Here is a 72,089-nt window from a genome sequence, read left to right on the forward strand (position 1 = left end):
TTTTGATTATTGTAGCCCTGTAGTACAAGCTAAAGTCAGGGAATGTGATACCTCCAGTATTGATCTTTTTTCTTAAGATTATTTTTGCTATTTGGGGTCTTTTGTGGTTCCAAACAAATCTGATGATTTTTTTGTTCTATTTCTTTAAAAAATGCCATTGGGATTTTGATGGGGATTGCATTAAATCTGTATATTGCTTTGGGTAATATAGCCATTTTACCTATGTTGATTCTTCCAATCCATGAGCATGGAATGCCTTTCCATTTCTTTGTGTCTTCTTCAATTTCTTTAAAAAATGTCTTATAATTTTCAGCATATAGGTCCTTCACATCTTGGTTAAGTTTATTCCTAGGTATTTTATTCTTTTTGCTGCAATTGCAAAAGGAATTGTATTTTGTATTTCTTTTCCTGAGATTTCATTGTTAGTATGTAGGAATGCAATGGACTTTTGTACGTTGATTTTGTAGCCAGCTACTTTACTGTATTCATTGATTGTTTCTAATAGCTTTTTAGTTTCCTGAGAAACTAAAGTCTCTAGAGTTTTCTACATATAGCATCATGTCATCTGCAAAGAGTGACAATTTAACTTCATTCCCAGTTTGGATGCTTTTTATTTCTTTATCTTGCCTGATTGCTCTGGCGAGGACTTCCAACACTATGTTGAAAAGCAGAGGTGATAGGGGACAGCCTTGTTGTGTTTCTGAATGTAGAGCAAAGGGCTTCAGTTTTTCACCATTATGAGATTAGTTGAGGGCTTGTCATATATGGCCTTTATTATGTTAAGGTATTTTCCTTCTATACCTATTTTATTAAGTGTTTTAATCATAAATGGATGTTGTATCTTGTCAAATGCTTTTTCTGCATCAATTGATATAATCATATGATTTTTGTCCTTTATTTTGTTTATGTGATGTATCACATTGATGAATTTGCAGATATTGAATCATCCTTGTACCCCGGGGATGAACCCCACTTGTCGTGATGAATAATCTTTTTAATGCATTGTTGTATTCGATTTGCTAGAATTTTGTTTAGGATTTTGCATCTGTAATTATCAGAGATATTGGTCTGTAGTTTTTTTGTGTTGTCCTTACCAGGTTTTGGTATCGGGGTAATGTTGGCCTCATAAAATGAGTTAGGGAGTACTGTCTCTTTTTCAATTTTTTGGAAGAGTTTGAGCAGGATTGGTATTAGAGCCTCTTTCAAGGTTTGGTAGAATTTACTACTGAAGCCATCTGGTCCCAGACTTTTGCTTTTGGGAAGGATTTGGATGACTGATTCAATTTCGTTACTGGTGATCGGTCTGTTTAGATTTTCCAGTTCTTCGTGGTTCAGCCTTGGAAGTCTATATGTTTCTAAGAACTTGTACATTTCTTCTAGGTTATTGAATTTGGTGGCATATAGTCCTTCATAGTATTCTTGGATGATCCTTTGTATTTCTGTGATGTCCGTGATAACTTCCCCTTTTTCATTTCTGATTTTGTTAATTAGTGTCTTCTCTTTTTATCTTAGTGAGTCTAGCCAAGGGTTTGTCAATTTTGTTAATGTTTTCAAAGAACCAGCTCTTTGTCACATTAATTTTCTCTATTGTCTTTTTGTTCTCTATTTCATTTAGTTCTGCTCTCATTTTTGTTATTTACTTTCTTCTGCTGACCTTGGGTTTCACTTGTTCTTTTTCTAGTTCTTTAAGGTACAACATGAGGTTATTTACTTGGGATTTTTCTTGTTTCTTTAGATAGGCCTGTAATGATATAAATTTCCCTCTTAAAACTGCTTTTGCTGCATCCCCAACATTTTGGTAGGATGTATTTTCATTGTCATTTGTTTCTGTGTATCTTTTGATCTCTCCTCTAATTTCTTCTTTGACCCAGTCGTTCTTTAAAAGTATGTTGTTTAATCTCCATGTATTTGTGTTTTTTCCTGCTTTCTTTTCGCAGTTGATATCCAATTTCAAAGCCTTGTGATCAGAGAATATGCTTGGTATGATTTCAATCTTGTTACATTTGCTGAAGCTGACTTTATGTCCCAATATGTGGTCAATCCTTGAGAATGTTCCATGTACACTAGAAAAGAATGTATAGTCTGATGTTTTAGGATGAAGTGCTCTATATATGTCAGTTATGTCCATTTCATCCAATGTGTCATTTAGGGCTGCTATTGTGTTATTTATCTTCTGTTTGGATGATCTATCCATAGCTGTCAATGATGTATTTAAGTCCCCTAGTACAATTGTGTTTTGGTCAATTTCTCCCTTTGGTTCTGTTAGTAGTTGCTTGGTATATTTTGGTGCTCCCTGATTAGGGACATAAATATTGATGACTGTTATGTCTTCTTGTTGTATAGTCCCCTTTACCATTATGAAATATCCATCTTTGTCTCTTGTTACCTTTTTCACCCTGAAGTCTATTTCGTCTGATATCATTATGGCTACACCTGATTTTCTCTGGGTACCATTTGCTTTGAGTGTCAATTTCCCCCCTTTCACTTTGAGTCTATGCTTGTCCTTGTAGCTGAGATGTGTCTCTTGGAGACAGCATATAGCTGGGTTTATTTTTTGATCCAATCTGCTAAACTGTGCCTTTTTATTGGTGAGTTTAGTCCATTTACATTTAGGGTGATTATTGATATGTGAGGATTACCTGTCATTCTATCTTTAGTTTTCTGGTAAGGCTGTGTCTCCATTGTTTCTTTGCCTTTTTGTTGTTGTCTATTATTTCTGTGTGGTGGTATCCTATGATGTTTCCCTCTGTTTCTTCTTTTATTACAGTATGTATTTCAGTTCTGGATTTTTTTTTCTGAGTGGTTACCCTTAAGTTTATGTAAAAGTAAGTTTGATATTTAGAGTATTCCATTTTCTTCAGCACGCTTATTTTCTCCATTCCCACATTCTGGTTCAGGCCTTTACTCTCCCCCTTTTTATGTTTCGGTTGCCACAAATTGTCCCTGTTGATGGTGGTCAAATAGCCTCTTTTAGTATTTCTTGTAGTGCAGGTCGTGTATTAGAAAATTCCCTCAGCTTCTGTATGTCTGGAAAGGTCTTTATTCCTCCTGCATATCTAAAGGATATCTTTGCTGGATATATTATTCTTGGCTCATAATTTCTCTCTTTCAATAGTTTGAATATTTGGTTCCACTCCCTCCTGGCTTGTAGAGTTTCTGCTGAAAAATCTGATAATAATCTAATGGGCTTTCCTTTGCAGGTTACCGTCTTCTTTTCCCTGGCTGCCTTGAGGATTATTTCTTTGTCATTGATTTTAGACAGCTCCAATACAATGTGCCTTGGAGAAGGCCTGTTGGGATTGAGGTAATTAGGTGTTCTATTTGCTTCTTGGATTCGAGGATCCAGTTCTGTCCACAAGTTTGGGAAGTTCTCATCAACAATTTGTTTGAATATATTCTCTGTTCCCCTCTCTCTTTCTTCTCCTTTTGGTATGCCCATTATTCTTATATTGCTCTTTCTGATGGAGTCAGAAAGTTCTTGTAGAGTTTTTTCATTTCTTTAAGTCTCAAGTCTCTTTCTTCTTCCATCTGTTTAATTTCCAGGTTTCTATCTTTGATGTCACTGATTCTTTCCTCCATCTGGTCAACTCTACTACCTAAGCTGGTTATTTCATTCTTAATTTCTTCTATTGAGTTCTTAATCTCCAGAAATTCCATTTGGTTCTTTTTTAAAATTTCAATCTCTTTTGTAAAATGCTCATGTTGTTCTTTGATTGCGTTTCTGAGTTCATTAAATTGCCTTTCTGTGTTTTCTTGCATCTCGTTCAGTTTTTTCAGAACTGCAATCTTGAATTCTCTGTCATTTAAGTCACATCTTTCCATATCTTTAAGTTCTTTTTCTGGAGACTTTTCACTTTCTTTCTGAACTGTCTTGTTGCCTTGGTTATTCATGGCAATTACTGATTTATTATTTCTCTTCCTAGACATCTACAGGAGTGACTTCTGCAACAGGAAGAGATCTTTCTTTTGTTTTGCAGTACTTGTTGGTAAAATGTTTTATTTTCTCTCCGACTGCAGCCTTTTTTCCCTCTCTCACACAGTAGTGCTATGTTTTCTCTGCACTATTCCAGCTTTTCACACAATGGGGGGATTCCTTGGGAGATGGGCTTCTTCTCTGTTAATAGTTCGCCTGGGTCACAGGGCGCAGTGTCCATGTGGGTATGCGGAGAGCTTTTGAAGTTCCAAAGCTCTTCCTGCACCAGATTCAGAGCACGTATGTTTCAGCAGTTCTGTTTACTCCTGCAGGGATCCACCCAGATAGGTGGGGCCAGGGGCGGGATGAATTGTGAGAGGTGGCCCAGAGCAATGGCAGTGACCACCACCACAGCCGGTCCCGCTTCCACAGCTCCCTCCCGTTTGTCGGAACTAGTTGGGCTGCAAATCTGTGTTTGCGGTCCACAGTTCTCAGAACAGCAAATATTCTGTTCTTTTGATCTGACACTGCTACTGTTCCGCTTCTAGCACCAGGCAGGTGGGGGTGGGGCGAGCTCTGGGAGGGTAAGGAGGGGATGGCTAGTCTCAGTGCCTAAGGCTTCCTGCTCTTCAGTGAGGGCTTAAACCAGCATTTTCAGCCTTCTTCCCTCAGTCTTTTCTCCAAGGTCTCTGCCATGAGTGTTGGGTTCAGCCGTGTTATATGCTGCCCCCTCAGCCCTGTGGGCCATAAGCGGAGCCCTAGCAGTCCGAGTTCTTCCCTCTCCCGCAGGTGACGTAGTTCTGGGATTCAGCGAGCTCAGAGCACTGAGCTAGGTCTGGGTCCTGTGCCCACGCGGCTCCGTCCCCGCACTTCTCCCTTTCCTCCTCCCCCGCTCGAACGATTCGCCCACTTTTAGGTGAATTCAGTAGTGGGCCTCTTCGTCTTGCCTGTCTGCTGTGCAGGGAGTCCTTTGTGGAGTTATTGTTGTTTGATTAGTTGTAAATTCCAGGGGAGCTTTACAGAGGCTCACCTCATGCCGCCATTTTGATGACGTCTATTTGAATTTCTTATATATTTTGGAGACCTAAAAACATAAGACCTGAAACAATAAACTGCATAGAATAAAACAGGATTGGGGCTGGCCCAGTGGCTCAGGTGGTTGGAGCGTCATGTTCTTAATGCTGAGGTCACTGGTTTGCTGCCCACATGGGCCAGTGAGCTTCGCTGTCTACAGCTAAGATTGTGAACAACAGCTCTTGCTGGAGCTGGGCTGCGGTGAGCTGTGTGGGATACTGTGGCCTGCTGTAAGTGACCGACCAACGACTGATGACCGACAGCCTCAGTGGGAGGAGCACAAGGCTCATAATACCAGAATGGGCCAGGGAGCTGTGTCCTACACAACTAGACTGAGAAACAACAGCTTGAACCAGAGTGGGGACGGGGAGGCGGCAGAAGGGGGAAAAAAAGAGAAGAAAACACAGGTACTAAACTTATGGTCCTTAGGTTCAAAGAGGATTTTATGAATTTGACCTCAAAGGCAAGGGAAGTAAAAGCTAAAATAAATGAGTAGGACTATATCAAACTAAAAAGCTCTGCACAGCAAAAGAAACAATCAACAAAATAAAGAGGCACCAACTGAGTGGGAGATTTTTGCACACAACACCTCTGAGAAGGGGCTAATATCCTCTGTGACTCTGATAAAGGACACTTCTCATTGAATTTAGGGCCCACCCAAGTAACCTTCAGTGATCTCTTCATCTCAAGATCCTTAACTTACTTTTTTTTCCATATAAGGTCACATTTGCAGGTTCTGGCAATTAGGATGTGAACATAGGATTCTGGGGGCACCTCTCAATCCACTCCACCAAGTCAGGAGACAGTGAACTTCATGAGTTCTTCTCATACCTATGGGGTGTTTAGCTACACACACACTACTATTCCCTTCATATCTAGGGATGGTCACAACCCCCTTCCAGTTTGATCAGCTTTCACATAAATGTTTATAAAAGGGTGAAGAGCGTGGACTTGAGATCTAGCGAGTGCTAAGTTTCAGACTGGGTTCCACCAATTTCTAGCTGTGTGAGCTTGGGCAACTTACCCTAAACTTTAATTTTCTAATTTTGAAATGGGAATAATAATAATGCCTACTTCAGAGTAACTGAGATAATGCATTTCTGAGTCAGAATGCTGTTGGTTACCAATACTGAATACCTAAGAGGCATTCTGAAAGGACCTCTTATTTACTTAAGAAGTCTAGAGAGAGACTATCCCAGGATTGATTTGGCCTTTTAGTGGTAGCATAAAGGACTCAGGCTCCTTCCATCCTTTGCTCTGCCATCTTCAGTGTGTGGTAATGTTTCTTCTGTGAGCACAAAATGGGTGGTAAAGCTCCTGTTAAAGATGCTATTGTTCATCATGAGATCTCTCTTGGGACCAAAGCAATTCAGATGCCGGAAGCTTTCACCTTTGCTGGCTTATGGTTGGGACCCTCTGCTGGAGCTGCCCTTGGGTAAAGGAAGCTGTCTCGCCCAAGTTTATATCCACTCCCCTGATCATCTTTGTGGGAGATACAAAATCCTGAATCCCTTGCCTCAGTTGGGATAACTCTGCAGGGGCCTTCCAGCTGCACAGCTCCCAATTGGCTGAGGCCTCTGGTGCAACTGCGTCACTGTCAGCTTCTCCCTCTGTCCAGTGCTGCTGCTCTCACTGCTCATAGGCATTGTTCCACAGAGCATTCCTCAATAAACCTGCTGCATGAAAATCTCAGGGTCCAACTATGTGATTCAGGGGCAAGCCAACCTGTGATACCAGGAGTAGTCCTAGGAAAGAGACTCGAGGATGGGGTTTTGGGAGCTGGATGACCCACTGGCCAGCTGGCAGTGAGCCTGTAGAATGTTGTAGTCATACAAGTGTTGAAACTTTCACCAGAGGTGAATTAGGAGGGGATACTGGAAGAAAGGAATACATGGTAGGGGCAATATCTCAGATGCTTGAGAAATTTAGGAGAAATAATTATTACAAGGACTGTAGAATTTGGATGGGTGCTGCTGCGAACCATTAAATGCATTAAGAAAAACACTTTAAAAACTGAGGATGATTAATAACCAATATAAGTCAAAGCATGAAAGCAAGAGGGCCTCCTTGGCAGTATATAAACAGAAGCTACAGCCAGATGGCAGAAAAAGCTTAGCAGCAAGCCCAGGACTTACTTATAAGAATAGCAGTGTTCAAGGAAGATTGAATTCTCAACCCTAATAGGTCTGCCACGCCAACGTGAGGGTCCTGACTTATGTACCTGAAATCTTGAATCCTTAGATATCCCTGAATTCTCTGGGCCTACAGAAGGGCCTTCTCCTCCCAGTTAAAAGCTAGCACTGCCCTGCTTGCTTGAAGGCAATGCAGAGATTTCTGCCTAGCAAGGAAGCAGTGCTCCCCTGAGATCTAGCTCTACCTCTCCTCCTGGCTACCACACCTATAATTAGGGTCAAGTCACATCATAAACCAACCAGCCAGAGACATGCTATGCCTGCTCAGGGAGCAAAGGGTCTATAGGCCAAGAGAGTGGCAAAGACTCAATCAATATACACAAGAGCTAACGGATTATATATGGGACTGGATCCTGAGGGTACTAGATAAAACCCATCCGACTTTCAAATCAAGACGGAGGGACAGAAGCAGTTTCTATTCACATGGGATGAACACTGTATACATTTGTGGTCTTACCCTAGGACTACATTAAGTTTTCTGCCTTTTGTATATGGGACCAGGACTATCTGGACATTTCAGAGAATATCACATTGGTCTATCATATCCATGATATCATGTTAATTGGACTGGAAGAGCAAGAAGCTATGCTTGTAATCCAGAGAATGGTAGAGAAACCCAGCAGAAGCCCACCATATTAGTGAGGTTTTCAGGAGTGTAACGGTTTAGGGCAGGGGTTGAAAAAAATCTGTCCCAACACCTGTTTTTGTAAATAAAATTTTATTGGAACACATCCAGGCCAATTGGCTTGTGTATTATCTATGATTTGTTTTGTGGCACGATGGTAGAGTAACAGAAAATAAAGAATTAATAAGAAATATAAGTCAGTTGTAACAGACTATTTGGGCCACAAATCTTAAAATATTTAATCTCTGGCCCTATATAGAAAAACTTTGATGACCCCTGGTCTAGAGCATTCCAGGACATTTCTTCAAATATCAAGAACATATTACTGCATCTCAAACTTTCTACCACTAAGAAAAAAGCACAATGCCTGGTAGTCTCTTCAGGTTTTGGAGGCATCGTATTCCAATGGGATATTCCAATAGGAATACTGGTCCAACCCATTTACTGGGTGACAAGGAAACCTTCCAGCTTTGAGTAGTAAAAGCTTCTGCAACATATCCAGGCTGGGTGCAAAATTTCTTGCTGCCTGGCCATATGAATTAGCAGACCTTACACTATTAGAAAGGTCTCTGATTGAGGAAGATGCAGTGTGGGGCTTACAGCAAGCCCCACCAGGAAAATTACATGCTATCTGTAGCAGAGAATTATTCATCATTTGAAAAATAGCTTCTGGTGTGTTACTGGGTCTTGGTAAAGACAATTGTCTGTCTATGGGACATCAAGGAACTTTATGGCCAGAGCTGCTCATCATGAACTGGTTTCCATCAAACCCATCATGCATTAGGATCTGGCGAGGAATCCATTGTAAGATAGAAATGATAGATTTGGGATCAGACACAAGTAAAGCTATAGGGCACAAGACATGGGCCATAAAAGGAAGGTAGCTTTTATGACAGTGGTGAAAGGAAATCCTTGCAATGAGTAAAGCTTTAGAAAATGCAGCAAAGGGTCATCTACTCTGTGTATAAAGAAAAGTGGCACTAGGTATGAATATATAAAAACTTATGGCAGATGGCTTGGTTGGTTGGTCAGGCTCCTGGAAAGTTCAAGATTGGCAGATTGGGGAGAAGGAAGAGGCTTGTGAATAGATTTGTATATATTAATCAAGTTTTGTTTTGTTTTTCATTTTTTATTATTTTTTAAATCTTTTGATGTTTTGAATCTTGAGGGGACTTACAGACCCAGGGAGAGATTGCCTCTCCCAGGGTTAGCTAATTCCTAAAGTTAAAAAACTTACTTGGAAGCATGCCTCTCATCTGCAATCTAACCACTTCCTTTATCTAAATCATACACCAAACCATATTTCCCTAGCCCTAAGTCAACCCATGGCCAGGAACCAAACAGCTAGAGACAGTCCCTATGCCCTAAATCCTGCCACAATTATTCTTGGAGTGGGGATGCTTCCACCTGGGGATACAGTGAGAGCGATTTAATCTGAAAGCTATAGGCTCGTACAATCAGCCAACTCAAGGATTCTGAAGAAAAACAGCTATTCCCAGCCCACTGAATAGCCAAGAGAGAATCAATCAGACTGAATGCACAGAATGTTTATGAAGGGGAAACGACATTGTAGAACGTGACAATGCTGTAAGTTTTAAGTGAATGGTGGAGGGGAACAGCGACGCGTGTAACTCAATTGGATTCTCAGAAGAATCACAGAAATTAAATGCTGAAATAAACTTCTGGTTGGACTTGTTTATTTTATATGGGAGACAATTGAACCAACAGAGGTTAAAAGATGTGTACAAGGTCTTGCAGATAGGTCAGCAGCAGATCTGGGACCAGAACCCCGATCTCCTGATCTTCTGTCCAGTGTTCCCTTTCTCCTGTGAATTTCTCCCCTGTGAATTTATAGCTCCAAAGTTGTACGTTTTAATTATCTGTGGATCAGGCTGATGTTAACTTACTCTGCATCCTGCATGCACCCCATACAGAAGGTTGATGAATAACCTATATTCTGGTGGCTGGGTGAAGTCACCTTAACATTAAAAATTCATTATGAAATCTGCCCATATAGGCAATTAAACAGACTGATGTCAACCTAATTGGCTCAAATTAATGATGCAGATCTATTCAGATTTTAAAATTTTATTATTTTCTTACCTTTTTACTGTTTGTTATTGACCCAAAAATATCAGAGGTCTCCCTTTCATTAGTCTCACAAAACCATTTGAATGTCATTAGAATGTTCATTTTTAATTAGGGACAGGATGTATTTAGAATTCACAAATGCCTCAAAGTAACTTCTCTAGGCCTTTGGGGACCAGTAGAAACATATGCGTTTTGCTCAGAATATTTCCCTTTACTCAGCATAACAATTTTTTATGGTGCTTCAGTAATGCAGGTTTTTTTTTCTTTTATGTACCCTTATGAAGATAAAACATCCAGAGCTACCCGCTATCCAAGGACCTGAGAAAGTAATTGTTTTATCTTTTAGTAAGATTAGGATGCATCAAATGAGCAGTATTTGGGTTCAGCTTATGTTTGTTAGTTCTGTGACTCGGCTGGGCTTGAAATGAAGTGAGATCATAGTAATAAACCATATTTTAATGCACTTGTCCTATAATACTAATGACTGTACACTCTAGTCTCAGTTGATCCTCCATCCTTATGAGACTAGTGTTATGGAAGGACTGCTAGCTTCCCCACACTATCCATCCCTCTGTCCTTATTTCACTGGGCATTTGGCTGCCTGAAATAAAGACTGCAGTTCCCAACCTCCCTTGCAACTAGGTATGGCCAAATGACTACGTTCTTGTTAAAGGGATGTAAGTGGAAGTGCTGTATGCAAGTTCCCATAGCAGGTACCCTTCTTTCCTTTTTCTTCCTCTTGGATGGAATACAGTTGTGATAACTGAAGCTTAAGCAGCCATCTTGGACCACACAGGAAGCTGTGTGTTGAGGATGGTGGAGCCACATGCGAGGAGAAGTCTGGGACCAGGTGGTCATGGAGTGGATACTGACTCTGATCTGCTTACCTTCAGACTTCATGTACATGGTAGAGAAATTCTGTCTTATCTAAGTACTGTTATTTGGGTTTGTAACTGAAACTAATCCTAACCGATACACTTGTGTTGTTCTTTCCTAATTGAGATGTGTTGTAAGTATAAAATCCACAGTGGATTTTGAAGATGTATGAAAAAAAGACTGCAAAGTTTATCATAATAATTTGTATATTAAATGGTAATATTTTGGATATATTGAGTTAAATATATTATTTAATTCCCCCATTTCTTTTTGCTTTTTAAAAAGTGACTACTAGAAAATTGTAAATTACATATGTGGCTCACATTATATTTTTATTGGACAGGGCACATTTTTATTGGCTAGTGTTGCTTTGCAATGTCTCTATATTTGCACTAGAGAATAGATGAGGTACCCTAGACTAAGGGGAGTCATACAACTTACCCAAGTTTCCATGTCAGGTAAATGGTGGGGCCGGATTCAAGCCCAGCTCTATCTGGAGCATCCCCAGGGCTCCCATCCACTGCAACTCAAGTGTATCTCAACTGGTGTCATTGGGTTCTGGCATAGTGGCGAGAATACCATCCAAATACTACTTCTTAAAAGCAGGAAATGCTGGTTACTTGAAGAGTTTTACTGAGTTCCCCTCAAAATACATTTATAATCTGATGAGTTTTATAGTCTTATTTTCAAGCTATATTTCCCAGCACATAAAAATAAAGTGCAATCTATTGGAAAAGGGAATGAAACACAATATAAGGAATGATTCTGCTACTTTAATTCAGAAAGAAGACATTTAACTTGAAAACTTTGCCATCTATGTCCCACAGATGATGGAGCTGGAGATCCTTGTGACACATCTTTCCTTGGTTGCTTCACCTGAGTTTTCTGGAAGCTTAGGGCCTTTAAGCTCTGTAACCTGAGATGCCCCATGGGCGATGCCTAGGTGGTAGCATATGCTATCTTGTGGCACATATCCCCTTCGTTGTTTGTAGAGCTGGCTGCTCGGGCTATGGCCTGCTCCACAGGTACTGAGTATGTTCAGCATTCTTTACACCTTTCCTCACGGACCTCTTCCCCACCTCTGCTATGACAAAGCTGGTAGGTCTGCCCATGTACTATTCTATAGAAGAGGAAAACATCCCCAGTTTTCCTATTTTCTCCCTAAAGATAACTGTAGACAGGAACACCCTGCCTCACTGAGGTAAGTGGATATCGATATAGCTACCTAAAGTGGGTAGCCAAAGCCTCCTTTTGCTTTACTCACAGGTTCCTCCATTATTCTTCCCCAGTGCTAGGCACGGCACAATGCTTTTCTTGAAATTCACAAACACATAAGACCGCCACAGTCACCAAATGAAGTTGGATGTGATATTTTTAATCTCTTTTTATCTATATAGAACTGCCACTACTGGCCAGAAATGGTACCCAAACTACTTAATAGCTACAGCATGAAGCTAACGAGCTGCTCATTAATGCACCCATGGCTCTTTTCCTCCGTCCTGTGGCTTCTGTTCCTGATTTGGAAGCAGAATTAACAAGTTTTCTCCTAAGGAGCATATCTGTCCTCCAGCAGTCAGCTCTTTGAACATTTAACTTCACCCTCCAAATCATTACAGAAAACAGTTAATGGCTCTGCGCCCAGACCTGACCCCTGCAGATTCCATTTGCAATGACCGTCAGAGGCAGATGGATCACCACCAGTAAGTACTTTTTGCACTCGGCTTCCAAATCTGGGAGTGGCTGGGAAAACGGTGGGTCATTTGAATTTTCTAAATTAAATTCCTCCAAAGATATATTTCATTAATGCTAGGGAAGGACAGTGTGGACCCCTGACCGTGTATGCTAAACTCAGAGGGATAAAATCGTGCTCAGATGGGATATTTGGTGAGTGCAGAATGAGGAGATTACCAACAATTGGTCTGTTTTTCATCGTATTCATCATGTCCACTAAGAATCAAAAATGATGCTCAAATCTGCTGCACACCGCAATGCAATATGCCAGCTTGTTTTCTTTTCACCAAAATCGAATTCCTGAATCAGATTTCTAATTCTAGTTCAATCTCTGTTTTTAATCTCTAGTTCCTGAATTAATCTACTCCAAGGAGGCTCTCTGTATGTTCTTTGCTTTAGATCAGGGACCTAAATTTCATATACTTTCAGGGTCCAGACAAGTAATGTAAAAGTGTGCAGTTGCTGGTTGCAAAATATTAGGGAATTAAAAGATTATCATAAATTGGAGCTTTCAGCCTCACCTCAAAGAATGCAAATGTAGTTGTAAAAAGACACACATACTGCACAGGCCGAAGGAAAACATGTCAGCTTAGGTTCCACTGAAAAGCAACCTGTTTGTGAACTTGCCTTTAAATCAATTCCTTAAATATCTTTTGTAGGGTCTAAATCCGAGGTTCCAATGTGGGTGGGGAGCGGAGGTAGAGTGGCAATTACTTTTTAAAAATCCCTCATGGTTCTGATATCCTGTCTGCCCCTCCAGTTGAAAATAATCACATTCAACATTAAACAGTTCTCACATAAGATCTATTGGCACTGAGGCATACTGATCACCACTTGCACTCATGAGGGGCTTCCCCAGATGGCAAGTATATTTGCTACTCGTTGCAGACCCAGATCACACTAATAGAAATCCAGTGTGATCTGAAAAGGAATCAGACATCCACGGTTTTACTGCTGTCTGGAGACAAAGGCTGCCTACCTGCTGAATTTCAAGTACTTCCAGCCACTCTCTATGGTCTACTTTGATTGCACTGCTTTTGCCCTGGATTGAGGATGTGAGGTGGAAGGAAGGAAAGCACCTTCAGTTACTGTCAAGGCACTAAGTTCTGCCTGTCACAGACCTTTATTCTGGGTGTAAGAAAGGCAGACTATCTTTAATTTGCTAATTTTACCTGAAAGCTGTCAACAGAGGCTAGAGAATGATTGGGTTCCTTTTGGTTTGCTTTTCAATTAAGACATTTTCTTTTCCTTTTTTTTCTTTCCTGACGAGCATTTATAGAGCAGTCCAGATTTGAAGCTTAGTTGGGTTAGGTTGGAATTAGTGAACAAAGCTTCTAATAGCTGTGGGAAGTGACTGTGGTAAAAACTGAAAAACAAAACCCATCTAGAGACTAAAAGGAGTGTGAGCCCAAGTTCAATCTAGAGAAAACATACAACTATAGACACATTTTCAGTGTCTTGTGCTCTAAGTGTTCAATGGTCAGCTGACTGGTGACAAAAAATCACCCCCAATATTCTTTCTCCTTTATCTACAGAATAATGGGACTTTTGAATTTTAATTGACCCCATGACCTCCAAGAATAAGAAGAAATATTTCAAACATTTCCTTGCAATGTGACTGAATTCTGGACAGCAAGATATAATAGGAAGTATTACAAACAATTTCTTGGAAGTGTCCTTAAAAGAAGGAAATTTCCCTTTTCAGTAAAATTCTGGGAATGAGTATCATGTATGATGGAGCAAAAAGATAGGTGGGGTCTGTGTTCCTAACATCATGGAAGGTCATACAGGGATCCCTGCTTCCCTTGTCTGGACATTTAGATGAAGAGAAGCAAGCTTCTGTCTTGTTTACAATACCTCTTGTGGTGGAGGTTAAGAGCAGGAGAGGCAGTTTTTAGCACTCAGAGCCAAACCCTATTCCAAACTAATATGGAAGGTATCAGGTGGCTGCACAGAAGCAGAACTTGGACATTGTTCAGGTTATCCCTTTGTGGTATAGGGCTCGACTGTCATCAGTATTTCTCTTGCATGAAACTCCTTCAGAAAGGTTAATCAAGTTCTTCATTCCATCTTCCCTCTATGCGAACTCTTGTCCCTTCTTTCCCACCTAAATTACCAGCAGGTACAATTCTCACCTTTTATCACTTTCTGCTCACAGTACTTAATTATATTCTGCCTTTTATTTTTATGTTTTCTGTTTGCTTTCTCAGGTAGACTGTGAGAATTTGGGGATAGAAAATGTCTCTTTTGTAACCCCTTCTCCCATTTAAAGTGCAAAACAAAGCATTACTTAAATCTCAGATACTCCATAAACTCCATAATTGAATTAATTTGGAACACATTTTTGAACTCCACTTACTATATCATTTCCTATGTTTTTCAGACTTTGTACTCTTTAGAGAAATAATCTCCATGGGTAACTAACTGACTTACAACACTATCTAAAATAGTGACTCTTAAGTTAAAGAAAGAGGGAACTTCAGAAAGTTCATCATCTCAGCAAAGTTTTGTACGTGGGAATATGAGCTTTTGTCTGGAGGGAAGGTCCATGGCTTTCACCAGAATTTCCCCCCAAATTATGACTGCCACTAGTTTACAGAAAAAAAAAATCTTTGGCTAAAAGGATACCAAAAATTGGTTGTTGGGTGGGGGTAGGAGAAAGAACAAAGCATACATGGATAATTCAGTTTGTAAAGAAGATAAACCCACATATATATCTGTATGTTTTCTTTCTCTAAAGTTTTCTTTTATAAAAAATGGTTTAACTTTCTCTCCATGATTTTAAGGGGCAACCTTAATTCATAATCCCAGCTGCAGAAGCAACCAAACAGAAAAGATCAAACTCATACTGTGAAGAAATTGAAGCAATGCTTTATTGCAACCACAAAGCACCAATCCAACAAGGTATTGACACACAGAGATTGAACAAATGTCTCTTTGAACAGAGATGTAACAAGCTCGCTTCTTCAAGTTCTTAAAAACAAGCACTCAAACCAAGATTCAAACAAAGCATCAGAGCAATTAAAAAAATATTACATCATCCTGGAGGAATAGATATAAAAATATTCTGTACTAGGAACAAGGCTTTTTGATCTGTGACTCCTGGCAAATTTCTTCAGAAACAAATTATTATAAATACAAACCATAAAATGATAAAATGCTTTCTTCAAAACAAAGACCCAATTTAAAAGCAACTCTATGCAGAAAATATCATTGCCCCCTGTGAAATCTAGCTGAATATGGATGGTTACCCCCAATACACAACAGAGTTTCTCTTTTCAGAGCTAGGTTCTGCTCCTGAAGGGGCCATGATGCATATTCACTTCAAACATCGCAGCATATCCCAGTGAAACCTTAATAAGGTCAAGTGGAGGACCCTCTATACAAAAGGGTGTTGGCAATTCCATCCAAATAACATCAGCTCTAAGAAGCAGAGGAATTCAAGGGTGATGGCCATCCCTTTCTCTTTTCTCCCCCTCCCCAAATCTGTAACAGAAAGATGATCATTCCATTAAATTCTTTTTGAAGGATTTTGGGAAAGCAATCTATGAAGAAATGAAGACAATCCTTATGAGTTCAAAGCCTTTCTGAAGAGGGGTGTCTAATCATGTCAAAGATTGATTTTTTCACTCTCTTTGATGAACTCCACCATGAAAACCACCCTGTCCACATGTTGTCCTTGATCCTCCTGGCTGAATTCAGGTCAGCTGATGGATTGCCTAGTCTATCCAATAGGATAACGTTTCATTTGACTGAAATTCTTTACAAATACACATGTATGTATTCTGTTAACAAAGTTTCATCACGTGAAACTAAATTATGTCATAATGTACTTTTTGAGGTCTAAGACCCCAATTTGACTGTACTATGAAGAATTGTTCTTTAAATGCTTTGACTGCAGAGGTTTTACGTGATACTCATAGATTTTCAGAGCAGGCCCCAATTTTAACTGAAGTCCGGTCAACACATCATTTCTTGTCATCAATAGCAGGGACTTTCCATCAATTTCCTATAATAGAAGCAGAGGGTAAATCCAACACGTAAGCCCAAAAGCTCAAGAATAATGAGGAAAAAAGGAGATTCAAAGGAAAAAGTCATATTGATTTTCTCCAAGTTATAATCATTAATTTTTGCTTATGCCAAAATGGAAAAAATGGCATCTTCTATTTTTATCTTCCATATTCTACTTTTATTTTTGGATTAAATACAATTCATAGCTGTTCTTGTTTTCAAGATCACATCACAAATGTCATGTCTTAAAAACTGACGGCAAGCTTGGAGTATGTGCCCTTAAGGATAAAAAATATTGCTTCCGAAAGGAATGACACTTTCCATTTATAAAATACATTAAAGTTTATGCTGAATTTTGTGTACTTCATTCCTAAAACAACTCTATGAATTAGAACAGGCAGGGATTATCATCTTACTTTTACAGGCAAACCAAGAATCAAGGCAAGAAGTTAGGCTGTCCAAGATCAAGAAGTTAGGAAAGGATAGCAGAGGATTTCAACTCTCATTTGCCTACAGCCAAAGCACATGCTCTTTTTGTAACTCCCTTCTGTTTTTCTTGACAATTAGAAGTAAATATGTGTTGATGTGTTGTCTAGATGGACCAATGGGGACTAGAGTCTTAGGTTTTCTGGAATCATGTTAATCACAACAATGGGTATTGGAGAAACAACTCATTCACTGTGAACTTCTAGTCTGCCCTTTAAAAGGAGAACCATTCTGCCTCAACCTAAAAATCAACCTCCTATTTTGAGGGCCCTGCTGTACTTCCTCTCAATGGATCCTTGAGATGCAAATAGGGTAGTGAGGGGCAGGGCTCTACCCACCTCAGCAAATTCCCTCCCCTGTTCTCTTCAGACTCCATTCTCCACACCCTTCAGGTACCCAACCAGGTACCCTTCACTCCAGCTCCCCTGAAGACTACAAAGCTTTGGGGTGAAGTAAAAATGGGCTTCCCATAAAAGATATGAGGACCCCAAGTATAGAAAGTGATTTGAAACTTTTGGGAAAAAAAGCGCTGAGAAGAATGCTGAATAGCACCTCAGTTTTGTTATTGTTTATTGTGGAGAGAAGCTGAGCTGGTTCTTAGGGGACCTGGGCTCAAGAGACGGACCAGTGGTGCATGCTCAGTAAGCCTCGCATAATCTATTCGCTTTATCCACACACATCTGTACCCACCTTCCCCACTGATGGATACACAAGGTGACACAGTATGAAGCTACAACTACATAAAACTATGGCTCCCTCCCACACCATCCCCAAAGAGGCCATTCCTCTAAACTCTCTCATGAGCTTTGCCAGGCTGTGAAGAAAATGTGCTGTGAATGTCTGAGTTTGTAGGAGAAATACCACTAGGCTAGGGGGCTGAAGAAACAACCACTTTGTGACCTTAGGCAAGTCCCCTCCCCCTCTGCCTCCTTGGATGATAATAGGGGGTATTGTATTTCTGACAGGATTTTATGAGACACCAACCACTCTTGCAAATGGTCCCTGAGCTGTGAGTTTTACCATCACTTGTCATTATTCCTTGACAGGACCATGGTCCTCATTTCACATGTTAACCACCTAACACAAACCAGCACAGGACAAGAAATACTTCTAACTGGTCTATGGTGTAGCTGAGTGTTGGAAATCTTCATTTTGTCATCTACTAGCAAATACATGTCTCCGATTAATTTGTAAGAGACAATTGTTCAAAACCATAGCACATAAGAAAAGCAGTTGGTTGATAGGGCAAGAGTGGAAAATTAAGAACATAGGAATTAACTTTCCAATCCTAAAGCTTTTTTGTTTTTGTTTTTGTCTTTTCTATTTAGGCAGCTAGTAATCCCAAAGATGGACCATCAGTAAAACCTGCAACTATGAGAGTTGGTCGAGGAGATTTTGACATCTGGAAATCAGTCACAGTTCTGAAGGCAGTATGAGGTCACAGAAATCTGAATCATACATGACTTCAAATCTTACACTCTATCTTACACACTGAGGGGAATGTCGACTCACTTGGAATGATTTTAGAAAGCAGCATAGCCCCTGCTGCTTGCCATCTTTCCTTTACTGGTTTCTTACTCAATTTACTACAGATTTTAGACAGGCATCAGGAAGAGATGATACTGCTTTCATTTTTATACAACAAGAAAACTTCCTTGATTAAATGAAAGTTAATTAAAAAAAAAATCTTTGCTGGCAGAAAGTCCTACAACTCAGCATTTCTGTCAAAAGCCAAGTAGGTCTGTGAAAAATGCTGAAATTTGGGTTTTATTTAAGAAAAAATGGATAATTATGTTTCAAGCTTCACTCTGATTTTCCCTTTGTTCAGTAGCCACAGAAGTTCACCTCAGACTAGGGTTGATAAAAGAAACCTCGATTTGGAAATCCTCACTTTAAAGTTTTTGAAATGAATAGAATTCATACAACAAAAATTTTCCTCTTAAACCATTACTACAGCAGCTCAGGTTAATGGGAGTAGAATGTGGCATAATGGAGATGTGAGCTTCCAGGCCAAGCCAACCAGTCTGAACTTTGTCTTCACAACTTACGGTGTGACTCTGGGTAAGGGACTTGACTTCCCTCAGTCTCAGTTTCCTCATGTGTAGAATGAAAATAACCCTCTGATGGATTTTGGAAGTTAGAAATGATGCATTTACGCCAGGCACCTAGCACAGTGCCTGACATACAGTAGGTTCTCAACGGCTTCCAAGTGGAAATGTACAGGCTTTGAAAGAAAAGACATATGTTCCAATTTCAAATCCATCTTTTGCTTCCTTTCTGGAAGAGTGCTCTGCCTGAATGCTACCTTTTGCTGGAGAGATGCAGGAATATTCCTGTTCAAGTTAAAAAAAATTCATTCAAATTTTTAAAATTTAAAAACTACATAAAACATTTGTCTCATAAAAATTACAAACACAGGGAAGTTCCTTGAATTAAGAAAGCTAATCATTTGTTACATACATTCTATAAAAGTTTGTGATGCAAATGAAATCCAAATTTTGCCAGTCAGCAGGGTGTACTAGAATGAGCCTGAGGGTGGAAATTGGAACACAGAAGTTCTACTGCAAGCTCCATCAGTAACTTTCCACAAGGAACCACTCCTCTGGACCCATTCGTTTAGTATAAATGAAGGGGTTGGAGTATGACCAGATCCAGTTAAACAAACAAACAAACAAATCCCATGATTTTGCGTATAATTAAAGGTAAAACAAAGATAATTCACATCTTGGGACCCTATTTACATATCGGTGTTGAGGGATAATCATTTGTTAGTTTCAAGGAAACTTTTTACATTGCTTCTGTCTTCATGTAAGAGTAACCAAGTACCTGTTGGGCAATAATATTCAAAATGTTTGCATACTTAATAAGTTCCAGCAAGTACTCATGCATGGAAGTAAGGTTTAAAGATGTCAGCTATAAATTTCCAATGAGGGCAAGACCCTAGATCTACAAATAAATGAATAGGATCTGTAGATGTTATAGCTCAGTAGATAAATATGTTTTAGAGTAAGACACTATTTTATTGCTTATTAAGTGGGGCTTGGGGCAAGTCACTTAATCTTTCAAGCCCCATTTCCTTATCTACATGATGGGGGCAGGGATAGCTACTGTATTTCACTACTGAAAGGTGGTATTGAGATAACACATGTGAAGTAGAATTCCCCACATCTACTCAGTGCTCAATAAATGCTAGCTATTAAAAAAAAAAAGCATATAAAAAATCTTAACCCATTTACTTTTTATTCTTTCTCTCTGTCAACATTAATTTACGTCTAGGTGACTTTTTCAATGGAGCCTGTGATATGTATGGTCCTTTGGAAATATACGGAAAGAAGATGAGGTAGGAAGAGAAGAAGCTAAGAGAAAGAAGCTAGAAAGAGAAAAACAATGATGATTGGGCAACTGCACGATAGCAAGGTAAGGCAAGAAAGAAGTCGAAGAGAAGTCGATGGGGTTTATGAGGGTAGGGCACTGACTCAGAAAGCTGTACTTATGGTGGTGGTCTCTACTATACCAAATATAGTGCAGGGGAAAAGAAGGGTCAATTTAGAATCAGAAGACTTGGGCCTGGAGGCCAAACTCTGCTGCTTCCTAGTTCCTTGTGTGATATCTGGCCCATTATTCTCTTCCTCTGTAAAATGAGAGGTTCGGACTAAGCTGACCTCTGTCCATTCCAGTTCAACACACTCTTGGATTCCAGATCTGTCTTTGATAAGCATCAGGATCACCAGTCTCATAGAAAAGTCTCCTTGTGAAAGAAATACAGCAGCAACTCCTTACCAGTGACATGGAGGAATCTGATGAAACAGGTTTCCTTCTTCCACTTCAGTCTTCCCTCTCACATTTTCTACAACTTTCTTCATAACAATTCTCTTGCCATTCACTATCTGGCTACAAGTGGTGACCAGTCTGAAGTTTCCCATTCTACTGCTCACAAAGGGTACATGTGTCCCAGAGAAAGGGGGACTCGGTCTGGAGCCCAGGGATACAAAAGTGGAAAATCCTGTGTCCAATATGGGGGTCACATCAAAGAAGGAGGAGTAGAATCTCTTGGCCCTACCCGCACGGCCAGGGGAAAAATAATCTCCTGAGAAGAGGTATTCGTCTTCAAAGACATTTTGAGAGCCACAGTGTAGCCTCTCAAATCATAGTTCCTCCTTTAAATAATTTTTATCTCTGCTGTCTCCTCTATTTTCCCTTTTGCTATGGTTCCCTCTGGACTTGTCATAGTTGTTGCTTTTCTCAGCATCAGACAAGACCTCATAGGCCTAAGCTACTTGTTTGAATTTCTCCTCAGCTGCCTCTTTGTTTTCTGGGTTCTTGTCTGGGTGTACCTGAAGAGCTAACGAGTGATAAACTTTCTTAATATCAGAGGAGGAAGCATTTTGGGGCACTCCTAGTACTTTGTAGTAATTCACCATGTTTCTTTAAAGAACCTTTCCTCACCAAGACATAGTGTTTATTTTCTGAAGAATTTCCATATAACTTTGGAAAGGAAGATGGTGAACTATTCAAGTCTACACTAAGACCGTTTAAATCTTATCACATGGTTCTTGGGACCAAAGTCTCTTCTGGGGGAAAAATTCCTCTTTGCTGTAGGGGTCCTCTACAGTATCTCCACCCCTTTCGTTGTGGGTGGAGTAACTGTGACTCTACATTATCAGCCAATGACTCTCAGCTGATGCTGTGCTTACCTCGCATTCCTATTGGTGGAAAAACTGGGGAGATTTGTTGGGGAGATTTCACCTAGTTTTAAAAAGCAACACTGACCAGCTTGTTAAGAGAGAGAAAATATTGGTATGGCTCAAAAAGTCTTTCCCTCATTTATCAAAGCAACAGTCAGAAGCAAAATAGGTCTTGCACTTAAATCAGGCACAAATCCATTCTGGTTCATTTGTGAGGGCTAATGCCTTCAGTGACTTAATGGATAGCTCACTGTATTATTTAATGTTTGCTGTTGGCACAAAGTGGGTGATAAAGGGGCTCTATTAAAAAAATTGTACACATTTCTGATGAAGGAAAAAGAGTGCAACTCACTTCATCAAATGAGGAAATTGGGTTACAGAGATTTCTGCCTAGATTAAAAAAAAAAGTGTGGATTTAAGGAACAGAATTACAAGGGAAGGCTTTTCATGTATGATCAGATAAGGCTTCTTCACTTCAGTTCATCTTTTAAAGTTAGCCTTTTTGAAATTTATCTCTGGACTAAAGGACAAAACTAAGTAGCAGCATCACAACAGCAAATGCTTTAAAAATGGCTTTAAAGCTCAAGGGTAGCAAGGGCTGCTGGTTGCTCTTTTTCCAGGATGTACAATCACACATTTCCCAGACTTCCTTGCAGTTTGATGTAGCCATGTGACCTGGTTCTGGCCAATGACATGGGGAGGAATGGATGTGCATTTCTTGCAGGCCTGGCCCATAAAACCACCTATATGCACTCCCTCCTTGCTCTTTATTCTTATACCAGCAGGATGACAATGCCCAGATGACCTTGAAAGAAAGCTTCTGGTTGAAGATGACAGAAGCTCCATCTGCCTGGGTATTTGAATTACAGTGAAGCAGACACCCCTGCTGACCACATTGGATGACTTATATGAGCAAGAAACAAACCTCGACTATAATTAAGTCATTATACATGGCTTGTGATACATCTACGTTTGATAGCAGGTAGTCTAGTACACCAACCATTTCTACAACTTCACCTTCACTTCTAGAATCTACTCCTATAATGTCATCCATCAAAAGAGTCCCACCTATATACCACTGAAAGTCCAGTATGCTGTTTTGTCTCTGACTCCTCACTCTCATTACACCCACTTTTTCACTTCATCTCCACTTTCTGCAGGGTTCCTCTTTTGTACCAAGTTCCTTCAGCTTCCTCTTTTGTGCCAAGTCTGTACCCCCTGGTTGGCCCTGGGAACCATTCTTTTACATACCCTCTTAGGCTATTATCCCTCCATTGTGCCCATGCCACAAATATGCCATCTAGGAGCAGTCTAACAATCAGCTTTTCTGCATCCTGTACCTGATGCAGCTGGAAAAAAAAATCAAGAACCATAAAAATGAAACACTACACTTGTGCAGTGTACCACTGTCAGCTGGGCCAGTAGAATACCTCAGCAGTTCTTGTAGTCATCCTTGGTCAGCTTCCTCTTCCATTCCCCTGGGTGGCCATTCTTAACCTTCATGGCTCTCCTTTAGTTCCTTATTAAAACCCCACTCCACTCTAAGCAGAGGTGCTTTCTTCTTGTTTAGGAAAGGAAACAGAGACTGTCAGAAACTCCCTTAGTGTCTCTCAGGACAAGGGCAATCTTAGCTGTATCTGCACTCATTCTCATCGATGTCCCCGGAGCATTGGAAGGGCAGAAAGGATAGAGGGAGATATCTCTGGTGTGCTCAGAATTAATCCCTTAATACTTTTTTAAAAAGTAAAATAGTTGAAAGTTTTTACTGTCCAAATTGATTGATTATGTATATTTTGGCGGAAATTATATTTCATTGTGGTAAAATACATATAATATGAAATAGGCCATTTTTATGTGTATAATTCAGTAGCATTAGTTACATTCACAATGTTGTGTAATCATCACCACTGTTTTTTAAATTCTTCCATCACCCAAATAGAAACCCTATTAAGCAAAAGCTATCCCTTCCTCCCCAGTCCTTGCTAATCTCTAATCTACTTTGTGTCTCTATGATTTGCCTATTTTAGGTATTTCATATCAGTGGAATCATACAATATTTGACTGGCTTATTTGACTTAGGATAATGTCTTTAAGGTTCACCCATGTTGTAGCATGTATCAGAGGTTCATCCCTTTTCATGACTGAATAATACTCCAATGTACGAGCATGCATATCCTACATTTTGTTTATCCATTCACCTGTTCATGAAAACTTGGGTTGTTTCTATCTTTTGGTTATTGTGAATAATGCTGCAATGGATATTTGTGTACAAATATCTGTCTTGAAGTCACTCTTTTGTGTGGAATGGCTGGGTCATGTGGTAAATCTATGCTTAACTTGTTGAAGAACTTCCAAACTATTTTCTACAGCAGCTACACCATTTTGTATTCCTACCAGCAATGCATGAGGGTTGTAATTTCTCCATATCCTCACCCCTCCATACTCTTGAGATCTCATCACTTTCCTATCCTCAGGGAGTTTGCTTCATTTAACTGTCCTCAATTTCATTCAGTTCTAATCTGTCCAATTCTTCTGGCTACTTCCCTGCATGTAAATAAGTTTGAGTGTCTCCTTTCTGATGAGGAAAAAACCCACATACCTACATGACTCCTTCCCCCCAGCTCCACTGAAACTGCACCATTATGCACAGACCCCATTGGGATTCGCTTTTTTGAGGTATTTGACCTTGTCAATCATTTCATTTTCCTTGAAACGCTCCCCTTTATTGGTTTCTTACAACCTCTCATTAATGGTTCTCTCCCCACTTCCCCAAGTCTTCTTTCTCAGTGGTTTTCTCTAGTTGCCTTCATTTTCCTAACATTTAAAACCTTGGTGTTCTCCAAAGTGCTGGCCTTGGCCTTTTTCTTACCCCTTTCTAAATGCCTCTCTCGTTGTTACTCCCTCCTATAACTGCTGATGACTCTCATCTCTCTGTTTCTAGGCCTCACTTGTTCCCTGGGTTGTCTACTAGATATATCCATTTACATGTCCTACAGGCCCGCACATGTAATGTGCCCCAAACTGTACTCATTACATCCCTTTTAAAACTTATCTCCCACAGACATCCTGATTAATGGCACTATTTTACAACCACCCAACCTGGAAACGTGGAATTCACTCAAGCTCTACTCTTTCCCACCTGTGAGTACTCAGCTAAGTCGTGGGGCGACAGCAAAGAACCAGAATGGGACAAATCTTCAACCTCCATTGTTAACAATCCACAAAGTTCCTTTGACTCTCTTCTCAGACTTTCTAGTCTATGTCTTACTTTCCATTCCCAGTAGAAGTATTACAGCAGGTTTCTCGCCTTTGGTCTGCTTGTCTTCCAAGCCACTCTCCACATTGCCAGTAGATTGAACTTTCAAAAACACAAATCTCATCATGGCACTCCCCACCTACTACCCTTCAGTGGTGTCTTAGTGCCTGTCAGGTAAAGTCCTCTTCTAGGATACTGTCTGTTATCTGGAGCCCCGTTTACCTTTCTGTCAAATCCCTTGGCATTCCCTGGACCACACCTCTTACTCCAAGGAACTTGGAGTTCTCAAGAGAAACCACATTATTTCATGTCCCCATGCCTTTGCATTTGATCCTCCCTCTGCCCGGAATCCTCTGTGCTTCCTTCAAATGGTTCTACACCTATAATGGGTTCAGGTAACTTTACTAAAGTAAAAGCAAACTTGTAATAATGACCATTACTTTACTTTAATAGTCTTATATTTATTTTAATGTGTTTAAAAAAATCTATAACAACTGTGGCAACAATTGAACTAGTGAATAAGCCAAAGAAGCACCACACACCACAAACTACACACCTGTCTATTTTATAATTTCTTATAAATGTTCTCAGTTCAAATGAATGATTTAAAGAACCATTTGGGATTTTTGGTTTATGAAATCTATTCTATTTCAATCAAAAATTCAAAAAGATGCTTTCCTTATCAGCTTTGTTTTCCATTCGCCTGGCTGTTTTCTTATTGTTACCATGACCTATTGGCTTTTGAACTCTTTTCTAAATTTTTATGGGCTGAAAGGACATATCAGCAGAGTTTGAATTGCCACTTTCCCTGTTCATTATGCTGTAAAATATTTTATACATTTCAGAAGGCTTCAGTTGTTAAGAAATCTCAGGTGTCAAATCATGTTGAATATTTTCAGTACTTGGTACTATAAAATGCCGATAAAGTAATAAAAGTATTTCAAATTTGTGGGGTTTCAGCTGGTCTAATTCAGCTCTGGATTAACCATAAAGCTAATGAAGCTTAAGTTTTGCCTTAGTGATTTTACATTCATGCTTTTGTAATTCTTTCCCAAGGCAGTCTATTAGAATTGTATAAGCTTTAGACTCCCCCAAATCTGGATTTGTCCTGAGTCTTATTAGAAATATCCATCTAAAATCACTACAGTTGAAATCCACCTGACCATGACTTAGGCACATGCTCAGGGTGGACTCCCTACTTTACCACTCCTTTTGAGGTGGTTAGTGTTACTTGGAAATTTGTAGCAGTAAGAGATTTTCTGACATTTATTAAGTCAGTGTCTTCAGAAACATATCAAAAGTTAGCAAAAAGCCACTTGAACAGAAATGCCGAACTTTGCATTTCAAATTAATGGCTGAAACAACCAATTGGGCATTTCAGAGTAAAATACTGTTCTTATTCAAGTGGCTTGGGGAAAGTAGATAATAGAGTAAAATTAATCTGTCACCATGAGTTGCATATTATTTTGTCATGATACTCTGAGAAAAAAATTATCTCAGTCATACATACTCTTCTAAAAACAGAATCACTGATGTCATTCACTTGTTAAGTTTGAGAAATCTGAACAATATGAATTATATGACATTGATTGAGTGGCAGATCTCTGTCTTCCATTTTATTCATATATGTTTTGAATAAGTGAGTCAGACAGGTAAAGATAGAAGTGAAGTGACTACACTACAATGGACAGAACTGTTGCTGTGACTTGCAGTTAGGCTCCAGTTTGAGTGGTGAAGTTGCTGTACTGGACTGCTAGACTGCCTTAACTGGCCACCAAAAGCATTGTCAGTAGGAAGCGGTGCTCATTTAGGCTTTAGAGTTTCACAAAATGAACCTGATCCTTCATCTTCTCTGTGAGGAAGGTGGCAATGCTTTTGAATGGGCTTAGTCAAAAGAGTCTCTCTTAAAAACTAAAGCTCTTAGGAAAGTAAAATTTCTGAAGTATCTTTGACTCTTGTAAACCAGGCAACCTATATCCATGGGCAAGTGACAATTTTTTATCATCTAGTCATGAAAATTCAGCTGTGTATATACAATATCTCAAGCAGTTTTTTGCCCTATGCTGGGCATTGAAATCATACTTAATGAGGGTGAGCTCTAAAAATGACACTTGACTATTAAAACAGGAGCTTGAGCACATTCTGCTTGTTTAACTCAGCATTCACTATAGAAATCTAGTCTTAGAAAGGCAAACTCTCCAGGATCATCCAGGAACTATGAGTCAATCAGGAGAAAAGAAAAGAGGAGTCTTAACTCTCACTCACTCCCTATAACCCAAACCCTTATCAAGACGCAGAACACAGTCATCACCCAGGAATTGCCTCATGCCCCTTCCCAGTCATTCTCCACTCCCGCCTATCCAAAGACAACCACAGTTCTGATTGTTTTCTACAGGATTTTCCTGTTCTCAACCTTTATCTAAATGGAACTGCTATGGACTGATTGTTTGTATCCCCGCAAAATTCATATGTGGAAACCTAATCCCCAAGGGGCATTAGGAGTCTTAGTAATAATATTAATAGATGGAGCCTTTGAAAAGTGATTAGGTCGTGAAGGTAGAGTCCTCATGGATGGAATTACTGTCCTTATAAAAGCTGGTCTCAGAGAGCTCTCTCACCCTCCTTCCTCCATGTGAGGACACAGCAAAAAGATGGCTGCCTAGGAAGTGAGCATTCACCAGACACCAAATCTGCAGCCACCTTACTCATGGACTTCCCAGCACCTAGAACTGTGATAAATAAATGTTTGTTTGTAAGCCACTCAATTTGTGGTATTTTTATTATAGCAGTCCAAACAGACTGAGTCAGGAAACATTCGGTATGAATTCTTTTATGTAAGGCTTCTCTTACTCTCTTAATTACTCTCAGCAAAATGTTTTGAGACTCATCCAAACTCCTGTATACATCAATGGTTCATTCCTTTTTAGTGGGTAGTATCACATCGTAGGACGATACCACACTTTGTATATTCATTCTCCTGTGGATGGAAACTTAGGCTTCTAGTTTTGGACTCTGATGAATAAAGCTAGTAAGAACAATTTTATACAAATCTTTTGTGGACACACGCTTTCATTTCCCTTGAATAAATAGTTGAATAAATACTCAGGCATTAAATTGGTAGATCACGGGGTAGACGTACCAGTGTTTACTCGCTCACCAACAGTACAGAAGAGTGTGGTTGGTCTACCTCCTCACCAACATTTGCGTTTATCAAGCTTTCTAATTTTAGCTGTTTTGGTGGGTGTGAAATGACTCAAGCTGCTATTTTGGCAAATGTTCCAAGTTAACAAAAAGTATATCTGTATAGGGATTAGGTTTGAAGAAAATATTGGAGGAAATCCACAGATTAGTATGTATGATACTAGAAAAGCTGACCAGTCCAAACCGAGCTTGAGAGAGTAAGAAACAGCTAAAGCGATATGGTAGAAGCAGCTAGACACATTATTCAGTCTATATTTCTCTCAATTATATTATAATATTAGAAAAGTAAATCTAATGCTTAGAAAACTGAAGCCTTCATTGATAGGAAGATAGGAACTCTTGTTTCCCTACAGAGATGTTGTGGTGTGGACCACAACATGCTTCCCCAATTGGCTTCCTCATGGCCAAAGCCCCTTGAGTGCTGTCCCTACAGAGCTGGCCCAGCCTGAAAAATGGAGTCAGGAATCACCCAGACCAGTGGGAGGGACCCTTGGCTCCTCCCTCCTCCTGTCCAATACCAACCCTGGATGTGAGGGGAGAGGCATCAACACTGTTTGAAGAAAACATTGGACCTATTCTAGGCACCATGTATACATTGTCCTTGAGTCGTCACACCACCACCCTATTAAGTGAAGTACTGACAGCCTCATGTTACAGATGTGAAACCGAGACTCAGAGAGATGTAATAAGTTGCCCAGGCCACACGGAGTTAGAAGGCCAGGATTTACCTAAATTCTGCACTCTTTGCACTCTACTTTTCTAAGCACCTGGAAAGCGAATTAGAAGGGGCTATTCAACTCAGTTGGTGCCAAGGCCAGTAGGAGATGGTGCTGCATGTCTTTTAGTGAGAATTGTCCCTCTTTTTTCATCCTTTTCTGTTTTCTGCTTTCTAGTGTGTTTGTGTTGAAGGTAGAGCTGTTTCGTCTTGTAGATGTAAGTGAGCTTTAGCCCTCCTTTCTGTAGCTGTGACTGGGTCTCGGGTTTGGGTTTTTCTCTTGCAGGAAGGAATCATTAGCTTGTCCCCTTCCTTCTACCCTTCCTTACTCTCCTCCGTTTCTTCGGGTCCGGTATGACCAGGATTTGACGTGGAGGACATGCAGAGAGCCTCACTGATCCCTCACTGCTCGCTGGTCCTTTTCCTCCTCACTCCCTTCTGCCCACTGTGGGGAAGGGAGGTAACTGTGATCATCCTATGTTTCTCTAGACTGAGTTACCTGTTCCTGAAAAGCACTAGCTTGCTCCTCAAATCCCGCTGTTCGGAAATAATTGACGACATCCATCACAGCCCAGTCTGCAGGATCGGGTGGTCTCCCATTCTCCATGGAACTACAAAACACAAATCCAGACAGCAGTCATGGCAGAGCAAGCAAGAGTATGCAGCCAGGCTCACTACTCAGTCTCCCAAGGGCAGGCCCAGGCCAGCTCCCTGGAACCATGGTCCTCTCTTCCCGCAGAGGCCTAGTTTCCGGGTTTTCCCCAGGACCATAATCATTCTTGTATTTCTCAGGTTCAGATGATCATGGCTCTCACTGGCTCAGTCACTGTTTTCCTAATAAACCATTAAACCTTTAATATAAAGTATTTCCTCATGTACTATTTTTTTAATCCAGAAATATTAAGAGTGGTCCAGTGATTTCTGGTGGCTCACAGTATGATACTCATACTCCTGAGTTAAGAACACCAGGCCCTTTACAAAATAGCCCCAGTGTAACTGTCTTTTCCCATCTCCTCCCACTTTCCTCATCCTCATCCCCATACACCCTCACTGAAGCATGTGCCTTTGTACATGCTGTTCCAGACACTTACAATGCCCCTTCATTTGTTTTTACCTTACAAGATCCACCATTCCTACCTAGTTAATCCTAATTCAAATGCCTCCACCTCTGTGAGGTATTTTCTTGCTCTACAGGGAACTGTTTTAGTTATAATCTCCTCTGCATTCAAGAACTCCATTCAAACTCCCACTGTAGCACTTTCCATGCTGGATTATGCTCTCTTCTCATCAGACAGTCTCTCCCACCAGCATGGGAGATGTGGGCTAGAAATATACATTGGGATCTGGACCATTTCTTATTTTATTATTCCTAGTGGCAAGCACCTAGTTAAGAACTCAATCAGTGTTCAAGTGACTAGATATGATCAAGCATTTGTCTAGGAGGGTCAGTGGGTACCCTGTCTGACTGCATTTAGAGAGGAGGGACAGGCCAAGTGGAATAGAGACAGAATGGCAGGGACCTGCAGTGACTGTGATTCTGTGTGATTTCTGTTCGGAAGTATTTGTCTGGATTTTTCTATGCCTCATGCAAGGTGCTTCTTCCAAAGTGAACATCTGATCATACTTCGCTGCTTAAAATCCTCCAAAGGATCCCATTGCCTTTGAGATAAATTCCAAATAGCTTAACTTGGCTTAGAAGATTCTTCGGGACAAAGCCCCTCTAGCTCTCCAGGATTACCTCGGTGAGCAAGCAGACATGGGCTTGCTCCTGTGGACCTACAGGCCTGTAGGGGGAGGACAGTCATGAGTACAGCCAAACGCACAGCTGCACATTGTGGTACGTGTTATGACGGACAGCTGCACTGTATTGTGACAATTTAAGGGGCTAGAGGAGGCTTTCCTGTGGAAGTTTCTTTGGAGGTGAGGTCTAGAAAGCAGCCAGAGATTAACCACACGAAGAAGTCAGAAGAAGATTATTCCAGATTCTTTGATAGGAATGTACACTGCCAAGGGAGCCAAGACCAAGGGAGCAGGTCTTGAAGGTCACATCAAGGATTCTGGATTTTTGTCCACAAGCAATGAGGATTTGTTAATTGTTATTATGTAAAGGGGGTGACCTGATCAGATTCACATCTTGAAAAGAGCATCGGAGAGGAGCCAGAGGGGAAGAGGGGTGCCAGTGAGAGGTCTACTGGAGTCATCCAAGCAAGAGATCATGGTGACCTAGCCTGGAGTTGTGGCTGTGGAAAAGGAGAGAAATGTGTGGATTTAAGAGATATTTAACCAATAGAATCAGCACGACTTAGTGGTGGACTAGACATCGAGAATGAAGGAAGTGGAAGTGTCATGGAATTGGACGAACGGTGGTTAATTCACTTAGATACCACCACTAGGGTTAGTTGGATACATTGAATTTGGGGTACCATCGATATCCAAGCAGAGATTTAGCGGGGGACATTGAGTCTGGAGCTCAAAGCAGATGAGTGGGCTGGAGGTACACATTTGGGAGACAGAAGCATTTAGATGGGAATTAGTTTCTAACCCCTTCTTAGAAACTACCAAGTTTCTTGGGAGAGAGATAAGAGAATTGGGCCTAGAACTAAGCTTGGGAAGGTTTAACATTTAGTGAAAGTTGAAAAGATTCGTTATTTTTCATGGAAATGAAACTGCCCAGACTTTGGGAATTCCTGAAAGTCTTCAAACATCAAAAGTCAATGGTCTAGCTGTATCTCTGCCTCACTCCCAGCACAATGTTTTGTACATAGTAGGAACTTAAAATATTTCATGAAGAAAACAAACTTCTGTCCTAGCTTAAGAAAAGGGAGCCATGAATCAATGGCACATGTGATCATTGATTTAGTAACACAGCACTTAGTTTAAAAACATTTAGAGTGAATGCTTAATAGAAGTGTTTTCCCTTTTGGGCTGAGAGACTGTGAATCTATAAACACTGCATGTCCTTGTACCTACACACTTTTAGACAGACATTCGTGCTCACCTGTGTAGACACACGCACCTTCCTACCATTTAACAGGCAATATACATAAAGAAAAAAACTGCTTCTCACCCTAATGTTGTCAAATATTAACTATGTGTTTTAAGGTCAAAGTTAAATGGGTTTTTTAAAAATTATCCATGTGCTGGGATTTTTCTACCATCCCATTATCATAAGCAGCATGAGCTGACACTGGAGACTCTATTTTAGGTAACATTTTCCTCTCTTGCTTAAAGTGCACTTGAAGAACGTTTGGAAAGGAGTTCCTTGTTCTAACGAATCTTTTAAGTTTTATAATCAGCTCACTTCAAGCACAGGGTCCTATCGGATACACTTTTAAGTGCCCCAGAAAACATCTTAATTCACTCTCCCTGTGGATGTCTTCAATTAGCTACGTTCCCTCATAAATAATAATTATTTAATTATAATAACAAAGTATGCTACATTATAATTTTAGGATGGGAAGCTTTCCTGATTTTTATTCTGCTGAGATACGACATCATCACTTCCATGATTCTGAAATGCACTTGAGAACTAGCAATGCAGCAGAGGATATGAATTTGGCAAAACTACTGGCAGTGTAGCATAAGGAACAGGAGCGATGTGGGACTGGGTGCTCTCTCCTACTGAGGGTGGGGGGGATCCACGCAGAAGAAACAAGCGGTTAGAAACTAATCAGTGCATTTAATAAGTGAGCCACCTAAATTTAAGCCTGACAGCCCCTGCCCCACAAAATAACTTCGAAGGAAAACCAGTGTTTTCTTTCTCCTGAGAGGAGAAACCTGTCTATCTTTATCTCTTGTGCTCTCCAGCACCTAGACAGGTCCGGTGGTGCATGGTCAATCCACAACAAAGCTCTAATACACTAATGGACTAACAACCAGGGTACTTAGAATCTACAACGTGCTTTTCACACATTACCAATCAGCAGACTCCCAGCTATTTGTGAACTGGCTACTGTGACCTGTTTTTAGGAAACTAAGGCTCAGAAAGGTCAAGACACTCATCTAAAATTACATAGTAGACAAAGCCAGGATTGGATTCCATACATGCTTGCCTCCATATCAGTGCTTTTCCCACTCTACTTACTCATTGATACCACAAATTTACTAAAAGCCTACTGTCTTCTCAGTACGGTGTTAGATGCAGGGTCACTGCAGGGTCACAGATGCAGGGATAGGATACATAGGCCTTGCCCTCAAGAAGCTGGCAATCTGGTGAGGGGAAACAGACATGTAGGCAGCAAACTCTAAATCATTTTAGAATTGAGGGAGACGCATGCACTGGAGGGCGCAGCAGTTCTGCCTGACTAGGACACGTGAAGATTCTCAACAGCAATGTTGAAAAGCATCTATTACTCCAAACACACCCTAAAATCATTCCTGAGAGGGGATGGCGTGGAGAGGCAGATACGTGCAGACACACATTGTCACTTCTAAGGTGTGTATGTTAAAGCCTGGTGAATGGTTTTGCAGGGCCAGTTCAGTGGTTGCAGCCACAGTTTTAAGGAGCAAACTGGAGATGAGCCAAGGCAACATGATGGTTGGGGTTGGGGAAGCCATTGTGCCAAAGCTGAGTAAAACTGTGAGAACATTTCAGAGGTTGGATTTAAGTGTCGCCTTTCCCCACTGGAGAAGCCAAATGTCTCCTCAAGGCCTGTTATTGGTCGTCAAACCGAGACACTTACTCATAGGTCCCTTTTAAATGGGCCATTCTCTCAAAGTCTTTTCTTATAACTTATGCATGCCAAATTCCAAAAGGAATTTAAATGGTGCTGTTTAAAACACCTCCCAGATGGTGGCTCCCATTGTGGTTGATAATTTTGCACTGATGAAATGAGATGGCAGTTATAAAAGTTCCATTATCATTTAATATTGATCACTCACTATCATCATAGCAAAATGTTTAATAGAATACAATGTGTAAAGATGATAAATTCATAAATATTTTTCTAGGCATGGAATCTTTAAAAAATATATATGCATTTTACTTTATGCCAAAAAATTAGCAAGAAATGAGGGCAGAATTTGTCTACACCTCTATCACTTAATCAAATCAATGTTTCTATTTAACACAGTCACCTCTTAGCCCTTGTGCATATCGTTGGGTATGTCATGTATTGATAAAAATTATATCATGCATGAATAATTCACCCTGGGAAACGATGATCCCTTAATTAAACAATCACCTCACTTTTAAAGAGAGCTAGAGAGACTCCATCATGGGAACAGAAATGCAATAAATAACAAACTTAGCAGATATATGCAGATTGGGACCTTATAATGAATGTTTTCATGTCAGCACGCTATAATTTTAAGTGCCGGCAGCAGTAGTCTCCATTGTTCTTTCATATATTAGTGAAGGCACGTGGAAAATAGTTGGAACTCTTTCTCTGAATCTAGCATGTGTATATTCTATGGTACGTATGATATTATAGATTCCGAGGGTTGATTAGACCAAAAGGCAACTCTGGATAAATATAATCCATATGAGATTCAAAATCCCATTATAGACATTAATTGTATTTCTGCTTTAAAGTTCAAAGCAAAAGTTACTTCAGACACTGGTTAAAATATTAGGAAAGCTAATCCTCAACATTACTTAAGTTTCCACTTAGAAATGCACTTTAACTTTGTATTGCCTTGATATTTATAACTTACTTTTAAAATTGAATTAACCTATTCTTTGCCCATATCTTAAAACAGGCTTTGTCTAAAAGCAATATAATTCTGATTGTAATGAATTAATATTGATTTCTTTGCCTCTGACATATCTAAGAACGGAGCAACTAAAACTGAATGAGTTTTAGTTTATCTCCATTCTTTTCTCTTTCTCCCTTCATCCTAATAAGCTGGCTCAAAGGCAGGCAGGCCCAAAAAGAAAAAGAATGATTCAAAGGTTCTTGGTAGGACATTTTTCTTTCTTTCTTCCTTCTTTCTTTCCCTCCCTCCTTCCCTCCCTCCCTCTCCTTCCTTCCTTCCTTCCTTCCTTCCTTCCTTCCTTCCTTCCTTCCTTCCTTCCCTCCCTCCCTCCCTCCCTCCCTCCCTCCCTCCCTCCCTCCCTTCCTTCCTTTAATATTCGGTAAGTAAAAATGGACTGCAATTAGCTGCAGCATACCCAAGCAATGAAAGCAATGAAAAAGCAAATGATTCTTCAAGCCTCTGTATATTCCAAATTCTTTAGCCTGGCATTCAGGCATTTGAATCAAACATAACTTTCCAGTCTTATTCCCCATTCCAAGTATCTACTGAAGCCCATCTGAGCAAAATCCTGTACTTTCCCATGGCCACAGCCTTGGTTATGCCACTCAAATTCCTGTCTGTTCAACTTCCAGGGATTAGAAACTTACTCATTGTTAAAAGGTACCAGTTCAATGTCCTCTTCCTAATATCCCCAATCAATCTTTTATTCCAATCATTAATTTTAACCTGCCTACTATGAGCCAGGCACCTGAAGAACCTTAGAAACTCATAGTCTAGAGAAGAGAAAAATCTCAAACAGCCACATGATGAAGAGGGTTGTTTGTGTTCCCAGCCTTATTCCAAAAAGCAGTTAAGGAACAGGAAGAATAGATAGATGGGGGGAGGAGGAGAAAGAAATCAAAGTCAGCACGGCAATGTGAGTCAGGCAGTGCGCAGTGTGTGGAGGAGAGGCTTTGGAACCCTGAATCAGCAGGAGAAGGTCCCAGGGCCACACTGGGCATCTTCCTGCATCATTCCTTTCCACTATTATAGGTATGATGGCTTCCCTCTGAAATCGCATGGCGCTCTGTCCTTGGATATCTCTGCTGAGAATGTTTCCTCAACACCCCACCCCATCTTTCTGAAAACAGGATCCTGTAACAGCCTCTTTCCCTACCTATCCAAATAAAGACCTTTATAGTACAAACAAAGACCTCTGCACTAGTGTAAATAAGGGCACTCCTCTCAAGAGGACTCAATGACTTTCTGGTTTTTACTTGCTATCAGATACAATTCATGCCAAGAGTCATGCTAAACACAGACACACGAATGTTCCATATCCCAGTCATTAATACTAAAGATAACTGCATAAAGGCCACCTGAGGGACTTTCCGCTCTGGGACCCAGCACAGGGGTAATTCCAGACGCCTTAGGTGCAGCTTCATAGCTTAGACAAAATTCGTTTTCCTTCTGTAGGAATAACAGTAGCACATTGGAAACTACGCAGAAAACAGCAGTCCTTCAAGGTTGCTAATGTATAAAAGATACATGATGTAAGTTTGTGAATTCTGTTGCCTCTGAATGAAGCTCCTACTGTTTTCACATTTAAAATACAATATGCTTAGCTGACTCAAGTTATGCATATTTTACTCTTTGAAAATGTACACTTCTTTAAGGCAGTTATTTGCAATGGAAATACTGGTATAAATCAAAACAGTAAGCACACTCAATTTTTAACCCAAGTTATCATTTAATTTAAGGGAATAATCAAACATAAGACCATATGGTAAGACTGAATTTTGTCTCCCCCAAATTCCTATGTTGAGCCCTAACCCTCAACATGATTGTATTTGGAGATAGGGCTTTTAGGAGATAGAGCAATTAAGGTTAAATGATTGGGTGGGTCCTAATCCCATAGGCTTGGTGGCCTTGGAAAAGCCACATGCATGTGCTGAGGAACGTCCATGTGAGGACATAGTGAGAAGGCAGCCATCTGAGAGCCAGGAAGAGAGCTCTCTCCAGGAGCTGAATCAGCCTGCAGCTTGATCTTGAACTTTCCAGCCTCCAGAACTATGAGAAATAAATTTCTGTTGTTAAAGTAACCCGGTCCATGGCATTTTGTTATGGCAGCCCAAGGTGACTAATACACCATATATCAGAATGAGCAGACAGCCATAAAATATTAAGGAATGAATTTTGGCTTCACTAAGAAAAATAAAACTGTACCAGTTACAAGTTACCACTATTAACTCCCACATATTATCTGTATTTAAGAAATCATGCAGCATTAGACATATTGGGGGGGGGGAATCACTTCATAAATTATATAAATGCCTAACCACTATGCTGTACACCAGAAACTAACATAAAATAATATTGAATGTCAACTACAATTAAAAAATATATTTAGTCACAGGATGTAAAGCACAGCATAGGGACTATATTCAATGGCATTTTAATAGCTATGTATGGTGTCAGAGGGGTAGTGGAGTTAGTGGGGCTATCACTTTGTGAGGGGTGTAAATGTCCAATCACTTTGTTGTGTTATACACCTGAAACTTAAATAAAAAAGTATTGTAAAACACAACAAAGAAACGATGTAGCACTCTAACTGTTCCCACCAAACATATCTGCAGAAGGATTACACCAAATCCTGATTAGAAAGGTAATTTTTCAGGTTTGAATTAGTGGCTCAGTTTACCTTCTCTTCCCCCATCCTCCTCCTTCTCTTCTTCTTTCTCTTCTTCCTCCCTTTTTCCTCCCTCCCTTCCTCCCTCCCCTCCTTCCTTCTTTCCTAACAAGCTATTTGTTAAGAGGTATTTGCTATTTAGCCACTCCAAATATAAGGGGGGGGTGGCCTTATATTCCCACACCTTCAGTGTAGAGGTATGTACCATCATGATCACTCCCTATTCCAGATCGCTGCTCCCTAAAAGGAATAGCATCCCGGGAACCATCACTCACTGCATTCAGGTAGAGCTGAGCAGTGTGGTCGTGGGGCCTGGGAAAGGTGGACGGAACAGCTGAGAGAGGCATAAAGAAGACAGAGTACACAGGAACTACCGAGCAAGCTGGTACAGTCCCCCTATTGCTTTCAAAGGACATACATCAAAGGACTGATAATTATTTATGTGACATCACAAAAAGACAAGATTAGGTATAAATGAATTTACACTAAAGCCAGTGATCAGACACACAATTACTTCTAGTAGATTCCCCTTCCTCTTTCCCTAAGGAAAATAACCAAATACCCTGCGAAGTTATTTATTCAATCCTAGATGTGATTGCTTTCCTTAGAGATGGAGACCTGACCGATGTGTAGATTTCTATACATGTAAACATTGTTGGATCTTTTATATTAAAGTTTATTGGGGGTGACAATTAGTAAAGTTACATAGATTTCAGGTGTACAATTCTATATTACATCATCTATATCTCACATGGATCTTTTTAATGAAGTAAATAATAGTAGCCATCGTCATTATTGTTATATAAAAAGTCTCTTTGATAATTCTACACTGAAGTCAGGATTTTGGAATTCTAGAAATACAAATAATAACTAGACCCTAATATTTTACTTCTACCATTCATCTCCTAATCCTACAATTCACATGGGTAAAAACAACGTCTTTAACTTAATACTTAGCTTAATAGTTAATATAGTTAACAGCCTTCAGGGAGAGTTATTTCAAAAGTTACTATACTGGTAAATTAATTTAAGACAAAGAAATAAAAAATATACAGTGGGGAAAGAACAGTGTTCAATAAATAGTACTGAGAAAACTAGACAGCCACAAGCAAGCAAATGGACCACTACCTTCCACCATACACAAAAGTTAACTAAAGAAGGATCCAAGATTTGAACATGAGACCTGAAACCATAAAACTTCTAGAAGAAACATAAGCGATAAGCTCCTTGACGCCAATCTTGGTGATGCTTTTCGGATCTGACTCCCAAAGCAAAGGCCCCCAAAGCAAAAGTAAACAAATGTGACTACATCAAATAAAAAGCTTCTGCACTGCAAAGGAAACCATGAACAACATGAAAAGGTAACCTACCACGTGGGAGAAAATATTTACAAGTCACGTATTTGATAAGGGGTTAATATCCGAAATATATAAAGAGCTTATACGACTCAATAGGAGGAAAAAAATTCAGTTTGAAAATGGGCAGAGGATCTGAACAGGCATTTTCCAAAGAAGACATACAAAAGGCCAACATGTATATGAAAAGGTGCTCAACATCACTAACCATCAGGGAAGTGCAAGTCAAAACCACAATGAGGTATCACCTCACACCTGTTAGAATGGCTATTATTAAAAAAGATAAGAAATCCGGAGTGTTTGTAAGGAGATAAAGAAAAGGGAACCCTTATGTACTGTTAGTGGAAATGTATATTGGTGCAGCCACTATGAAAAACAGTAGGGAGGTTCCTTAAACAATTAAAAATAGAAACACCATGTGATCCAGCAATTCCTCTTCTGGGTATTTATCTGTAGGAAATGAAGACACTAACTTGAAAAAATATATGTATCTCCATGTTCACTGAAGCATTATTTACAATAAGCAAAACATGGAAGCAGCCTACGTGGCTATTGATGAATGGATGAATCAATAAAGAAAATGTAATATATATAATAAATACGTTATACATCTAATGAAATATTATTGAGCCATAACAAAGAAGGAAATCTTGCCACTTGTGTCAACATGAATAAACCTTGAGGGCATCATGTTCAGTGAACTAAGTCAGATAGAGAAAGATAAATACGGTATGATCTCACTTATATATTGAATGTAAAAATTTAAAAAATTAAAGAAAATTTAAAAACCCAAGCTCATGGATACAGAGAATAGATTGGTTGTTACCAGAGGTGGAGAAGGGGTGGTGGGAGAAATAGGGGAAGGTAGTGAAAAGCAGCAAACTTCCGGTTATAAAATCAATAAGGCATGGGAATGTAACGTACAGCACGGTGACCGGTGACCGTAGCTAGTGGTACTGCACCGTATATTTCAAAGTGGCTAAGAGTAGATCTTAAAAGTTCTCATCACAAAGAAAACAATTGTAACTCTGTATGGTGATGGATGTTAACTAGACTTATCATGGTGAGCATTTCACAATATATACAAATAACAAATCATTATGTTGTACTCCTGAAACTAATATAATGTTATGTCAATTATATTTCAATTTTTAAAAAAGCTAGTACAATATTAGAGCAAGTTTAAAACTTTACAACATTCATTACTAAGAACAGTATCAGTTTACTGTTACAAAAGGAATGTTAGTTCTAAAAATTTTAAAAAAGTGTCTTTTCTTCATAATGAAACACACTGAACACAAAGACAAAAACAGTGAGATACATGTGCAAGAAAAGGCCTGGCATGAATAGGAAATAGCTTCTTTTGAAAGTCCTTGCTAAACTTGGTTGTTGTGAATTTTCTATTGCAGTAGAGCTTCTCCACTGAGGGGTAAGAGTTGCGGTGGTGGTGGTGGGCAGATAAACCACTTCCTGTTGAAAAGCTGCTAACTTATAATCATCTATTGTGTGGGAATATTGGTTCCTCCTCCATCCGCGGAGAAAAGGGAAGAAGGGAAAACAGACAACTGAGAGTAAGACTAAGTGAATGGCAAAAAAAAAAAAAAAAAAAGATATTGAATACTTGCGATTTGTACAGATATGAACATAATTGTAAAATACCTAGAACTTTAAAAAAATAATTTAATAAAAATTATACCAAATAGATCAGTGATAAGAGCATCATGTACCAAGGTTTATGATTAATTCAAATCTTGTGGATCTGAAATCCATAAAAAGAGAATATTACAATGCCATTTGTTCAACAAAAGTTTATTTTATGTGTTCTTTGAATGTATGGCTACCTTCTTGTCTATGTACTCATATACTCACACGTGTATATATTCTTGATACATGGAATATATGTGTGCCTTGTTGAATGGCTATGTGTGTGGATGGATGGATAGATAGATAGATAGATAGATAGATAGATAGATAGATAGGAGAGTATTTGCATAGATATTATCTAGAAGAATATATTCCAAATTATTAAGAGTGCTCCCTCTTAGTTATTTTTAAAGTTAATAAAAATGAAAGCTAGAATCTTGACAATAACTACATCTATCCCACTCCCCTGACCCAAGGCCATCATCACCTTCAATCTCATACTCATTTAACCTTCCTCCTGGTGCAGCTGTGCAAGAGTTTCTCTTGGCTATATACCTGTGCAGTATGGTAGCCACTAGTCACATGTGGCTACAGATAATTTAAAATTTGACCAAGGAACTGAATTTTTAATTTTATTTAATTTTAATTAAATTAAAAATTTTGAACTAGTACAAAATATGTTTCTGTTAAAAGCAACTCCACTGTTTGGTGTGATTACATGTCATTTTAACCATTGCATCACCTATCGTGATGCAATCACCTATCACTATCGTCAAATTAAAGTTCTCCTATCAGATGTCTGGGGCCTCTCCAGTATTATGCATAAGCACATGGCTAACCTAGTTGGTGACAAAGTTTGATTCAGTTCAAATGATTTTTCCTATGTACCCATGTAACACTAATGTATTTGATGCAGACAGCATAAGTTTAGAGTATCTTTGTATCTTATAATTGGAAAGTAAGTTGACAGTCTTACTATTTTAAGTATCATATAATTAAATGTTTTTTAGTTAAAAATAAGTATGAACAAATTTAACATTTTTAAAAGGAGGCATACTACTGATACAGAATTGAGAGGAGATGCAGAAACTAGCACTAGAACCCTAACAGTAAAGAGAAAAGCAGACTGATTGAAAGTATATTGGAAATTTCATAATGAATTGCAATTTTTAAAAACAATTTATTGGGGTGACAATTGTTAGTAAAGTTACATAGATTTCAGGTGTACAATTCTGTATTACATCATCTATAAATCCCATGGTGTGTTTACCACCCAGAGTCAGTTCTCCTTCCATCACCACATAGTTGATGAATTGCAATTTTAATGTGTTAGGGCAGAACAAAAGGAAAAAAAAAAAAACTTGTGTAAAAAAATGGTAAAGACAGTAAAATGGACAACATTAAGAGACATTTTCAGTAAATATAGTGAATTTAGTAACTTTCTTCTCAACAATCAAAAAAGAATTGATGAAATGAGTCACCTGAAATCAAAATTAAATGTCCAACAAAACATTTTGAAGTGATTTTAAACAGAATCTGAGTTTACAAATTTGTCCATCTATAAACAGTTTCTATTCTTGCACAAAAAAGAAAACAATTTTTTGATAGGTGGTTTTATTCAGATTTGTTATAATATTATGAGAAAAGACTAAAAAAGTACTTCACAAAAAGTGAAAAATTTTCAATGAAGCCACCAAGAAATTGAGTGAAGAATACACGCTCTCTTTAACAATATCTAAGATCAACTGATTCAAAATTTGAAAAGCATAATTACTTTTCTTTAGCTTTAGATGAACAGTGCAGCATAAAAGATACTGCCCAATTAACATTTGGAGTATGCTGTGTCTCAAAAGACTTCCAAGTTTATGAAGAAATGATGTCAATATATGGTCTGAAGAATTGAACCCATAGTTTAAATATTTTAAAATCTTTTACATCTGTCAAAGAAGAACTTCAGCTAGATTTGAAAAAAAAGTAATTCGATTCTGATGGATGCATCCACTAATGTGGCTACATTAAGTTAAAAAAAAAATAATCTGGATTTAATGTAATTTTAAAATACAAGACTGATGTTTCCCTTATTGCTTCATTCTACTATATGATGTTAATATTCAGTTTTCTAAAACTGACTCTTGAAAAGTGTCATGGATGCTGTTGTTAAATCATTCAGTGTATATTTGCAAATGCTATCGATTAATACCAGATAATGAAAGTCTTAAAAGAAATAGAACGCAATAAGTTTAATGATCTGTGTTCTTTGTCAATGTTTGTTGGAAAAGTCATGGAAAAATTTTAGAGAGATTTATTGTACTGTTAAGTCCAATTTGAGATGTTATTAAAACAAAAGGAATGCTTGCCAAATATTCAATAATTAAAGACAAAAAATGACAGAGTAATTTACATTTTCTCATTGATATCAGATGACATGCAAGTGAGCTAAATTTTAAGCTCCAAAAAATAGGAAAAGCTGATTTGTGACCTGACCTAGGTATACACATGTACAAAATTTTGTGTTGAAATGGAAACTTTCCAGAGTACAATACAACAAAAATAATTTTATAGTTTTCTAACATAAACCAATTTTGAGAAAATTAAATAATGATTTATTGACACTGATAAACTTATAGTTGCTTATAAATTTATGCAATACCCTTTTGAAATCAATGTTAATGATACTGACATAAGTATTAGTAAATTTGTTTAACTTGCACAGATGGAGTGTTAAAACTGATAATGCTTTTGCTCTAAAGTTAAGTCAAATCTTCTAAAAAAGAAGTAGTTGTATCAAATATGCATATATTAAAAGAAAATAACTTAGGGGGTGGAGGGTGGGTGATGAGGGTAAGGGGGATCAAATATATGGTGATGGAAGGAGAACTGACTCTGGGTGGTGAACACACAATGGGATTTATAGACGATGTAATACAGAATTGTACACCTGAAATCTATGTAAATTTACTAATAATTGTCACCCCAATAAATTTAATAATAAAAAAAAGAAAATAACTTTTTGGTATTTGATTCATTTACTGGAACTTTTAAGTATGTTTGGAATTATTGGGGTATTTGACTCTTTTTCAATGGTAAATTGTATGTTATATAATACAGATCAAATATTTCTAATGAAAGTTTTGCAACCAAATTGAGATATACTCTAAGTATAAAATACACAGTGGACTTAGAAAATTTGGTACAAAAAATGTAAACCACTTCAGTAATAACATGCTATATTGGTTACATGTTAGAATGATAATAATTTGGATATTTTCAGTCAAATGTGAAATATATTAAAATTTATCTTATCTGTTTAAATATGATCATTAAAAAGTTTAAAATTATATATTGGGTTCAAATGTCATTTCTTCTGGGCAGAACTGGTATGTATCCAGAAATAGAATTGTTCAGTTATAAAACATTTAATTGTTCAACACTTGAAGATAATGTCAAAATGTTTTCCAAAGTTGCTGTACCAATTTACACTCCAATCAGCGTTGTATCCTACAAATCCATATCTTCTCTAATAATTGGTATTATCAGATATTAAAAGTTTTGCCAAGTGAATGGGCATATTATTATGATACTGATTTGCATTTTCTTGGTCACTAATGATACTAAATATCTCTTCGTATATTAATTGGCCATATATATTTCCTCCTCTATGGAGTGTTTGCTTATGTTTTTGACATTTTCTATGGTATTTTTCTGTTTGTGTTTTGCTTACTGATTGGTTCTTACTGTTGAAGTTCCTCAACATAAAATTATGTGTATAATTCACTTACTCTTATATTTCAGAATGAGTTCAAGTATAATGTAGGCCTTGGCGATTATCATGTTAAAATCATATTGACTTATAATACTCAGAATAACAGAGATCTAAAAAAGGGCCATGATTAGAGATCTAACAGTCCTGTGTGTCAAGACCACAAGATTTTAGCAGGAATAAATGAATGAAATGAGGAAGGGAAGTCCAACAGGATGTTTGTTTACAATTGTTAAAGTAGTATTTATCCAATCAGTCACTTAGGTAACAATTTCACCGAGTTAGAAGGACTAAAACATAAGTTCCAATCATCTTTTTCCCTTTCTTACAACAATGACATAAGAATCCATGGTCCGGCTCTGGAATAAGCTTGTCCCAAGACTGCCTAAAACAAGGCTCATTCCTGCTAATGAGATTGAGTGAGGATAGTTACAGGATGAAAGTTGTATGAAAGAAAAAGAGTCATCTTGTAATCAAAATAGCTGGGTTTAAGCCCCAGTTTAGTTCCTTGAAAAAAGACTGCAATAATATTTACCATATCTAATGTTGCAATGTTTAAATGAAATAACATTTATGAAGCCAATTAGCACAACGTGTGGTTCACAGCAGCATTCTAGTGTTTCATGAATTGTAATATAAAGACTATCACTGCCACATCACTCTATAGTCTACAAGTGCCTTCTTTTCATTATCACGTCACCCTCCATTCCTATTTTACAGTCACGAGAACCCAGGCAGAGAGAAATAAGTGATTTATTTATAAATTATTTTTCTGTTAGCTCAGAAAAAAGCAAGGTCAAACCCAAGTCTTCCAAACCTGACTTGCCTCAAAGTTGAAAGCTCTTTCCATTGCTTTACAATGCCATGCTTAATTTCTCTGTGGTCTGCAAATCTAGGCTAGAAGTTCCCAGAGGAAGATGAATTTTCCCTCCCAACTAATGAACTGGTGAATTTTAAAAAAATAATAATAATTTCAGACTTACAGCTGAAAAGTTGCAAGAATAGTACAAAAATCCCTTATACCCTACACCCAGATTCCTTCAATGTTTACATTTTACCATATTTGTTTTATTCTTCCTCTCTTTACTCCTTCTTCTCTTCCTCCCCTTATATATAAAGTAAGACGGGGAAGAAAGAAGGCAAAGGAAGCTCCAGATTGAAATTCATGGTCTTTTTAGAGTCTTAAGCAGAAATGACCGATATAAATATGTAAACTAGTTCTAGTACCTAGAAGCCACCCTGTTACACATTCCTCATGCAGAGCTTAGGCTAGAGCAATGGTTCTTATTTGGAGGTATTTTGTCCCCCAGGGGACATATGGCAATACATGGAGACATTTTTGATTGTCATGATTGGAGAGGGTGTACTACTAGTGTCTAGTGAGTAGAGGCCAGGGACTCTATTAAACATCCTACAATTTCCCCAACCCTGACAAAGAATTATTTGGGCCAAACAGCCAATAGTGCATAAGTTAGAAAACCTTGACCTAGTGTACTGGCTCTCAGCATCAACGTCACCAGGGAATATATGAGATGCAAGTTCCCCGGCCCCATCAGAGACCTAGTGCAGTAGAAACTCTGGAGGTGTGACCCAGTAACCTGTATTTTAACACACTCCCCAAGTGTTGCAACCTCAAGCTTCAGAAATAACTGGCCTAGTGTGCTTAGGACAGACTTTAAAATGTTCTGTACTCACAACAATATATGATTTTGGAAAGGGACGTCCTGTCTTCGTTAACTTATGGTCATATTATTAAATGTTTGCATCCGTCTGCAAATCTTGAAGACCAACACAAGGTGCGATTCCACAGCCGCATGCGAGTGAAAGTTATGCTGTGGTGAAAGGGACTGAAAGCTACCTTTGACAATCTAATGGCCGCAGTGAAGAAGAAAGGACTCAGGCTCCAGAGCCAGCCTTAAATCTGAAATCCAGCCCCACCTCTTTATTAGCTGTGAAATCTTATAAGGTCTTTAACCTCCGGGAGCTTCGGTTTCTTGGCTATAAAATGGGAATAATAAAATAAATACCTCAAAACAGGATTAACAAGGTTCACACAAAGTGCTAAACACATAGAAGGGACTCCATAAATAGTAGCCTTGTAAAACTAAAACTCTGATCAGGAGCACGTTGCCAGCGAATAAAGGCTGTTATCCTAGGCTTCTTTGGAAATGACCCTTTGTGACGGTACATTCCCCAGTAAAGCAACTTGATTGTCCATACCTGGAAACAAAATGGAAGCAACTGTAACCCTAATTTTGATAGATCTGAGAAATAGCCTTAAGACTCTGTTTTATGTCTTTTGGGATTTTGCATTTTAATCTCACTCTACCCTGTCCAATAGGTTAAGCACTAAACACTTGTGGCTATATAAATTAACTGGAAATTCTATTTCTGCTTAAGACAAAATAATAGGGCTCAGATTTACCCTTCAGTCTAAAATAATTTTAAAAATAGACAAAATATATGAAAGAATGGAACTCAAGGGATTGGACATGGGCAAAAAAGAATAGTGATCCCTGAGGGATGGAAAACAAGGAAGGTAAACTCTGTCAAGTACTGCCTGGAGAAGGATTTTAGGCTGTACACAGGCCAGAATCCTAGAGAGGAGAGAGAGCTACACAGAGAAAACTCTAGACATCTGCAGATCTCAAGTACTCAGCAGAGTACTGATTATCACATACAAGCGAGGAAACTAACTGAGGCTGGGGAAAGAACCACACAAAAGAATTAGAGAACAATCCATGGAGGTCATGCAGGGATGGAAAAGTGCCTTTTTCCATCTGCCAGAGAGAAAAATCTCATAATGCAGGAGCATTGGTTGGAGTACAAAGACGAGTCTTACCTTGATGAAAGGAAAAAATACCCCTAGACTAAACACAGCCCTGGTCCTGCCTTACCATTCTTAAATGCAAGATTTAAGAGGATCAATTACTTGTTTCCAAGTAACTTAGATGCATTCCAGGACAGAGATCAAGAATATTTACAGGGATACAAAAATATCCAGCACCCAATACAGTAAAATTCACAATATTTATCTGACATTAAATAAAAAGTTGCCAGGCATGCCACTGTGGAAAACAGCATGGAGATTCCTCAAAATTAAAATTAGAACTATCATACGGCCCAACAATTACGCTTCTAAGTATTTATCCAAAGAAAATGAAAAGACTAATTTAAAAAGATATATGCACCTCTATATTTATGGCAACATTATTTACAATAACTAAAATATGTAAGCAACCTGGGTTTTCATCCATAGATGATCAGATAAAGAAGATATGGTGTAAGAGTATATATAAAATGGAATACTACTCAGCAATAAAAATAGAATGAAATCTTGCCATTTGCAACAACATGGATGGACCTAGTGGGTACTATGCTAAACGAAATAAGTCAGACAGAGAAAGACAAATACTGTATGATTTCCCTTCTTTGTGGAATCGAAAAAAACAAAACAAAATAAGCAAACAAAACAAAACAAAAACATTCATAGAAACAGAGAACAAATTAATGGTTGCCAGCGAGGAGAGCTGTAGAGGGATGGGTGAAAAAGGTGAAGGGAATAAAAGGTACAAACTCCCAGCTATAAAATAAATAAGCCACTGAGATGTAGTGCACAACACAGAGAATATAGTCAATAATATTGTAGGAACTTGGCAGAGCGATAGATGGGTACTAGATTTAGTGTGGTGATCACAGTGTAAAGTATATAAATGTCAAATTGCTATGCTGTACATCTGAAACTAAAATGCTATTAATGCCAACTAAAATTTAATTAAAAATTTTTAAAAATTACCAGGCATGAAAGAAGCAAAAAAATACAACTCATAACGAGAAGAAAAATCAACTGAAACTGACTGATAAATGACAGAATTAGTAGACAAGGACATTGAAACATTTATTATGTCTGTATTTAATATGTTCAGAAGCTAGAGAGAAGACTATGTTAAGTAGGGACATGAAAAATATTTAAAAAGATCCAAGTTTTACTTCCAGAGATGGAAACTACATTGTCTGATGTGAAAAACATATTGGGTGGGATTAACAAGTGATTATACATTTCAGAAGAAAAAAGTTGAAGGCAAAGCAATGGAAACTATCAAAAATGAAACAGAGAAAAAAGACAAAAAATATTAACAGGCATCAGTGAATTGTGGGATAATATCAAGTGATCAAATATACCTATTATATAATTGGAGTCCTCAAAGGAAAAGTGGGCGGAAACAAAAGAATTAGAAAAATAATGGTTGAAAAACTTCCAAACTTGAAAATTAAGCCCACAGATCAAAACCAAAACAGACTACAAGCACAAGAAAGATGAAGAAAACTATACTGAATCTCATAATCAAACTGCTTAAAAAACAATGATAAAGAGAAAAATTAGTAACCATAAGATTGCCACGGGGAAATGAAAGTCAATTTGGGGAATGTAATCAATAATGTTGTAAAGATTTTGTACAGTATCTGATGGACACTTGTCTTATTAGGGAGACCACCTCAGGGAAGATGTAGATGCCTGATCACTGCACTGTACACCTGAAGTTGAGCAATAATGAATGTCAACTATAATTATATATATGTATATATTTACAAGAAGCAGAATACAGCATTAGGAATAGAGACAGTGGAAATGTAATGGCTGTGTGCGATGTTAGAGGGGTAGTGGATGGGTTGTCACTGTGTGGGATATAAATGATAAATGTCTAGCCATTACATTGTTTTGTGCACCTAAAACTAATTTAAAAAATGGAAAAAAAATCTACAGAAAAACTAGAAAGTAACCCAAAGATTTACCAATTATCAAAAATTCACAGAATAGGGGCGGACGGTTGCTCAATGGTTAGAGCACAGTGCTGATAACACCAAGGTCTCCGGTTCAATTCCCACATGAGCCAGTGAGCTGCACCCTCCACAACTAGGTTGAAAACAATGACTTGACTTGGAGCTGCTGGGTCCTGGAAAAACACACTGTTCCCCAATATTCCCCAATTAAAAAAAAAACAAACATTTTTTTTTTAATTCACAGAATATTAGCAAAATCATTTTGACTATTTTCAAGAAGAAAATTGAGAACAAAGAGAAATAATAACTTTCTCTTATGTCACATAAAATTGTGTCAGATAATATGTAAATTTTATTTTGCCCCAAACCTTATGAGATAAATAAATATTAATATCGCCATTTTAGAGGTTCCAGAAAAGTTGAATAAACTTGTCTTGGTTACAGGGAAAAAAAAAAGGAGTAAAATTAAAAGCAGGCGCGCTTAAAAAAAGACACGCTACATCCAGAAGAAAAAAGATAAGAAAAAGACTAAATGTTTTCTCTTAAGATCAGGAAAAAAACTAGGATGTTTAATCTTACCACTTCTACTCAACGTTTTACTGGAGGTCCTATTCAGTGCAGTACGGTAGGATAAAGAAATAAAAAAAACTTCCACATCAGGAAAGAAACAGTAAAACTCTCTTTACTCACAAGACCTAATTGTCTATCAGATGGAAGCTACCAAACTAGAAGTAGTAAATGAGTTTAGCAAGATTGTAGGATACAAGGTTGATATAAAAGAATCAATTGTATTTCTATATATCAGCAACAAACTGTTGAAAATCAAAATTTAAAAAGCAGTACCATTTATCATAGCATAAGATATGAAATATATAGGAATATATCTGAAAAAAGATGTGCAAGACCTGAACACTGAAAACAACAAAACACTGCTGAGAGAAATTAAAGAAGACCTAATGGAGAAAAATGATGTGTTAATGGGTTGGAAAACACAATATTGTTAAGATGTCAATTCTCCTTCACTCAATCTATAATTCAATACAATGACAATCACATTGCCAGTAGGTGTGTTTTTTTTGTTTGTTTGTTTTTTGGGTTTTTTTTGTAGAACTTTACAAGCTATTTCCAAAGTTCATATAGAAATGCAAAGGACCTAGGAAAGCCAAAATAAGTTTAAAACAGAACACAGTTGGGTGGATAACACTCCCTGATTTCAAGTTCTATTATAAAGCTATAGTTATCCAAACAGTGTTGTTATTTGCATAAATATATATAAAAAATAATCAATGGAATAAATAGAAAGCCCAGAATTAGATCCACACATATATATTGATCAATGATTTTTCAACAAAGTTGAAGGAATAATTCAACAAATGATGCTGGAAAAACTGGATGTCCAAAGGCAAACAACAACAACAACAACAACAACTACTACTACTACACCACCACCATCAATAGAAACACTTTAATTCTTATTTCACACCATACATAAAAATCAATTTAAAAATCAGAGTCACAAATCTAAGAACACATAAGAGAAAAACTTTGCGACCTTGGGTTAGACAAATATTTCTTAGATATAACACTAAAAGCATAAAAGCACTATCCATAAAATAAAAAAAATTGGTAAACTGGACTTCATCAAAAGTCCACTTTGAAAGACACCATAGAGAGAATGAAAAGACAAGTCACCTGTAACATAAAAATATTTTCAAATCATGTAGATGGTAAAGGACTTGTATTCAGAATATATAAAAACTCTCCACACAATAATATATTTTTAAAAACTAGCCCAATAAAAAGATGGGCAGAAGATTTGAACAATACTAAAGGAGATATGTGGATGGTAAATAAGCACATGAAAAGAAGCTGAACATCATAAGTCATTAGGGAAATGAGAATTAAAACCACACCTAATATCTAATATGAAAAAGACGGATCGTATCCAGTTTGTGAGGACAAATAACAACTGCAATGCTTTCACACTGCTGGTAGGAATGTAAAATGGGACAACCAGTTTGGAAACCAGTTTGGCAGTTTTTAATTTTAATTTTTTAAAAAATTTGGCAGTGTTTTTTTAAAAGCTAAGCATGCACCTACTGTATAGCCCAGTCATTCCAGTCCTAAAGATTTATACAAGAGAAATGAAACCATAAGTCCACACATAGACCTGTACACAAATGGTCAAAGCAGTTTTATTTGTAATACCTGAAAAATGGAAACAACCCAAATGTTTACCAACAAATAGATGGATAAACAGTGAACACATAGGTGTATCCATACAATAAAAGAGTACTCAGCAATACAAAGTAATAAACTATTGATGCATACTATAACGAATGAATCTTAAATTAATTATCCAGGTGAAAGAAACTAGACCCCTCCCCACCCCAAAAAAGTACATTCTGAATAATCCCATTTATATAAAATTCTAGAAAAAGTAAACTATACTGACAAATAGCATATCCATGGTCACCTGGGGATACGGGGACAGGAAAGGAGGTGAGGAGAGAATACAAAGGGTTGTGAGGAAACTTTGGGGTGATGGATAAGTGCATTATCTTAATTGTGGTAATGGTTTCATGGTTACATACAAATATGCGAACTTAGGAAATCTTATATTTCAAACGCATGTAGTTTATTATATGTCAATTGAATTTCAATAAAGCTGTGAACTTTTAAAATGGATTGAATAAAACTAAAAGTGCAGTTCATCAATTACACTAGTCACATTTCAAGTTTTTAATAGCCACATGTGGCTACCGGCTACCATTTTAGACAGCACAAGTATAGAACATTTTCATCCCTGCTCAAAGCACTATTGGACAGCACTGATCTAACACATACATAAAAAAGCATCTGTTTCTTTCTTTCCTCCTATATCTACCTACCCCAAACTTCAAGAATGGGAATAAGCATGGCAGCATGGCACTGATACATAAATTACCTCAGAATTTTAAAAAGGAAATTTTATTGTTTAATATAACTTAAACATAAATTATACCTTCTATTCACATATATATATATATATATATATATATATATATATATATATATATATATATATATATATATCACAGGGTTTTCCTCATTTAGATATCACAGTTTCTATGAATTATATTTAATTAGTTTTCTCCAAAGCTCAAGTTGAAGGCAATTTTAACTGAATGACATGGAAAGAAATGAAAAAGATTAACACTCACTTGGAACTTACTTTATCCTTGTAGTCAAAGTGACTTTAATGTCGATATTACTCCTAAACGAGAATATATATTTTTTTTCACACACTCACAGATATCTTGTGAGTCAACTTTATGTTCTGTTTCAAAATATGCTACCTAAGGCAACTGAATTTTCCTATTCGAAAGAATCAAGCATGTAATTCACAACAAATATAATCAGAAGTTTCAAATGTGAGAACACACATTAAAATAGAACATATAAAATAGTATATACTGAAATGTTTCACATTCAAAGAAAAGTTCATAAAATTTGGACAGAGAAGTTGTTAAAACTGAGTATTTTCACTGAAGCTTTTTTTCTTCCCTCAACATAGCTCTGTTTTGAGAGAGGTGATTTTATTTCAAAAGACTTGAACAGTATTTTCCGGCCCCACCCTTGCTTGCAGCCTATGGGCTTGGAAGGCAGGTTTGCTCCACGTTTTTGTTTCCATATACAGAATGCAGGGCAGAAATCCTCAACTGTCACTGTTCCAAAGCCTGGTATACTAACCCCTTTATGCACAGTTTGATGTCTGAGTCATCTTTGTCTTAGAAATAGATTATAGAAAAAGGAAACTGGGGTTGGGGGGGGAGAAGGGAGGCTGATGACCAGTGTAGACCAACCAAGGCAAGTCCCAAACAGTGTCTTGTACTAGATAAGCAAGAAGTATAAATATAGAAACCAAGTCCCTCTGTTGTTTGCAGAAGCAGAACTCACAAGCCAGTTTCACTTACTTTTTTACACCGACAGAGCCATTTTCCTTGTTTTCCATGTCAACAGATAGCATGGGAAGGCTGCAGGGTTCCTTTACTTCAGCAACTAATCAATAAGGGAGAAAAGCTTGTGTTTAATTCTTAGAAAGTGAGAGAAGAATATATATTCTGAATCGGAAACATAATGGTTCCTTTCACAGCTTCACACCAGTTCACGTATGTTTGTTTAAATCTCCAGTTCCCTCAGCGATTGGAGAGATGTGATTAAACCTAAAGAACTAGAGGAGACGGGTTGGGGTGCTTTCATCTGTACTGGCACTCCCTGCCTTGACAATAAGCATTTGCAAATGAAATTGAATCCTTGTTCAAAACAAGTGCTGTGTGAACTGGCAGAGCTTCCTCTGGGTGCCAAGCTCTCACTTAAGACATTGCAACTCATAAATGAGTCAAAGTCCAGAAAAACAATCCCCTTTTTCCTGCCCTTTCCCACCAAGGGCTGTGATTTTTTTTTTTCCTTATTGCATATTTTTTGGTCCACTCCCACTCCCACTCTTTCTATATTTTTTTCATTGCAATGCAAAAGAGCACTTAAAGCTTTTGTCAGCAAGTATCCCCCTTCCTCACATACTCTCAGCGAAAGCCTCAGAAACCTGTGATATGGCCATGCCGTTGGTAAAACTGAAGCTCACAAAAATGTCAGAGAGCCCTTAGCATAGAAAGGATATGTGTGTGTGTGTGTGTGTGTGTGTGTGTGTGTGTGTGTGTGTGTGTGAGAGGATAGGCAGCTAATTAGATTTATGTAAAAATCACCACATCATTCAAGGAAAATAACAGCATCCATCACTTTAGTCTTTTTGTTTAGTAGGATGAGGACTGTGAAAAAAATAAAAAAACCTTCCACAATTAATATGCAATTAGCAAGCTGAAAAAGCTATGAACAAACTGCTTAAAGAAAAAAAAAACTAGTTCTGAAACGTGCTGGTTCTTCTACAGCTGAAGCCATAAATTAAATACATTTCCTCTCAAATCACTTTATACTTCGGCACTCCTTCTCTAGGGATTACTCTGACATGACAAGTACATCATTAAGTATATTCACAAGATTTTATCACTGTTAGAGAAGTAGATGATTAACAAATAATACTGTAAGTGTGGGGTAATCTTCACTCCTGATACACTGGTACACACACGCAGACACACAAACTTCCAGTTGCTAAACCACTTAGATCATTCATAGAGAAAGCCAACATTGCATATACATATAGATATTAACATACATTCACACACCGTAACACAGTAGACAGAAGACAGTGCTGCTGCTCCATGCCAAAAGAATGATTTCACTTCAGTTGGAAACTGTTACATATTCACCATTTTCTAAGCATCTCAGAAAACAAACCAGAACAAAACACAATGATATTCTGTACCACCACACTACATTGTCTTCTTCTTATTATTATTCTTTTCTTTTTTGTGGAAGAGTAAAAAAAAAAAAAAAAAACCTACCTAGAAGCAACTAAAACATGTCATTTTTTATAGGCTTATCAAGAACAGCCAAAGAAACCCCAATGTTTTCTTTCACAAAGTAGGCTGGCAAAGGAATGCAATAAGGAGGTACAATTTGACACAGTGAAATAAAACCAGGCTGGCTCTCAGCCAACATGACGTTAGGAATCACACACAAGCTGCACCAACTGCCTTCTGGTTCATGGCTGACTTTTTAAAGCTACAGTGTGCCTGTTCACTTTTGCTAAGTACCTTCAGCACAATTAGTGGAAGTGAATGAATCAGGAGTCCAAACACTGCAGAATTCTCCCTGCACCTGTCTTGCACAAAGGAGGGGGAAAACAGCTTGTTTTCTCCCTCCCCTTCATTGTTGCTACATGATAAGTCTTTGCTGTGGTTCTGAACATGAATGTCATGTTTCAAACTATTTCGTTTTCATCTCTGTGGGAGAAAAACAATAAGAGGCAATAAGAGAAAGACCCAGTACTTAGGGGCAATAGGCAGTGAACTCGCAGAAGCTGCAATCCTGTGTTACTCTTTCTTCCTAATAGAGAGTTGTGGACAAAGTTCCCATGGCTGACTTTTAAGTAATCTCTTTGTGAGGATAAGGAAAGTACTGCCCAGCAGAAAATCCTTTTACTTTATTATACAGGAAGGAACGTATTTCAGAGAGGATGCAAAGTAGATGACCAGATCTCCTGAGAACGCCCACATTCTTTTATTTTGGCATTCATCCTCCCAGATGAAGTCAGCAAAAACTCAAAACGAAACAAACCTTATTCTATAAAACAATTAGTTCTGTGAGGTGTAATTTTAACTGTTTATCCCAGTCGCACAAAAAGCACAATTCAACAAATTCAACTAACCTATTATCTATAAGTAACTGGTACTCTATTAATTGCATATGAAAAACAAGATATTGTACCACCCCCCAAATTCACAGTATCTCCCACCACCACCACCCTAAATCCCAATTCAGGAAACTGGGATGTGGAATAGAGAGACTGGACATGATCTTTTCATTGTTAGCCTGGTCAATCTCACAGTTCTCTTGCTTGGCTGGGAAACATTCTGATTCCACAAACATGCTGCAGATGTACAGGAAATATAAGGACATGGTTGTCATTGAAATAAAAACCAATCAATATTTGAACACTTTTAGGCCAAGATGTAAACAAAACCACTCAAGATAAGGCAGATAATACAGGTTCCCAAGAAGGATCCCAGAAAAAGTCATCTGCTGCTATAATACTGTATAGATTTCACGCAGAATTGAGAAGAAAGCTGCTGACCTCTCTTTTCTTTAGTAGTTTTTAAGGGCACTACAGAACCAGCAACCATGACCAAACTTTGCAACCTGAATTTCAGTCACATTTTTTTTTCTTGCTTATTCCAGGAATATCAGAAAATGTCAACTTCTTGAGAGATTATCACTGAGAAAGATTTGAAGTAATCTCTCTGTCCACCTTTGCCATTACACCCTCGACAAAGCAAACAATTATTTAGGGATAAATTCTAAGTGTTCATATATTTTTGAGCACCATTTATTGAGCATGGGTCAAACAGGTGGGTCTTTTACCAGCACTGATCAAAACGACAAGAGAGCTCTTTTAGCAACAGATTTTATAATGCTTTTGGAATTGATCTGAAATTCCTGAATTGTTCTCCAACTAAGTTCAAATGGAAGAGGGCTGGGCTGTCTGAATCCTGGGGGGCAAGGAAGGTGTCCTGACAGTACTGCCATGCCTCTGCTCAGAATAAAATCAGGTTCAGCTCCCTACTTTTGAAAGGAAAGAGTAGAAAATGTAGTTACACTCAACTCTTCCTTAGACACACTCATAGGAGGAAGGATTCTGTGATGATTCTCCCAGGATTTCTTCTTGCATGTAGAAAAGGACATCCCCTCCTGTCTTGCCTGCTGTGATCAAACATTAGCCTGTTAGACAAGGGTAAGGGTTTCAGAAGGTGTTGTAGGAAATCAATCCCATTTTGTAAAAAAATGAGCCACAAAGGCATTTTAAGTTCTGACACCAGATTGCACTTATCAGCTAGCTTTTAACTTTGGAATAAATTGACATTTGTGAGTATAAGCATATATACTAGTACTCAATCACTTCCTCCTCACTCCGTTCAATGAACTGTTTGATATTAACCCTCTTCTCTGCTAATAAAAATGTGTTTGTAGTGTGTAGCATAAATGAAATGTGTGTGCAATGTACATGTGTGATGACTATATGTACTATGTGTAATATATATGGGTGTTGTGTGCGTGTAGTGTGCACAATGTGTGTGTGAGTGTTATGTTGAGAGAGAGAAAGAGATGCAAACAAACAAGACGTTTTGATCCAGGCTATTAGGGAATGTGCTAAAATACCTTCATTGACCTCGTGTGGGGATTCTGGAGCAGAACTTTCGGCCACACTTGGGAATGGGCTCAGATAGGGGGAGGGGAGGTGGATCAGGAAGGAAGGGAACTGATGCCTCCATTGGGCTTCTTTTATTGATCAGCACTCATCCCCCAGAGACAGAGGACTTGTTCTGGGAGGCAGCACCCTCCCAAAAGAACCACCCGCCCCTGCCTCTGGTCTGGGGGTCAGGGGGACGGGGGCAGAGAATCAGCCCTCAAATGTCCAGCCCGCGTGGCAGAGGGCAGACGTGGGGTCCTTATATCTGCAGAAGAAATTTCGAGAAGTCACCCGAGGGCAGGGTAGAGCTCAATGGGTCCCCAAGGGTGTCTCAAGGGAAAGTGAGGAGCGACTGGAGAGGGGGGCGCTTGGGGCAGGGCAGAGGGTAGGAGAGGGGACACCAGGAAGTGTCTTGGACCAGAGGCGTCCGAAAGCCAAAGCACTCGCTTGAGGCACCGGCGACAGAGGGAAAAGTTTACGGCCAAGACTTGCAAGGAGAAACGGTTGGTCTTTGAGTTTGAGGGCTCCTCGGGGCAGCCTATCTTTGAAAAGGGAGTGTGGGGGTGTGGCGCCGCCGTGCGCCCCGCCGAGCGGTGCCTCCACCAGCTTCCATCCCGCTTGCGAGCTGGGCGCCACGGCCCCTCGCAAGCCCCAGCTCTCCACGGGGCCAGGCACGCTTCTGTCCCCAGTTCCACTCCAGAGTGACAGATTCCACGCTCGTGGGTGCAACAAGCTGCGGGAGTATCGGACACACAGCAGAGACGAGGGAGGGCAAGGCGGTTTTTATTGTGGTTTGCTTCGCTTCCTTTCATCCTGGATTGGGGAGAGGGCGGGCACGTTCCCAGTGCCCTGGCAACATGAGTGGATCACTTACCTCCCCGCATGGCCGGCACCGGGAGGCTTTCCTCCCGCACAGAACTCCGCAGCCGCCACGCGCCCAGCCCCAGAGCAACGGGGCGGGTGCGCCGGGCATGCCGGGAAATGTAGTCCTCGGCGGGCCGTTGGGGTGCGTAGGGGAGAGGGTACTGTAGCTGGGGCCACCGGGAATGGGGGAGGCCAGTAAGGGACAGGGGCCTTAACAATGTAAGGGCGAACATTTTTAAGAACTTAAAACCCCCAGACAGCTGTGGAGAAGAGGACACTCCCAGAGAGATCTTAAAATTGGTGGTTTTCAGGCTAATACAATGTCTTACTGGCTGAACTCTGGTGAAATTTTAAGATGGGTTTTTGGCAGTAATGACAAAGGCCAAGTTCGTATTACTTAGGACCTTATTTTCCCTTCACCCCAAACATACACGTGGCATTCTCTGCTTGGAACGCCTATTCTGTTGTTCACAGAATAACTCAGTTGAAGCCCTTAATATACAAAGGGAGGGTGAATAATTGCACCTTACATTTGTAGAGCACTCTACAGTTTACAAAGCACTTTTTACTTAATTGGTTCATTATATTAGAACCATAAAGCAACACTGAGTTAGGCAGAGAAAAACTCAAGGTGCAGGAAGTTTTTTGTCTTCACACCTACCAAGGTTGGAGCTACTCCACATTCTTCACTTCCTTCCTCAACCCTATTTTAGCAGCTGGGAAGAGAGATGGAGAGAAGGAGAGCTGTGGACAGACGTGGTGGACGCAGTGAAAGAAGAGGAGTCTGCTGTGAAGGACTTGCTTGAAATAGCTGATGGATAAGTCCTTAGTAAATACCGAGATAAGTAAAACCAGAAGAAGAGCCTATGGACTGGAAGAGTGGAGTGGGAAGGAAAAGGCAGGTGGGATAGGGATAGAGACTGAATAGAAGGTTTTGATTAGGCGATATGAAAACGTGTATATCTATTATATATATAATTTTATATATAACACAAACAGAAATTTTAGAAGTCAAAAAGATGGGGAATTCTGCTATCACTCGGAGCTAGCCCTGTAACTTTTAGGTTAAGTTGTTTAACTTTCCCAAACCTCTTTTGCCTCATCTTTAAGATTTAAATAATGAAATTTCCTACTTTGTAATGTGGCTGTGCAGATTAAAAGAGATGGAATACACTTGGTATAGTGTAATTATTATTATTTATTATTAATTAAATAAATAAAATTTCAATAATATTAATTATTAATATTATAATATAATAAATATTATCTATACTCCTATTATATGCCAGGCAATATACTAAGTAGAAATAATATTATTTATAAATACTCGTATTACCTGTAGAAACTCCTTTTATGGAAGCATCAAACTATAAATCTGAGTAGAAGTACCAGTTAGGAGGCTGTGACAATATTCTAAGTTATAGGTAATGATGGCTTGAACTACAGAGGTAAAAAAGAAGCAGCTGTGAGAGACTTCAGATGGAAAATGGACAGAACAGTGCAATCAATTGGATGAGGGGAATGAGTAATAGGAAATCAAAGATGGTTGTCATTTCTAGATTGAGTAAGTGTATGATGTTGTCATTCACATAAATAGGTACAACTGATGGGATAACAGGCTTTGGAGGAAGATGACTAGTTTGATTTTGAACATGTATTTTGAACTCGAGGCTTTCTGTGTATGACTGACAAAGTGGCAATTAGAAGTGTACGTTTGGATATCATGTAGAATGGAACTTGGAGAATCAATTTCTTAGGAGAGGTAGTTGAAGATCATGTGAAAAGGAAAAAGGAAGGGCAGCAGAGGTGGGCCGGGGGGAGGTAAGGAATCAGACAATTACACTAGGCAGGAATTGGAGAAAGGGAAAGGGAAAGATGCAAGAGTGCAGTGATGGAAGCCAAGGGAGTGAGGATGAGCTCATCAATACGTCAAAATCTACAGAGAGGTTTCCAATTACAATAGAGAAGAGGCTAATGGATTTACAGATCAGGAGTCTATTGGAATGGAACTACCTCCAGGAGTTGTTTTGAAAAATTACCAGAGTAATTTTACTTGTCCCAGTGATAACAGAAAGAAGACTACTAGAATGCCGTTGGTCAACCAAAGATGCTAAACATCTTGCAATGCCCAGGACAGTCCTGCACAGCAAAGAATTGTCCTGCATCCTGTGTGACTTGACTATCCCACAGCTCTTTCATGCAGATGAAAAAAACTGTTTATGTTTACCTGAGCCTAGAATCTACTTTATATATAAGTATAAAGTGTTTTTTCACAGAGTGTAAAATACATTAAATTTTTCTGGAATGCAGTAAATGGAATGGCAATACTACTCCTGGAATTTGAATCAATACAGTCCATTTTGGCTGTTCATTTCATGGTGATTCTGCAGTTGGCTGCAAGCATCTTACTACTTCGTTGTGTGTTTTAGTTTAGCGATGCCTGAGCAGTTCCATGTTGAATCACATATTACCTTTCCCTTTATGTTACACTTAGAGCATAGCTTTGAATCTTTTTAATGACATGTGTAGGTACCTTATGACTTTCCCCTTACAATATTAAACAGGATATTATCCCATATATGTTAGTAAAAGGGGCAGTGGGTTTGACAATGCTGAGAACCATTATTCAGTCAGTCAACAAATATCTTTTGAGTGTTCACTATGTGCTAGATACCATTCTAGATACTTGAGATATATCAACAAATAAAACCAAGAAAGTTTACTGCCCTTATACAGCTTGCAGCCTATCTAAGGTGAATGTGGGCAGACAGACAATAAGTCATAAAAATAAACTAAATAAGTCAATTTTATGGTGTCTTAGAAAGTTATAAGTATTATGAAAAATAAAGCAGGACAAAGGAGACTGGAAATGCAGGAGGCAGTGTAGATTGAAATGTTAAATACAGTGATCAGGGTAAATTTTACTGAGAAGGTGACATTCAAGAAAAGATCTGGGGTTGGTAAGAGAATTGCCTTGTGGGTTTCTGAGAGAAGAACATTCCAGAAAGAGAGAACAGTTAGGTATAGGCCACACAGTGAGTGTGTGTGCCTGGAGTTTTCAAGAACAGCAAGGGTCCTGATGTGGCTGGATTGGAGAGTGGAGAAGGAGAAGCAGGAGTACTGAGGGCAACACTGGGTTGGAACAAGTCTTGTAGGGCTTGTAGGGTATTCATTACAAGGACTTTGGCTTTCATCCCAAATGAAATGGGCAGCTGCTGGACAGTTCTGAGCAGAGAACTGACATGGTCAAACATATTTTTAAAGGATTATTCTGACTGCTCTATCCATTACGAATCACAGAGGGCAATGGTGGAAGCAAATAGCTGAGAAGCTATTGCGATAATCCAGGTGAGAAGTAATAGTAGCTTGGACTAGAGTGGTAGCAATGAAGAGTGATGTGGGAGAAGAATCACGAATTCAGAGGGCACAGTGGAGAAGTTTCAGGGGTTGGAAAGGGCAGCAGGATGGAGAATGATCAGGGGATATTCAAAGCCTTGAGGGAATGAGACTTCCGGAGAGACTAGGGAGTTTGGGACTTCTTGTGGGGACTGACATTAACAGAGATAAAGGGGATAATAAAACCAGTCCCAGAGGAGTGAAGAAATACAATGGTCGGGAGGTTGTTAGTGTGGGGAGTAGGGAGGAGTATTTGGGTTCCCTGACTCAGAGGTTTGAGAATGGACATTGACAAAGAGGTTTGAAAATCAGATGGACTCTTAATCCATGTTGGTGGTCTGGGGAAGGGAGGACTCAGTCCCAGGGTAATTCTCAGCCAGGACTCCTGCCAGGGGAGGGGCCTGCTTGTTCAGAGTGCAGTCTTCTCCTCCTCTGCCCTTGATCTTTTTCATGGAGTTAAACCTTTGAAGGAGTTGAGGATTTGGTCATAAGCTAGTAATTACTCTAAGAACAAAGGTCCATAAACAATATTGATTCAATAAAATGTATATCTAGAAGAGGTGGATTTGTAATTGGGAAGTGGAGTGTGCAGTAGAAATTCTAGCAAAGAAGGGCAGGAGGAAGCTGGACCCTTAAGGTGAAGGGATGCTCTCTGACTGGGGACAGGAGACAACTGTGATTGTAAGGTGACATGAAGAAGCCATTAGAAGCAGAAACATGAAAATTTTGAACAGAGGATAATTGATGGAATAACATTCTAGAGAAGGTGGAACTATGAGCTAACTGTTTTTTTCTTGGAAGGAAGATGGAATAGTTTTTTTCTGTCAGAAAGGAAAGAAAGACAATGGAATGATTCAAGAAAATTCTAAAGCGATAAGGAGATGCAACATTTAAAGATCTTATTTATTATGGAAACAAATTGAATATGTGGTAAAAGTTAAAGCAATCAGAAAAAAATACCAGAAAGTGAAAGTTTTCAATAGATCCATTTTAAGAGTTGTTCTTTTTAAATATTTGGTATATATTGTCCCATTTTTCCCCTGCACATATGATTTCTTTCTGTAAATGTTACATGAATACTAAAATATTAGGGGTTTTTTCCTTGTAGGATATAAAATTCGTATAATAAGTACGTATTGAGCATCTATTAAATAGCAGATATTATCATCAATCTTTTTGATCATATTATTCACATCCTATATATTCATATATGTTTTTTCTCTTGATTTTTCAAGAATTGAAAAAAATTTACTAAACTTTCCTAACATTGTTTTTCCTTTTATTTCTTGAAGTTTTGCTTTATGTGTTTTGATGCTGCATTATTTGATACATGAAAATTCAAACTGGCAATAACTTTATAGTAAATAGTATCCTTTGCCATGATAAAGTGACTCCCTTTATCCCATTGAATCATTTGTCAAAAATAGTTAATTCTATCCCACTTGAAATTATTTTAAGTAGATATGTTTAGTCTCATCTGTTATGTCTGTTTACGTTTTGAATCCTTATTGTTCATTTTCTCTTTTGCTTTATGATGTTTTCTTTGTTTTTGTTTGGTTTTTATTATTTTTATCTTCCTCTGTGTATCAGTTATCTATTGCTGTGTAAATATCTACCCCAACACATGGCAACTTAAAACAACACACACTTTCTTATCTTGCACTTTCTGTTGGTCAGGAATCCTGGCATGGCTTAGCCGAGTTCTCTGCCTCAGGGTGTTCACAGGCTGCAGTCAAGATTGGACTGGGCTCCCTTCTTAGCTGAAGGCTCAGCTTGGGGGGAGGATCTGCTTTCAAGCTCACCCCTGTGGTTGTTGGCAGGATTTAGTTCCTCATGGGCCCTTGAAAGCCTCAATTTCCTGCACATGGGCCTCTCCGTAGGGCAACTCACAACTTTATCAAAGCAGGCATGCGAGAAGAGTCAGAGTGAGCAAAACAGAAGTCATAGTCTTAGTCTTTTATTGCCTAATTTTAGAAGTGAAATCCATCATTTTGCCACATTTTCTTTGATAGAGGCAAGTCCTATGTCCAGCCTACACATAAGGGCATGAATTCCAGGAGGTAAAGACCATTGGGGGCCACTTCAGAAGGCCACCACCACACTCTGTCTGGCAATTTGGACACTGGACATTGTAAAGTGTATTAAATAATATGTTTAATTTATATTTCTCAATTTACCTTAGAAATGAAATGATGAAAGATGAAATTAATCTATTTAATACTATCTTCTTTTCTCCTCACTTTTCTATTAGTTTTGAGAGCAAATATGATTCATGTTCCAGTCTATTACCATCAAAATATTATTCTTTATATTATGTAATTTTTCTTTTAGGCATTACAACAATTATATATTTCATTTTCATGACTTAGAATACCAGTTATTTAAATACAATTTTATGTATGAATAGATTCAAAGCTCATTGCCAAACCTTTTGTACATCATGATTTTTTCATTTGTGAATTCATTATTGTTACTCATCTGTTCATTGTCTTGAATGTTTTTCCTGATCAAATTTGAAAACTGCATAAATGTTATGTTTCTTGAGTTGCATAGTTGAGAATTTCTTTCTCTTACCAGTATTCATGAAAGGTGGTTAGATCAGGTATAGAATTCTCCCCCCCTTCAATATTCATTAACCACTGTTCCATTTTCTTCTAGCATCTAACATTGCTTGGAATATGTCCAATTTCTTTGCTTTTGAAGATGTCCTTTTACCCTCTGCTTAGATGACTATAGAAATTTTTTTCAATCCTTAAAGTTCTAGAAAAAAGCTTTTATTAAATTTTCTTGGAATATGGTGAGCCCTTTTAAAATATAATTTTAAGATATGCTTTATTTCAGAAAATTCTTCTATTATGTAAATTTTTCAGTTCCATTTATTCTCTCACATCATCAAAGACGTCAGTCATTCATATGTCACTTCTCCATTATATGTTGGCCATATCTTTCATCTTCTCTCTAATCACCTTCACTCTATGCCATTTTCCACTAAATTCTATGTGATTTTTTTCAATAGTTTGCCTTCTATGTCCAATTGTCTTCAGTTTGAGTTCTACTTCTTGGTGCTTTTAGTGTGATTTGGGGTGATTTAATTTCTTCTTGTTTATTCCTTCTGCTTTTCCAGGTTTTTTTTGTTTTGTTTTTAATTTTTACTGTTGCATGGGTCCCATGGTATTTTTTCCTGACTTTTTTTTTTTTTTTTTCAATCTTTAAAGGAAGTCAATTAGGTCTTGCTGTTTGGCTCATGAATAAAGTGAGTGATTGTCTTGCCTCCCTTTTTTATCTGTCTACTGTTTGAATTATTCACCTAAAATGTTTTTCACCATTACTTATGTATAGTATTAGTTGAAAGTTTGTCACATATGGTCTTTATTATATTGAGGTACTTTCCTTATATACCTATTTTATTATATTAAGTGTTTGAATCAGAAATGGATGTTGTATCTTGACAAATGTGCTTTCTGCATCTATTGATATGATCACATGATTCTTATTCTTTATTTTGTTTGTGTGGTGTATCTTACTGATCGATTTGCATATGTTGAATCATCCTTGTGCCCCTGGACTGAACCACTTGATCGTGATGTACAATCTTTGTAATGTATTGTTCTATTTGATTTGCTAGTATTTTGTTTAGGATTTTTGCATCTGTATTCATAAGAGATACTGATTTGTAATTTTCTTTTGTGTGTGTTATCCTTACCAGGTTTTGGTATCAGAGTAATGTTGGCCTCATAAAATAAGTTAGGCAGTATTGCCTCTTTTTCAATATTTTTGGAAGAGTTTGAGTAGGATAGGTATTCAACTATCTTTGAATGTTTGATAGAATTCACTAGGGAAGCCATCTGGTCCTGGACTTTTGCTTTTGGGGATGTTTTGGATGATTGTTTCAATTTTCTTACTGCTGATCAATCTATTTAGATTTTTCAGTTCTTCATTAGTCAGGCTAGGAAGGTTATAGATTTCTAAGAAGTTGTCCATTTCTTATAGGTTATTAAATTTGGTGACATATATTCCTTCGTTATATTCTTATACGATCTTTTGTATTTCTGTGGTATCTGGGGTAACTTCTCCTCTTTCATTTCTGATTTTGTTGGTTTCTGTCTTTTCTCTTTTTTTCCTAGTTAGTTTCACCAGGGGGTTGTCAATTTTATTAGTCTTCTCAAATGACTAGCTCTTTGTTGTATTAACTTTTTTCTGTTGTCTTTTTGTTTTCTCTTTCATTTCATTTTGCTCTAATTTTTATTATATTTCCTTCCTTCTGTCAACTTTGTTTTTCATGTGTTCTTTTTCTTGTTCTTTAAAATGTAATGTTAGGTTGTTTATTTGGGATTTTTCTTGTTTCTTAAGATAGGTATCAGGCAAGAGAAAAAAATAAAAGGCATCCAAATTGGGAATAAAGAAGTTAAATTGTCACTTTTTGCAGAATGACATGATTCTTTATACAGAAAACCCCAAAGACTACACACATACACACACACACATGCACACACACACAAAAAAAAACTATTAGGAACATTAAACAAATACAGTAAAGTTGCAGGATACAAAATCAATGTACAGAAATTTATTGCATTCCTATATGCTAACAATGAAAATTCAGGAAAAGGAAATGAAAAAAAATCCTTTTGCAATTACAACAAAAACAATGTAATACCTAGGAATAAACAAAGGATGTGAAGGACCTATACATTGAAAACTATAATACATTATTAAAAGAAACTGAAGAAGACACAAGAATTGGAAGGTGTTCATGGACTGGAAGAATCAACATAGTTATATAAAATAGCCAGATTACCCAAAGCAACACACAGATTTAATGCAATTACCATCAAAATCTCAACAGCAGTTTTTAAAGAACTAGAACAAAAAAATCATCAGATTTGTATGGAATCACTAAAGACCCAGAATAGCTAAAGCAATCCTGAGTAAAAAGAACGAGGCTGGAAGTATCACCGTCCCTACAAAATTTACACTACAAAGTGATGGTAATTAAAATAGCATTGTGCTGGCAGAAAAACAGACAGAGACCAATGGAATAGAATTGAGAACCCAGAAATAAACCCACATATATATGGGCAGATAATTTTCAACAAAATAGCAAAAAACATGCAATTAAGAAAAGAAAGCCTCTTAAATAAATGGTGTTGGGAAAATTGGAAAGCCACATGCAAAAGCATGAACTAGACTACTATCGTTCTCCATACACCAAAATTAACTCAAACTGGATCAAAGACCTAAGAGTTAGACATGAAATAATTGCATAGAAGAAAGCATAGGTACTAAACTTATGGACATTGGGTTCAGACAGGATTTTATGAATTTGACCTCAAAGGCAAGGGAAGTAAAACAAAAATAAATGAATGGGACTATCTCAAACTAAAAAGCTTCTGCACAGCAAAATAAACCATCAACAAAACAAAGAATCAAGCAACTGAATGGGAGAAGATATTTGCAAAGAACACCTCCAATAAGGGGCTAATACCCAAAATATATAAAGAACATACAACTCAGCCACACACACGTAATAATAATAATAATAATAATAATAATAATAATAATAAATTTAAAAATGGGCAGAGGATCTGGACACTTCTCCCAAGAAGACATATAAGCAGACAACAAATATATGAAAAAATACTCAACTTTACTCATATTAGGGAACTGCAAATCAAAACCACAATGAGATACTACCTCACACCAGTTAGAATGGTTATCATCAACAAGACAAGTAATAATAAGTGTTGGAGGGGTTGTGGAGAGAAAGTAACCCTCATACACAATTGGTGAGAATTTAAATTGATACAGCCACTGTGGAAAACAGTATGGAGGGAGATTCCTCAAAAAAGTAAGAATAAAATTATCATACAACCCAGCAAACCTTCTTCTGGGTATCTACCCCAAAAATCTGAAAACACTTATCCATAAAGATAATGTACCCCTATGTTAACTGCAGCATTATTCATGGTAGCTAAGACTTGGAAACAACCAAAGTATCCTTCAATAGACGATTGGATAAAGAAGATGTGGTACATATATGCAATGGAATATTACTCAGCCATAAGAAAAGATGAAATAGTGCCATTTGCGACAACATGGATGGATCTTGAGATTATAATGCTAAGTGAAATAAGTGACAGAAAAGTCAAGAACCATATAATAGCACCCATATGTGGGATATAAAACTGTAAACAACAAACAAGATAAACAAACAAACAAAAAACCATAGACACAGACAACAGTTTAATGGTTATTTAAGGGCAAAGGGGGTGGTAGAAGAAGGTAAAGGGGGTCAAATATATAGTGATGGAAAGAGAACTGACTCTGGGTGGTGAACACACAGTGCAATATATAGACGATGTGTTATAAAATTGTATAGTGGAAACCTACATAAATTTACTAACCAATGTCACACTAATAAATTTAATGAAAATTTAAAAAATATATAGAAGACTTCTCTTATGCTTAAGGACTTAACATGAGTGATAAAAATATATTATCTTCTAAATTCATGAATATATTTAAAAGTAAAAAGAGCACATTCAATACATTAAAATAAATTATAAAGGAAACAAAAATGTGAGGAAGCAGAAACAGAGTATAAAAATATCTATTGCATTTGAAAAATTACAAACTAAAATTTATAGAAATGAAAAATAAAAAGATTGAAATTAAAAACTCCATGGAAGAATTAACAGCAAAAAAGACCACAGCTGAAGAGAGAATTAGGGAGTGGTAAGTATAGATTGGAGAACCTTACACAGAATACAACACAGAGAGACAATTGCTAGAAAATATGACAGAGAGGTAAATCACTGAGGATAGAGTGAGAAGATTTAATATGCCTCTAACCAGAATCTCAAAAAGAGACAATAGAGGAGGAGATAAAGCAATATTTGAAAAGACAATGAAAGAGACATTTTTGGAATTGATGAGAGGTAGTAACCTCAGATTCTAAAACCCGAAGGATTCACTGTGAGATAAACTTCAACACACACATGCACATACACACAAACATATTGTTGTAAAATGTAAGAATATCAAAGACAAAGAGAAGACATTAAAATTAGCCAAAGGAAAAATAGATTATCAACAAAAGAATGACAATGAGATAACCAAGTGATCAGCAACAAAAATGAAAGACAAGATTGTCTGATAAGGGCCCATTCTTGGGTGATAGACAGCTGTCTTTGCTGTCCTCCTATGGTGAAAGGGACAGAGAGCCCTCTCAGGATCCCTCTTTATAAGAGCACTAATTCATGAGGGCTCTATCCTCATGACCTAATTAGCTCCCAAAGCCCTCCCTCCAAATAGCACCACTTTTGGGGTTAGGATTTCAACACATGAAATTGGTGGTTGGGACACAAACATTAGAAAAATAGCTGGCACATAGGGAGATTTAGTGGCATTGGCATTGCTCTAGAATTGTGATTTAACTGCAATTGTTGTTATGCTTTGTTATGCATTGTAAATGCTATTTTGTAAGCAACAAATTTTTCTTACTTTAAGAAATAGTTGGGAGGTGGAAAATCAAGATGATGGAATAGATAAACACTGTGTCTGCTTCCTTCCATTAACACATTAAAATTACAACTAAATTATAGAACAATCAACCTGGAGAATCATCTGAAGTCCAGCAAAACAGAAGTTTTATAACTAAGGACTTAAAAAAGAAACCATGTGGAGACTGGTAGGAAGAGAGGAGATACGAAACAGCCTCTACACCTACGTGTGGCAGATGAGCATTGGGAGAGATATCTCAACTGAGAATGTTGCCTCCAGAGGAGTGAGGAACCTCAGCCCCACACCAAGTTCCCCAGCCTGGAGAAAGGGTTCCAGGAAGAGGTGCTGCCACATCTGGTTGTGAAAAACAATGGGGATTCCAATTATCTAGGTGGAATGAAAGACTGGTGGAAACTGAGATGTCCTTTTAAATGGCCTGCAAACAGATTCCCTCATTCATAGGCACTCACCTTGGGCTCCAGCAGAAGGATAGTGACTTGGGAGGCATCAGAGGCATTACAGTGGCCAGATTGAGGTGTGTGGCTTCAGTGGGAGGGCTGGAGGACAGTCACTATTTTCCCTATGAGGAATCTTGTTTTCTTGCAGCCATCTGGCAGATGCCATCTTTCCTTTGTTAAGCCTCTCCCCTACATTTATGGCCAAGTCTGAATCTAATAGGTCTCATTAGCTCCACTGCTCTGCCCTGCTGCCCTGCTGGGATCCCACCCCACCAATCTCCCCCAATGCGGGAAGCACTTTCTCTGCAAGCAACCAGACCTGCCCACATTGCACTATTTCTTAAAAAACTATCAGAGCCTGTGGGCCTCAGTGTGCAATAAGACTTTTGCTGAGTAGCTCCAGGCTCAGCACTGGCACCAAACCAGAATCTACATTAACTTGGTGACCACAACGCTTTCCACTCTAGTGACTCCCTGCGGTCGCACCTCACCCATCACTTTGTAGCTCCTACCAGGTAATCCCCTGCCAGTCACAGGCAGTAGCTGACCTGGGCCTGTAGCAGAGCCCCTCCCAAGTGGCCCCAGAACCAACATACTTGGAGGTTGGCTTCAGACCATAGCAGAGTACTGCCCAACTAGCCCCACAAGTGGCACAACCAAAGAACAGTTTCAACAGGCACAGGAGCCTGCTGGGGCAAATTCCATTTAGTGGGGTAAGCACCCCGCTCAGCAGCCCGTAAGCTGTGGAGGTGGCCAAACCCTGAAGCCAGTCAGCCTGAGGGTCAATCCCACCCACTGACATTCCAATAGCAATCAAGGTTCAACTATAATGGGAGGGCACATGCAACACAAAAGGGACATTCCTGGAGTGCCCAGAGCAGGTGACTAGGGAGACTGTGCCACTGGGCCCCACAGGTTACCTGTTACACAAGGCCACCTGGCCAAGACTGGAAGATATAATAGATCTACCAAATACATAGAAACAACCATAGAGAGACAGCCAAAATGAGGAAATAAAAAAAATGTGTCCCAAATGAAAAAAACAGGAGAGAACTATTCTCCAGTTCTAAATGAAATGGAAGCAAGCAACCTACCAAAGACAGAGTTCAAAACAATGATTATAAGGATGCTCAAGGAACTTAGCAAGAATTTCAACAGAGATAGCAAGCATAAAAAAGGATATAGAAACCATCAAGAAGAACCAGTCAGAAATGTAGAAAACAATAATAAAATGAAGAATGCACTAGAAGGAATCACCAGCAGACTAGATGAAGCAGAGGATTGAATCACCAATTTGGAAGACAAGGTAGCAAAAAATACCCAGTTGGAATAGCAGGGGGAAAAAAAAGAGGGTAGGTTAAGTGACCTCTGGGATAACATCAAGTGTAACAACATTCACATTGTAGGGGTACCAAAAGGAGAAGAGAGAAAGCAAGAAATAATGACTGAAAACTTTCCTAACCTGGTGAAGGAAATAAACATACAAGTCCATTAAATGCAGATAGTCCCAAACAAGATGAACCCAAACAGGCCCACACCTAGACACATTATAATTAAAATGGCAAAGATTAAAGACAAAGAGAGTACCCTAAAAGCAACCAGATACAGGCAGTTAATTAACTACAAGGGAGCTCCCATAAGACAGTCAGCTGATTTCTCAACAGATAGGTACTTTGCAGTCCAGAAGGGATTGGCACAAAATATTAAATGTAATGAAAAACAAGGAAGTACAATGAAGATTACTCTACCCAGCAATGTTATGATTGAAAATTGAAGGACAAAGAGCTTCCTAGAGAAGAAAAAGTAAAAGAAGTTCATCACCACCAAACCAGTATTACAAGGATTGTTATGGCGACTTCCTTCAGATGGAAAAAAAAAAAAAAAAGAAAGATAAAAATTATGAGTAATAAAATAGGAGTAGCTACATATTTATCAACAATTACTTCCAATGTAAATGGATGAGAAAAAACAATCAAAAGACAGGGTGGCTAAATGGGTAGAAAACAAAACCTTTACTGCCTACGAGAGACTCACTTCAGATTGAAAGACACACACAGACAAAGTAAAGGGGTGGAAAACATTATTTCATGAAAAGGAAATGAAAAAAGCAAAAAAAGCTGGGGTAGCAATGCTTATACTAGACAAAATAGACTTTAAAACAAAGGCTCTAACAAAAGACAAAGAAGGACCCAGTGATCCCATTTCAGGATATTTATCTGAAGAAACACAAAACACTACTTCGAGAGGATGAGTGCATCCATTTGTTCATTGCAGCGTTGTTTATTATGGCCAAGATGTGGAGGCAGCCTGGGTGTTCGTTGATGGATGAATGGATAAGAAGAGATGGTACAATGGAATATTGCTCGGCCATGGAAGGAAATGGATGGACCTGAGGGTACTGTGCTGAGTGGAGTGTCAGACAAAGAAAGACAGATGCAGTGTGATTTCACTTACATGTGGAATCTAAAAAACAAAATAAACAAACAAAACAGAAACAAGCTCATAGACACAGAGAATATTTTGATGGTTGCCAGACTGTACGGGACTTGGGGGCAGTGAAAAAGGGCAAGAGATTAAGAAGTACAAAATGGTTGTTACAAGTCATGGGGATGTAGGGCATAAGGAATATAGTCAATACTACAATAATACTGTAATAACTATGTATGGTGTCAGATGGGTTCTAGATTTGCTGGGGTGGTGGGAGGGGGGACAGGGTGAAAAAATTGAAGGGATTAAGTACAATTGGTAGTTACAAAATAGTCATGGGGATGTAGAGTGATGCATAGAGAATACAGTCAATAATAGGATAATAACTGTGTATACTTCTTAAATTATATAAATGTCTAACCACTATGCTACACACCTGAAACTAATCTAAAATAATATGGAATGTCAACTGTAATTGAAAAATTAAAAGGGGGGGGACAGTAAAGGGGAACAAGTGGTTCAAATCTCCAGGTATAAAACAAGTCATGGGGATATAATGTACAGCATGGGGAATATAGTTAATACTATTGTGATAGCATAGTGTCAGATGGTTGCTGGATTTATCATGATGATCATGATTTTAGGTATATAAATGTTGAATAACTATAGTGAATAGTGAGTAGAATAACTATAGTGAATAATATTGTATGCTAGTTACATTTTTAATAAAAAATTTAAAAAAAGAAGAAATAGTTGTGAATATTAACCAAAAAAAAAAAAAGAAAGAAAGAAAGAAAACCTAAATCTGACCAGAGGTAGTTTTGTCTTAAGGT

At 38.3% G+C, this 72,089-nt stretch overlaps 1 protein-coding gene and 1 pseudogene across 4 annotated transcripts; both read right to left on the reverse strand.

The window, feature by feature from the left end:
- Positions 1-15,349: 15,349 nt before the first annotated feature.
- On the reverse strand, positions 15,350-57,560 carry SAMD13 (sterile alpha motif domain containing 13). Of its 3 annotated transcripts, none has more exons than XM_081055865.1 (4): positions 57,483-57,560; positions 52,719-52,803; positions 29,356-29,467; positions 15,350-16,511 (listed from the first exon to the last, which is right to left on the reverse strand). In XM_081055865.1, exons 1-4 carry the CDS (start codon positions 57,490-57,492, stop codon positions 16,368-16,370), a joined length of 351 nt encoding a protein of 116 aa, XP_080911991.1. In that variant the 5' UTR covers positions 57,493-57,560; the 3' UTR covers positions 15,350-16,367. The 3 variants fall into 3 exon arrangements, with proteins under 3 accessions (XP_080911991.1, XP_080911992.1, XP_080911993.1); XM_081055866.1 differs by lacking the exon at positions 57,483-57,560 and adding an exon at positions 54,204-54,339 and having other exon boundaries at positions 15,353-16,511; XM_081055867.1 differs by lacking the exon at positions 52,719-52,803 and having other exon boundaries at positions 15,353-16,511; positions 57,483-57,555.
- Positions 20,776-21,420, reverse strand: LOC308500913 (dnaJ homolog subfamily B member 6-like; annotated as a pseudogene). Its single transcript has 2 exons — positions 21,221-21,420; positions 20,776-20,971 (listed from the first exon to the last, which is right to left on the reverse strand). The product of its transcript is annotated as a dnaJ homolog subfamily B member 6-like (transcript).
- Positions 57,561-72,089: the final 14,529 nt, after the last annotated feature.

Source organism: Rhinolophus hipposideros, assembly GCF_964194185.1.
Source record: "Rhinolophus hipposideros genome assembly, chromosome: 8".
Taxonomy (NCBI): domain Eukaryota; kingdom Metazoa; phylum Chordata; class Mammalia; order Chiroptera; family Rhinolophidae; genus Rhinolophus; species Rhinolophus hipposideros.

Bases quoted from the DNA above. Each gene is read 5' to 3' on its own strand.
- SAMD13 (XM_081055865.1), bottom strand. The intron at 29,468-52,718 runs GTAAGTGAAACT...TGTGTTTTGTAG, and splicing joins GGCTCTGTCGGTGTAAAAAA to TTCCATGGAGAATGGGAGAC. The intron at 16,512-29,355 runs GTAACTCAGTCT...CTTCTATTATAG, and splicing joins CTAGTGCTTTTCAGGAACAG to GAAATTGATGGAAAGTCCCT.